The 71,339-nt window shown below is 35.1% G+C and overlaps 8 protein-coding genes across 12 annotated transcripts in view; 3 read left to right on the top strand and 5 right to left on the bottom strand.

The window, feature by feature from the left end:
• The window catches only part of LOC110641432 (pentatricopeptide repeat-containing protein At5g27270), a 6,969-nt gene extending 4,297 nt beyond the window's left edge, over positions 1-2,672 (top strand). For 3 of the 4 annotated variants that reach the window (XM_021793137.2, XM_021793136.2, XM_021793139.2), the window contains exons 7-8: positions 919-983; positions 1,330-2,672. In XM_021793137.2, coding sequence (XP_021648829.2) covers positions 919-983; positions 1,330-1,902 — 638 coding nt within the window. In that variant the 3' untranslated portion in view covers positions 1,903-2,672. The remainder of the gene's footprint in view (positions 1-918; positions 984-1,329) is intronic. The other variant, XM_021793138.2, reaches the window with a different exon arrangement.
• Positions 2,673-6,580: 3,908 nt separating this feature from the next.
• LOC110641417 (NADH dehydrogenase [ubiquinone] iron-sulfur protein 6, mitochondrial) lies at positions 6,581-9,505 on the top strand. The gene is made up of 3 exons (XM_021793117.2): positions 6,581-6,756; positions 8,907-8,991; positions 9,136-9,505. Exons 1-3 carry the CDS (start codon positions 6,643-6,645, stop codon positions 9,243-9,245), a joined length of 309 nt encoding a protein of 102 aa, XP_021648809.2. The 5' UTR covers positions 6,581-6,642; the 3' UTR covers positions 9,246-9,505.
• Positions 9,506-23,307: 13,802 nt separating this feature from the next.
• Positions 23,308-27,375, bottom strand: LOC110658711 (4-coumarate--CoA ligase 2). Its single transcript, XM_021816436.2, has 6 exons — positions 25,974-27,375; positions 24,665-24,863; positions 24,433-24,578; positions 23,988-24,055; positions 23,761-23,863; positions 23,308-23,680 (listed from the first exon to the last, which is right to left on the bottom strand). The coding sequence occupies exons 1-6, from the start codon at positions 27,024-27,026 to the stop codon at positions 23,558-23,560; spliced, it is 1,692 nt and encodes a 563-aa protein (XP_021672128.2). The 5' UTR covers positions 27,027-27,375; the 3' UTR covers positions 23,308-23,557.
• An 11,067-nt stretch (positions 27,376-38,442) lies between these two features.
• LOC110658714 (FAS1 domain-containing protein SELMODRAFT_448915) lies at positions 38,443-39,419 on the bottom strand. Its single transcript, XM_021816438.2, has one exon. The coding sequence runs from the start codon at positions 39,320-39,322 to the stop codon at positions 38,600-38,602; it is 723 nt and encodes a 240-aa protein (XP_021672130.2). The 5' UTR covers positions 39,323-39,419; the 3' UTR covers positions 38,443-38,599.
• Positions 39,420-40,789: 1,370 nt separating this feature from the next.
• LOC110641425 (cellulose synthase-like protein D2) lies at positions 40,790-46,742 on the bottom strand. The gene is made up of 4 exons (XM_058144307.1): positions 46,061-46,742; positions 44,357-45,255; positions 43,044-43,851; positions 40,790-42,846 (listed from the first exon to the last, which is right to left on the bottom strand). The coding sequence occupies exons 2-4, from the start codon at positions 45,220-45,222 to the stop codon at positions 41,089-41,091; spliced, it is 3,432 nt and encodes a 1,143-aa protein (XP_058000290.1). The 5' UTR covers positions 45,223-45,255; positions 46,061-46,742; the 3' UTR covers positions 40,790-41,088.
• Positions 46,743-50,598: 3,856 nt separating this feature from the next.
• On the top strand, positions 50,599-51,781 carry LOC110641434 (agamous-like MADS-box protein AGL62). The gene has a single exon (XM_021793141.2). It carries the CDS (start codon positions 50,788-50,790, stop codon positions 51,424-51,426), a length of 639 nt encoding a protein of 212 aa, XP_021648833.2. The 5' UTR covers positions 50,599-50,787; the 3' UTR covers positions 51,427-51,781.
• Positions 51,782-54,157: 2,376 nt separating this feature from the next.
• LOC110641418 (probable arabinosyltransferase ARAD1) lies at positions 54,158-58,307 on the bottom strand. The gene is made up of 9 exons (XM_021793118.2): positions 57,610-58,307; positions 57,345-57,518; positions 56,827-56,984; positions 56,591-56,738; positions 55,836-55,951; positions 55,607-55,745; positions 55,169-55,279; positions 54,971-55,039; positions 54,158-54,452 (listed from the first exon to the last, which is right to left on the bottom strand). Exons 1-9 carry the CDS (start codon positions 58,072-58,074, stop codon positions 54,327-54,329), a joined length of 1,506 nt encoding a protein of 501 aa, XP_021648810.2. The 5' UTR covers positions 58,075-58,307; the 3' UTR covers positions 54,158-54,326.
• Positions 58,308-58,754: 447 nt separating this feature from the next.
• On the bottom strand, positions 58,755-63,388 carry LOC110658708 (TOM1-like protein 1). Of its 2 annotated transcripts, none has more exons than XM_021816434.2 (4): positions 63,235-63,388; positions 62,007-62,558; positions 61,126-61,371; positions 58,755-59,414 (listed from the first exon to the last, which is right to left on the bottom strand). In XM_021816434.2, exons 2-4 carry the CDS (start codon positions 62,523-62,525, stop codon positions 58,995-58,997), a joined length of 1,185 nt encoding a protein of 394 aa, XP_021672126.2. In that variant the 5' UTR covers positions 62,526-62,558; positions 63,235-63,388; the 3' UTR covers positions 58,755-58,994. The 2 variants fall into 2 exon arrangements, with proteins under 2 accessions (XP_021672126.2, XP_021672125.2); XM_021816433.2 differs by having other exon boundaries at positions 62,007-62,588; positions 63,235-63,383.
• Positions 63,389-71,339: the final 7,951 nt, after the last annotated feature.

The following is a 71,339-nucleotide window of genomic DNA, read 5'->3' as shown; positions in this document are numbered from 1 at the left end:
TCTGCCTCCATTAATGAGTAGTAATATTTTATGTTTTGCAAATACATTAAAATTTTTTGAGGTCCTTTTTTTTTTGGTGAAGTGAACTATTTTATTTTTAACATACTTTAAAGAATGATGTCTCTCCCTTTCATTATTGCTTTTAACTTTTGAAAGAAATGTCACTGCACTTCAAGTTCTTTATATTTTGGCTTAGTTTATGGTTAGCACGCAAGGCATTAATGAGATGTCACCATCTATAGCATGTCTGTTTGCACTTAGGCTATGTTTGGTAAAATGTAATCAAAACTGTAATGTAATTGTGATTAAATTACATTATTTGCTACTTTCTTTAGTTGCATGAAGAAAATCTATTGTAATGTAGCATGAATCACGTTAAAAATCATCATTGATTTACTTAATTTATTGCCCTTTACATACAAAAAATTATGTTATCATATGTTCATTTCATTTACTTTATTACTTATTTTTACTTCCACTGCCGTCCCGCAATTGTTACTGCCACCGCCACCACCTCCATCACCACCCTAAGACTACTGCTTCCACCCCATCACCACTGCTGGATAAACTAAATATGGGGATAAAAATGGTTTATATTACATTATTTTTCATTTTGCAGCCAAATACAGGATTAGACTGGCCATTACATTACATTTCTCATTCAATTATATATATATATATTTTTTATTACATTACTTTCCATATCATTTATGTATATTATAGTATTTATACCTGAAAAAAAAGACATCAACTCAATATATGCATTATATCCTTGCCCAATATAGCTAAATGGTCTTATGAGGTGGCAGATTCAACTCTTTTTAATTATATTCTATATTGGTACTTTAATGAACAAGGTATCACATTCATTCTTGCTCAAGATAGTCCATAACGTTGAAATTTTTGTTCTCTCTGAAGGTAAGACACATGAAGCATCACTTCTGTTCACCAAAATGCAGGAAGAAGGGATAAAACCAGGGAAGGTATATTCATATATTTACTGCTGAAACTATAGAGGCTAGGTTTGAAGGAATTTGCATACCATATGATGGCTACATGAAAACGACATCTCTATATATGTGCATTTGTGTGTGTGAAATGGGCCTATCTTTCTGTCATTGGGTTGATTTTTTTATCATAAAACTGATATCCTTTGATGTAATGTCAATATATGATGACAAGTTCATTAATTTTAATTATTCATTTTAATTCTGCCCTCAAACGCTAGAGTAACTATTCTAGCATTCACTCGTGTCAAATAGCTGAATTCACTATGAGCTATTTTCGAAAGCATAACTGCTTAATCCCTTGTTCACTGGGAAAATGCAGGTTAGCTACAACATTATGATCAATGTGTATGCCATGGCGGGACTTTATCATGAAGTTGAGGGACTTTTTCGTGGCATGCAGAGAGATGGCTGGCCACCAGACTCCTTTACATACCTCTCTCTTGTTCGAGCTTATACAGAGAATTTGAAATACTCCGAGGCTGAGGAGACGATTGATGCTATGCAGAAGAAAGGCATCCCACCTTCCTGTGCTCATTTTCACCTCTTACTCTCTGCTTATGCAAAAGCTGGTCTAATGATAGAAGCAGAAAGGGTTTATAAAAAACTATTGACAACTGGTTTAAGTCCTGATCTTGCTTGTCATCAGACTATGCTTAGAGGTTACATGGATTATCGACATGTGGAAGAAGGTATACACTTTTTTGAGCAGATGAGGGAGTCTGTAGAACCTGATCGGTTCATTATGAGTGCGGCTGTACATTTGTACAATTTTGCCGGAAAGAAACACATGGCTGAAGTTCTTTTGGGATCCATGAACAATTTGAGGATCCCATTCCTCAGTAACCTTGAAGTTGGATCAAAGATAGAAGCTACTGATGTGTGTCAGAGGTAACTTTACGATGCACTACATAACCTGGAGAGCAAAATGACGCAGAGGAATTCTTATGTTTATATGGAGCAATGATGAGTAGAAACAATCATTTGTTGGTGAATTTCTATTGCTATTCCTCTTTTGTTCAAGTGGTGGAGAACACCATCTCTATGAAAGCTTAGGCCTCATGTTTGAGGGAGATGCCCCAAACTTGAACGATCTATGAGTAACTATGAACAAATGCTGCATGATTGCATACCAGAGGTGACACAGTAGTGGATTAAGAGTCCATACCGCTGTTCTTTCACCATTCAGCGAAGAGCTCCTCCAGTATATGAAGATAAATTGTATAGCAAAGATGTTTAAGAAGATTGTTCATGGACTAAGGCAACTTAACTAGAAAATGCATGATAGAGATGGCGGTGCCACGCACAGCAGCAGTTATGTGATACGTACCGGATGATCTGAAAGTTTTGACATTTGCTTCCCTTTTGAAACTGCCATCCAGTTTGGTACAGCAGTTGTGCTTAATATTCTTGAACGTAAATACATAATTCTTTGAAGCTGCAGTAATGTGCATTCTTTGAAGATGTGCCAGAAGAAGTGAGTCGCAGCCTCTTGTTCTAGTAGCATTTATAAACTAGAATGCAACCACCTGGGACTTGTGACCTCTCTATTTTGTCAATAGTGTTTCCTTTCTTACTTAGGATTTATTCAAGAACTGCATGAATGAGTTTGCAAACCTAAAGCCTGCACAAGTTCAATTCAACTAAATTCTATTTGGACCCTTTTTTTTTTTTTTGCATTTATATCAAATTAAGGTTAAACAATTATAAAGGTCTTTCAACTTTGGATGACTAGTTGATTCGGTCTGTAATATTTAATTCGAGCTAATTATACCCTTAAATTTTTACTTTTAGAATAAATTAATAGAAAAAAAAATAAAATTAACAATTTAATTTGGAAAAGGTCAAATGAGACATAGATTTATAAAACAAAACCAGTAATTTTATTTTGAAATAAATAAAAAAAATTCGATAAAAATAAATAAAATGAACACTTTAATTTTAAAATTAATAAAAAGCTTTAATGTAGATAAAAGATTAATATAAAAGTTAATAAAATTAGTAATATAATTTTAAAACTCAATTCAACTAAACCTTTATCCAAAAAATTTGGGGTCGGCTATATGGATTCGCTTTTTCCACTCTAAACGATTTTGGGTTAAATCCTCAGAAATATGTAATGCTTCTAAGTCATGTTGTACTACTCTCCTCCAAGTCAATTTAGGTCTACCCCTTTTTTTCTTTCTATCCTCTAACCTAATGTGCTCTACTTGTCTAACTGGAGCCTCCGTATGTCTACGCTTCACATGACCAAACCACCTCAATCTCCCTTCTCTCAACTTATCTTCAATTGGCACCACTCCTACCTTTTCTCTAATACTCTCATTACGGACTTTATCTAGTCTAGTATGGCCACTTATTCACCTTAACATTCTCATCTCTGCAACTCTTATCTTAGATGCATGCGACTCTTTCAGTGCCCAACACTCACTACCATATAACATAGCCGGTCGTATGGCTGTACGGTAAAATTTTCCTTTCAATTTATTGGGAATCTTACGATCACATAAAACTCCTGTGGCACGTCTCCACTTCAACCATCCGGCTTTAATCCTATGACTAACATCCTCCTCACATCCCCCATCTACTTGAAGGACTGAGCCTAGATATTTAAAGTGATTACTTTGTAACAGTACCACTCCATTCAAACTAACTCCCTCCCTATCACCAGTTTGGCCTTCACTGAACTTGCAATGCATGTATTCTGTTTTCGTTCTACTTAACTTAAAACCCTTTGACTCTAGAGTACTTCTCCAAAGTTCTAGCTTTCTATTGACTCCTTCTCGTGTCTCATCTATCAGAACAATATCATCCACAAACATCATGCACCAAGGAATACTCTCTTGTATATGTTTCGTCAGTTCATCTAAAACTAATGTAAAAAGGTAAGGGCTTATGGCTGATCCTTGGTGTAATCCAATTGAGATCGGAAAATCTCTTGTGTCCCCTCCCACTGTGCGCACAATAGTAGTTGCTCCTTCATACATATCTTTTAATACTTGTATGTACCTAATAGATACCCTCTTTTGTTCTAACACATTCCATAAGACCTCTCTTGGAACACTATCATAAGCCTTCTCCAAATCAATAAAAACCATGTGTAGATCTTTCTTCACATCTCTATATTTCTCCATCAAGCTTCTAATGAGAAAGATCGCTTCCATAGTTGAACGACCGGGCATGAAACCAAATTGATTGAGAGAGATAGAAGTATCATGACGTAGTCGATGCTCCACCACTCTCTCCCACAACTTCATAGTATGGCTCATGAGTTTAATTCCCCTATAGTTTGAGTAACTCTGTATGTCTCCCTTATTTTTAAAAATAGGTACTAAAATACTCTTTCTCCATTCATCAGGCATTTTCTTTGAGTTTAGAATCTTATTAAATAATTTAGTTAATCATGCCACTCCCATATCTCCCAAATACTTCCACACTTCAATTGGTATTTCATCGGGTCCACAGGCTTTACCCACTTTCATTCTCTTAAGTGCTTCCTTCACTTCTAAAGATCAAATCCTTCTAGTATAATTTACATTCTTTTCTATTGTTCTATAATCTATATTCACGCTATTACCATTTTGACTATTATTAAAGAGATCATTAAAATAATTTCTCCATCTTTCTTTAATGTCCTCATCTTTCACCAACACTTTTCCTTCTTTATCCTTAATGCACCTAACTTGATTGAGATCTTGACATTTCTTTTCTCTACTCCTTGCTAATCTATAAATATCTTTCTCTCCTTCTTTAGTTCCAAGTTTCTCATATAACTTTTCAAAGGCCTGTGCTCTTGCTTGACTAACTGCCTTTTTTGCCTCTTTCTTTGCTATCTTGTATTGTTCATATGCCTCATTATTATCACATTTAGGTAATTTCTTATACCATTCCCTTTTTCTCTTCACTGCCTTTTGTACTTCCTCATTCCACCACCATCTCTCTTTTGAGGGTGGTCCATGTCTTTTAGACTCTCCAAGTACTTTTCTAGCTACTTCTCTAATCTTTGATGCCATTTGTATCCACATATCATTGGCCTCCATATCTACCTTCCATACTTTGGACTCGAGAAGCTCATTTTTGAACTTCACTTGCTTTACTCCTTTGAACTCCCACCACTTTATTCGAGCTACACTATTTCTTCTGACCTTACTTGAATTGTTCCTAAACTTAACATCCAAGACCACCAACCTATGTTGACTTGTTAAAGCCTCTCATGGAATGACCTTGCAATCCTTGCATAGAGCTCTATTTGTCTTCCTGGTTAAGAGAAAGTCGATTTGGCTTCTATGTTGCCCACTTTTGAAAGTCACTAAATGTGACTCTCTTTTATAAAGTAGGTATTTGCTAGTATTAGGTCGTATGCCATAGCAAAATCCAGGATGCTTTTTCCCTCCTCATTTCGACTGCCAAAACCAAAACCTCCATGAACATTCTCATAACCTTGTCTATCACTTCCTACATGTCCATTCAAATCTCCACCAATGAAAACATTCTCTTCATTCGGTATGCTTTGCATTATATCATCCATATCTTCCCAAAACCTTTGTTTACTCTCACTGTCTAGTCCTATTTGTGGGGCATATGCACTAACTATATTTATTGTTTCTCCTTCTAGTACTAGCTTTACTAGTATAACTCTATCTCCTACTCTTTTCACAGCTACTACTGCGTCTTTCAATGTTCTGTCTATGATTATACCCACTCCGTTCTTGTTTCTCTCCTTTTCGGTAAACCACAGTTTGTACCATGAATTACCCACTTCCTTACTTTTCTCTCCTACCCATTTAGTCTCCTGAATGCAAGCAATATTCATCCTTCTCCTTTCCAAGGTATCCACAAGTTCCATTAATTTTCCTGTAAGTGATCCAACATTCCAAGTACCAACCCTGATCCTCCTCCTATCCTGCTCCTTTCTAATTGGTCTCCTTCTATGATATCTTCTATTGTTTTCTATGTCTATCTTGTGTTCTGTTCCACTATTTGCTTTACTATCTGTCCTATGGACTAACTTCTTTACCCACACCCGTCCATGATGTAGGAACCCTTGCTCACTTAACACCATACCCGGGCGTCGGCATGGCGCGTCACTTTCGGTGAACGCCCTACACCCTTGCATATTTATCACTACACCCGGGCTCCGATGTAGCGCGTCGTTAGTATCATTTGAATCCATATCATAGGGTGTGACGAAATTTTTACGCTGGTTGTCACCTACCGCAACCCTCCTCCTTTATCCGGACTTGGGACCGGCTAAGCGCAAACTACTTAGGTGGAGTTAATATAAATTTAAAACTATTTCAAAAAAAAAATATAATTTTAAAATTAATTTGGGAAATTTGGGACATAGCTATCGGAAGGTTTTCTAATACTTTAGGACTACCAGCTCAGCTATCCATTCTTTCTCCATATAGTCTTTTATATATATATATATATATATATATATATATGTGCGTGTGTGTGTATCTGCAGGAAAAAAAACCTAGGAATTTGGCCCATTTCATGAAAGGGCTAGCTGGGCCTGAAGATTTCTCAATGGGCCAAGCACCCGCCCAAATTTATAAGAGTAGCCTTACCTTTTCTCTTCTAATTTCTAAATTTAATCTCTCTCTTCGAAAATTGCAGGTGGCAGCCAACAATGGCTTCGACTTTGTTGAGAACCCTAACGAGATCCTCCAATTTGGGTTGGAACGCCAGAAGTTTTAGCCTTGTCACCAGTCAAATTACCAACCATACTGCCAAATGGATGCAGGTGTCTAACTTTTTTTTTTAATCATTTTTTGAATTTTTTTTTTCGGATGCGGAGGAACCTTATTGATTCTTTTTAAGAAGAAAATAATCATGCTTCTCTATTGTATGATAATTGCTGAATCATACCTATCATTTGGTATATTTGTGGTTTTATTCGCATTTCGTACTGAAACTGGTGAAATTTTGGTTTTATGAGGCTGAGATTTGAGATTGTGGTTTACTTGACCTAATTTTATTATTATTATTATTATTATTATTCAAAATTACTTGGATTCACATAAAAATTTTAAATTATTAGACAAGCAAGGGATTTGATCCCTCAAGCTTACTGGCTTCGATGATAACTAGTAAATTTTCGGTACCAAGTGCTAAAGATGTTCACTGTCATTTACAAAGCTGCAGAAGATTCAGTTCAACATGATTTGAAAAAACTTAGTTATCTTTTAGTTTCTTCATTTGCATTTAGATCAAGCATACAATTCTACCGTGAATTTGAAACAATCATTGAAATTCTTTGTCAATAATCACAGCTTTTCATTTCTATCTATTCAACCGCACACAATTTTGTTTTGTTTTCTCAAGTTCCATACAGGTCAAACTGATTACATACTAATTGATCATATATAAGTCTTGTATGTCATGGCAAACCGTTCAGCGCTTCAACAAAATATGAGTATTATAGATGTATTTTGCCAAGGGAAAAGATTGCTATTTCTTGGACATAGGAAACAACTCCTAGAAACTGGGATTTAGCAAACATCTGCATACTGGAGTCTTAAATGCATTCTTCTTTTCCAATTTTATCATTATGAATATTTACTATGCACGTGGTTTTAGCTTGACGGTTATAGGAATTGTGTGGAGTTGGTTATGTGCCTTTAAGTTTGTATCTTGCCATTTTGTGGAGCCATTTACATACCAACTTTAGTTCCATCACACATGGTCTAAGGATATAGATGAAGCAATGTAAGATGGTAGGTCTTATTGGATATGGACATGTTTCTCATTTCAATGTTGATTCATGGTGTTTGACTTAGCAACTTCCAAACATATACATGCTTGGACATGGTTATATTTGCCCGTGTTTCTGAATTTCCAATATTGAACATGTGCATTCAATTGCCATTGTTCTTTGCATAAAACCGTTAGAAATCTCTGTGTCTTTTAATTAAGAGGAGATAAGTTGTCATATAACTGTTCCTATGAGTGTTGGAGATTGGTGAATGCCAGTGTGTGAATTTTAGCTTAGCATCCTTGTTTTTCTTATATCAGCGGATGAAATTGCTATCTTGATTGAGTCTTTACTTTCATAGTCAATAATGGACTTTGTGAAATAGTTGAAATACTTAAATTTAGTCAACTCAATATGCATTATAAACTCAAGCAAGCTTGTTACTAAATTTGAATTTAAGCTTGAATAAACTTGCAAGAGCTTGAATCGGTGTTTTCTTTTAATCTGATTTGGGTAAAATCATAAATATAATGAATTCAAATACTCAAGTTCTGGCTTAACTTGATTGAAAAATCAACTTTTAATAGCAACTCAAATCTGAATAGCTTACAAGTAGATTGAGTCATTTACACCCTTAATTAATAATGTCAAATCAGCATGAAATTATGAGCTTTGGTTACAGGATTTTAAGATAAATATAATGCTTTGAAAAAGTGACTTTATAATGGCATGCATTTATGTTAGTAAAATTATTATCTAGTTTTAGGTGATTTTGTCTATGGAAGAACAAACCTTACAGTTGCAGTTTTAGATTGTGATTTGATTTATTCTAAACTAATGAACTTCATTCCATACTGTTTTTTCAGATGATGATCATTACCGACTTCTTTATAGAATCATTAATACCTTATGGATTCTATTTTCCCTTTTCTCCCCTTGTGTTTGAAGTTACTAGTACTTAATTGAGAGATTGCTTGATGTTGTGGTTCATTCCTATGACATCATGGACTTTCATTGCTCTAGCAGTTATTTCTTTAACTCTTCACGCCATCTCTAGGTCAGTAGTATGGTTGCTATGCTGATTGAATAGTTTTACCTGTAAGTTTATTTTTGCTGTGTTTTTCTTCTACTTCTTAAATTGGAGGTCTGCATTAACAAAGTGAAAACTCAAATAACCAAGAGTTTCTTTTTATTTGTAGGATGCTAGCAAGAAATCTCCAATGGAGTTGATCAATGAAATTCCCCCCATCAAGGTTGAAGGCAGGATTGTTGCATGCGAAGGAGGTAGGTTTATTGTTCATTGTTTGGAATTACACTTGTGAACATGGTAGTTTTAAATATTTCAGCATATGTTCTATCCCATCCAATCCCCCAAAAAGATGCGAAGGAGGTAGGTTTATTGGTGTTCTTTGTCGTGCCTTGTTGCAGACACTAATCCTGCACTCGGGCATCCTATTGAGTTCATATGCCTTGACTTGAAGGAACCAGCCGTCTGCAAGTATTGTGGTCTACGCTATGTGCAGGATCATCATCATTAGAGTAATGGTGCTCTTATTTTCAATATTAATCATCTGCATGGGGATTGGCGTTCTTGGACAAATCTGTGTCAATCTTTTGTCAACTTGTTTCAATTACTTTGCACTTTCAGTTGACAAATCCTTGTATTAAAGGCATTTCGATTTGTTCAATGTCAATAGAATAAGGATTTGGCATGACCATTATCTTGCTTGTTTGGTCATTTTCTGAACCAAATTTCCATTATCTATTTATTTACATCGATGTGGTCTGGTTTAGACTATATTTGTTTTCTTTTAATAAAAGAAGTGGTGAGGGTCCCTTATTTACTGCATCATGAAAATTCTCCACCCTTGCAGTTGCTGGAGAAGTACAATTGCGTCCTGGTGCTTTTTCAATTGACTAATTAGGGATATGTAAGTCCGTAGGTATCAGGTATAGAACATTTTGTAACCCGTTCTTTAGCATTTGCCCTCTCTCTTTTTCATTTACTTAACTCTTTCCTTATTACCTCCCTAACTTAATTCTTCGAAGTATTAAGAAGTGAAGCACTAATTAGCTCTACCAATACAAGCTCTAGAGAGTGCTGGATAAGTGCTCGTATAAAGGTCGTACATCACTGTACAACCATCCCCATTGCACGTGGCACTCATCCAGCAACCTTTTAGATCTCACCATTATCAGTTAGGGTATCAAAGGATATATTTGATAAAAAGTTAAAAAATAAGGGTAATTATTAATTTAGACACTCAAAGTGCATAAATATTAATGAAATTAAAAATTAATTTAATTTTTTAAGGTATCTAAATAACATTAATAAAAAAATTAAAAGTTAGTGTCACGACCCAACCTATGGGTCGGATCGGCACTAGGACTTGAGTCAGAGCCCTCGAAGCTCGTAGTAATTCTAACTATTCATCAACCCAGCTCTAAGGCCTATTTGGGCTCAATTACAAGAATTCAATCGGACGGAGTCCGGTCATAAAATGGACCATTTCACGAGAGTTTTTGACTCACCCGACTTGTAAATACAATATATAATAAATTGGAGAGCTCAGCTCACCCTCCACATAATCAAAATGTCATAACTCAAATGGGAGCTCAGCTCCCTCATCCAATCCCATTATGCATACAGTTAATAATTTTACAGGTTCAACATAACTTTTATAATACAGGCCCAAAATAAAAATAAGTGCTTCTAACATATACGGAGTCTAAAATTTAACTCAATTGTACAAAATACATTAAATACTATTAATGGACCTACGAAGAAGAAGAGTAGGTTAGCCACAACAAATAATCCTCTTGTAGCTTAGAAAAATAGATGAACAGGAGTGAGCGTTCGACTCAGAGAGTAAAATTCCAATTTTAATCATAATCTCTATAGCTATCTAAAGCTAATGCACCTTGTGGAGTAACATGCAACATTCTCATAACTTTCATACAATTCATATTATAATAGCAAAAAAAAGCAATTTGGAGCACTCACACACCCAACACTGTCAAGCAATACATATATGGGAGTTGATCCCCTATACAGCCCTCTTAATCCAACCTCTGCCAGTGAGTGTCTCTCAAGCCAGACTTTTGCTTAATAAACCAAATGCGGGGTCCCAGCGAGTGTCTCTCAAGCCGTGTCTACCCCGAAGGATTGGGTCCCAGCGAGTGTCTTTTAAGCCGTGTCTACCCATTTTGTCCATATCCAATACCATACCACACGCACGTCACGCACACACACTGCTCCAAATTACCACAAACAACATCCATGACACTTCAACAATTATGAATGCAATATAAAACGTGCCTAGTGTTTAACTACATAGATACATATTTATAAGTAATGCATGAGCATGCTTGAATATATAATAATATCGAAATTACAATTAAAATTAATATTTTACTTACAGACTTAAATTAAGGTCACTGTGGCAGTTGGGCGGAGGAGGAAGGCTGTCCAGGCTCACCTGACAATTTTATTACAATTATTTAATACATTTGACTCAATACAAACTAAGAATAGACTAAAGATGTCCTAAATCGTGCCGAAAATCCAGCAGAGTCTCCCCTATACCTAGGACCTACCTAACCTGCAAAAGGGCTCAAAATGTACTTTTATATCCATAAATCACACATCCACAACTCAATCACATCACATAGCCCCTCCTAGGCCCATCCAAACAGTCAACAATCACAATGTGAAAAATTACAGTTTAGTCCTTATAATTAACCATTTTTGCAAAAACTACTCAAATGAACTCTAAAAATTCTAAAACTTTGCCCCGCGGTCCTTAGCATTATTACTAAGCTAATGCAAAAGGAATTATAATTTTCTAAGCTACCACGAATATTTTATAGATTTTTAATCGAATTCAAGCACTAGATAATTAAGAAAAAGTAAGGTTTGGGTTTACCTATGCCGATTCCGACCACGGGAATGCGCTTGGGACGTCTGACAATGGTGGGGTAACCAAAATCTCGACCTAATTCTGAGAATTTTTTGGTAGCCTATCTGCCTGCCCCGAAATTTACAAACTTGGGCAACCGTTGAATTTCCGCGAATTGAATGTACCTACATGAAGCCTACAATACAGGGGTTAATACATAATTTTTACGAAATTTTTTAAGCTCATTTAGTGTTCGAAAAAATATTACGAAATTTCTCTGGACCCACCGAAAAACGGTTTTGAAATTGGTATTGCCGCAAAGCTCTCGACGAGTGGAGCGCTCCGATACTCTCGGTTTTCTCATGGAGTTCACGATTTACGAGAAATTTAGCTCAAAAGTCGAAATGGGCTAAAACTTCTCGGACAAAAATTGGGCAAACCGCTTGATGGATTTTGGTGTTCTTGGTGTCTATGGAAAGCTTTCGATGTGTAGATGGGTTTTGACACAAGACTCGATCTGATCGGTGGCCGGATCGACCGAATTTCGATTGGGAAGGCAAAACGGCGCGTGCACGTTGGGTGGGTTTTGCGCGACTTTTTCGGCGGCCTGGAGGCTTGCCGGTGGCAGGGGAGGTGCGCCAGAGTGTGGGGGAGGGCTGGGTGGCGGCTGGCCGGCGAGGGGCGGAGAGAGGAGAGAGAAAACGAAGAGAGAAGGGGAGAGGGTTGCGGGACGCGGGAGGAGAAAAGAAAAAGGAAAGGGCCGGTCCAATTCGACCGGTCCGACCCGATCCAATTCAATTCAAAATACCCGAAATTAAATTTTTACTCTGCCTTGGGATCGAAAACGAGACCCAAAAATTTCGAAAAAATTCTAGAAAACTCAGAAAAATTCGTAGAGTCTAAATATATTTTTAGTTTTGCCACGTGGTCTTTAAATTAATTTTTAAAAATCATCAAAGTTTTATATTTTCGGAAAATCGAACCCGATTTCTAAAATTCGAAAAATTTCAAATAATTTCTCAAAATTTAAATAAAACAAAATATAAATAATTACTCATAAAATAATAAATAACAAATTTAGGGGTGTTACATTCTTCCCCCCTTACAGAAAATTCATCTTCGAATTTTACACAAGGCAGAATAAAAGATCAGGATTACACATTAAATAAATAAGGGTACTTGCTACGCATGTCCCGCTCTGACTCCTAGGTGCACTCTTCCACTGACTGGCTCCTCCACAAAACCTTAACCATAAGGATCTGTTTTGATCTTAGCTGCCTTACTTGGTAGTCCACTATGGCTACAGGTTGTTCCTCAAACGTCAAGTCTTCCTTTTGCTCTAATATATTCGGTTGTAGCACATGAGAAGGATCAAGTATGTATTTCCTGAGCATAGAGATGTGAAATACAGGATGGACATGAGAAAGGTTGGTGGGTAACTCCAACCGATAGGCAACTGCTCCAACTCTATCAATAACCTCAAAAGGTCCAATATACCGAGGTGTCAACTTGCCATTCTTTCCAAATCTCATGACTCACTTCATCGTAGAAACCTTCAGGAATACGTAATGGCCTACTGCAAACTCCACATCCCTCCGTCTGAGATCTGCATAACTCTTCTGCCTACTGAAAGCTGTTTTCAATCGTTATCTGATTAAAGAAACCATCTATGAAGTATACTGCACTAGGTATACATCATGCACATTCGTTTCTTCCATTTCCAGTCCAACACAGAGGAGACCTACACTTTCTGCCATATAGCGCCTCATAGGGTACCATCCCTATGCTGGAATGATAACTGTTGTTGTAGGCAAGCTCCACCAATGGTAGCTGATCATCCCATTGACCTCCAAAATCCAAAACACACATGCGAAGCATATCTTCCAGTATTTGGATTGTCCTTTTAGACTGCCTGTCTGTCTGAGGGTGGAAGGCAGTACTGAAGTTTAACTATGCCAAGTGCCTCCTGCAACTTCCTCCAAAACTGAGAAGTGAACTGGGGCCCTCTATCATATATTATGGAAGCAGGAACTCCATGCAATCTGACTATTTCTCGAACATAGAGCCAAGCGTACTGTGCAACAGAATATGTGATTTTCATAGGCAAGAAATGAGCTGATTTGGTCAGACGATCTACAGTTATCCATATCGAATCATATCCCTACGTGGTACGAGGCAACTCAGTTACAAAATCCATAGTGATCATTTCCCACTTCCATTCTAGGATAAGGAGCTCTTATAGCTTCCCTGACGACCTCTGATGTTCAAACTTCATCTTCTGACAAGTCAAGCACTTGGACACAAAGTCTGCTATGTCCCTCTTCATGCCATTCCACCAGTAGCTATCTTTCACATCATGGTACATCTTGGTGGAGCCTGGGTGGACATTGTACAGTGTATAGTATGCCTCTCGCATGATTTCATTTCTGAGATTGTCCACGTTGGGCACACATATCCTGGAACCTTGCATAAGGGCGCCATCATTAGCAAATCCAAACTCAACACCTTCATCCTGCTGTGCTCTTTCTATGATCTTCATCAATTGCTGATCTCTGTGTTGGAAAACTCTGACTCTGTCTCGCAGGTCTAGTCTCACTGAAAAATGGGCCAACAATACCCCCTCATCTGAAAGATCTAAGATCAGACCTTGATTCATCAACTCATGTACTTCCTGAATCAACGGTCTCTTCTTCGCTGATATGTGCGCCAAGCTGTCAAAAGATTTTCTGCTCAAAGCATCTGCTACTATATTGGCCTTCCTAGGGTAGTACTAGATAGTACAATCATAGTTTTAAAAGCTTCATCCATCTCCTCTGCCTCAAATTTAAATCCCTCTATTGGAAGATGTACTTCAAACTCTTATGGTTAGTGTATATCTCACACACTTCACCATACAGGTAGTGTCTCTAGATCTTTAGTGCAAAGACTACAGCTGCCATTTCCAAATCATGGGTGGGGTAGTTCTGCTCATGCCTCTTTAGCCGCCTTGAAGCATAAGCCACTACATTTCCATTCTGTAGCAGAACACACCTTAAGCCAACTCTAGAGGCATCACAGTACACGGTATATCCTTCACCACTCATCGGTAATGTCAACACAAGGGCAGTAGTTAGATATTCCTTAAGCTTCTGGAAGCTCTCCTCACAATCATCTGTCCAAATGAACGGAACATTCTTCCGAGTTAACTTAGTTAGGGGAGCTGCTATCCTGGAGAAATCCTGTACAAAGCGTCTATAGTAGCCAGCTAGGCCAAGAAAACTTCGCACCTCAGTGACTATTGTAGGCCTAAGCCAATCAGTTACAGCCTCAATTTTCTTGGAATCCACTTGAATGCCTTCATTAGAAACCACATGTCCCAAGAATAAGATTCTTTCTAGCCAAAATTTACAATTTAAAAATTTGGCATATAGCTGGTGCTCCCTCAAAGTTTGCAACACCATCCTCAAATGCCACACATGTTCTTCCTCGGTCCGAGAGTATACCAAAATGTCATCTATGAATATGATGACAAAACGGTCCAGGAATGGCCTAAACACCCTGTTCATCAAGTCCATGAAGGCTGCTGGTGCATTAGTGAGTACAAAAGACATTACCAAGAACTCATAATGACCATATATTGTCCTGAATGCTGTCTTGGACACATCCTCATTCCTGATTCTCAACTGATGGTAGCCTGATCGTATGTCTATTTTGGAAAAAAATCTAGCCCCTTGGAGCTGATCAAACAGATCATCGATCCGAGGAAGTGGATATTTGTTCTTCACAGTCACCTTGTTCAGCTATCTATAGTCAATACACAACCTCAAGGACTCATCTTTCTTTCTCACAAATAGAACAGGAGTGCCCCAAGGTGAAGTGCTCGGACGTATGAAACCCTTGTCCAAAAGCTCATGTAGCTACTCCTTTAGCTCTTTTAATTCTGCTAGTGCCATCTTGTAAGGCGACATTGATATGGGGTTTATACTAGGCATAACATCAATGCAAAACTTTATTTCCCTTTCTCGTGGCAACCCTGGAAGCTCCTCAGGGAAGACATCCATAAATTCTTTGACAACAGGAACATTTTCCATGTTAACACCTTCTACAGATGTATCTCTCACCAATGCCAAATACCCTTGACATTCACGCCTTAACATTTTTCTAGCACTAATTGCTGACACCAAATTATATGGAGCCATGCTCCTATCACCATCAAAGCTAAACTCTTCCACACTAGGTATGTGGAAATACACCTTTTTGTTCCTGCAGTCTAAAGTGGCATAATGAGTTGCCAACCAATCCATTCCCAAAATTACATCGAAATCCATTACTGGTAGAGGAACCAAGTCTGCTGGGAGGATCCTTCCATCCATTACTACTGGGCTACCCGGAAAAACCATATCCACATCTATGTTGTCACTAAGCCGGGTAGCTACAGACAAGGGGCATTCTAAAGTTATAGGGTTCCTACCCAATCTCATGGCAAAAACAGGGGAGACAAATGAGTGCGTAGCACCCGGATCTATCAAAACACGAGCCTTATAGGAACAGACTAGAAGAATACCTGCCACAACTGCATTGGAAGCCTAAGCATCCTGGTGGGTCAAGGTGAAAACCCGAGCTTGACCCCTACCCTGCATTGCAGAACCCTGAAATTGACTTCTACCTCCTGACCTGCCTCCAAATCCACGTCCTCCTTGTCCTCGGCCCTGTTGGCCACTGAACTGACTGCCTGCCATGCTGGAAGCATCAGGAGACAACTGACGAGGAACATTTGCAACAGAACCCTGTGACTCCATCTGTGGCTTGCTGAACATCGGACATTCTCTAGCAAAGTGACCCTGCTGGCCACACTGGAAACATACTCCTGAACCCATCATACAAGGTCCTGAATGTCCTCTTCCACACTGTGTGCAAGGTGTCAATGAGGATTCTGAACCAGACCCAGAACTGCTGTAACTCGAACTGTGACCACTGCTGGATCTATACCCTGGTCTGAATCCTCGAGATTTGTGTTTAAAACCACCCTTCTTGTTGCTTCTACCTCTTCCTCTGTAATGACTTTGGCCGCCACTATCCGTGGTACCCTTGTAGGGAACACATAAAGAACCCTCTGCTTTATTCTTCTTTGCCCTTCCACTGTCATCTCCTGTATAGCTAATCTTAATCTGTCGGGCTTGATCAACTACTATATCAAAAGATTGATCAGACATCATGGCTAGGTTTGCATACCTCCTGTCCAGCCCCTTTAGGAACCTCTTTACCTTTATACTTTCTGTAGCCACTGCTGTGGGGGCATACCTGCTTAGTTCTAGAAATTCTGTAGCATATTCATCTACATATCTGCCACTTTATCTTAAGGCCTCAAAGGCCCAGTGTTTTTGGTCTCTGAAGCTTTCTGGCACAAACCTATTGATAAACAGTTCCACAAACTAAGTCCAAGACAAACCTTCAATCTGAGGTAATATGTAGTCATTCATCCATTACCTAGGCACAGGCCCCATGACATGCTGCGCACACTCTATAAGCCTCCTATCAGTCAACTGCAACTTTATCCCTGCCTGTTTGCAGGAATCCAAAAATCGATGGGCATCATCTGACATGTCATAAGTACCAAGCACCAACTTCTTGAAATTAATTATTTGTTTGTAAGGTTCCCCTCTTAGTGCGGTGGATTGCTGCTGTTGGGGAGGGTGGACCATATACTGTGTCATTATATCGATGGTTCTCTACAATCTGGCTAAGGTAGCTGCCATTGGGTCTATGGGACCCTGGGCCATAAAAGACTGTTCCTGAACTGGTGGCGGTTGCTCTTCTACTTGAGCAGCTCTAGGCCTCCTACTCAGCCTTCTCGGTAGGGGAGAGCAGAATTCGGTTTAAATCTAAAAATAAAAAAACCGAATTGAGTCAATTCAATTCAGTCGATTCGGTTTTAAAATTCAATCGGTTCGGTTCGGTTTATAATTTTTTATAATTTCAGTTAATCGGTTCGGTTCTGTTATTTTCAAAAAAAATCAAAAAAATCGAATCGAATCGAAATTATTAATACATATATATCAAGGAAAATCAAAGAAAACCGAATGAACCTTAAGATTTTTGTGTTTTGATTTCTAATTTTTTTTGTTTTTATGTTTTTGTTATTTAGATTTAATGTTGAAAATATGAAATTTTATAAAATTCGGTTTGATTAATTTAAAATCGAATTGAACCTATATTTATCGATTTGGTTCGGTTCGATTTTCTCATATTAATCGGTTTGGTTCGGTTTTTAAAATTTTTTATTTTCAGTTTTCAGTTTTTTCGGTTCGGTTCGGAATCGAACCGATCGTTTGCACACCCCTACTCCTCGGGATAGGCGCCTCATCCTATGCCAACACCTCGTCAGGCACATTCGGTTCTGGTGCAGTGACAGCTCTTCTGCTTCTACGCATTTTCCTGAAATTCAATAGCATTAGCCCATAAAAATTCAAAACGGCATATTACACAGCTCTATTGACTCATATTTACACACAATTATACAAAGCAGAAATTAGAAGCAAATATGACAATGCAAGGATGAATATGGACCATATTCTCCGCATGTGACTCCTATTAGACTCTTCCCAATACTTTAGACATATACTTCCTATGAATCTGGAGCCTAAGCTCTGATACCACATTTGTCAAGACCCAACCTATGGGCCGGATCGACACTAGGACCTGGGCTAGCCTAAAGCTCCCGAGGCCTGTAGTAAGCCTAACTATTCCTCAACCTAACTCTAAGGCCCATTTGGGCCCAATTTCAAAAATTCAACCGGACAGAGTCCGGCCATAAAATGGACCATTCAATGGGGAGTTTTTGACTCGCCTGACCTGTAAACACAATATATAATAAATTGAGGAGTGCAGCTCACCCTCCACATAATCAAAATGTCATAACTCAAATGGGAACTCAGTTCCCTCATCCAATCTCATCATGCATACAGTTAATAATTTTACAGGTCCAACATAACTTTTATAATACAGGCCCAAAATAAAAATAAGTGCTTCTAACACATGCGGAGTCTAAAATTTAACTCAATTGCACAAAATACATTAAATACTATTAATGGACCTGCGAAGAAGAAGAGCAGGTTAGCCACAACAAATAATCCTCCTGTAGCTTGGAAAAATAGATGAACAGGAATGGACATTCGACTGAGAGAGTAAAATACCAATTTTAATCATAATCTCTATAGCTATCTAAAGCAAATACACCCTGTGGAGTGATATGCAACATCCTCATAATTTTCATACAATTAATATCATAACAGCAAAAAAAAAGCAATTTGGAGCACTCACACACTCAACACTGTCAAGCAATACATATATGGGAGCTGATCCCCTATACAGCCCTCTTAATCCGACCTCTGCCAGCGAGTGTCTCTCAAGCCGGACTTTCGTTTAATAAACCAAATGCGGGTTCCCAGCGAGTGTCTCTCAAGCTGTGTCTACCCTGAAGGACAGGGTCCCAGCGAGTGTCTCTCAAGCCGTGTCTCTCAAGCCGTGTCTACCCGTCCTGTCCATATCCAATACCATACCACATGCTCGCCATGCACACACACTGCTCCAAATTACCACAAACAACATCCATGGCACTTCAACAATTATGAATGCAATATAAAACGTGCCTAGTGTTTAACTACATTGATACATATTTATAAGTGATGCATGAGCATGCTTGAACATATAATAATATCGAAATTATAATTAAAATTAATATTTTACTCACATACTTAAATTGAGGTCACTGTGGCAGCTGGGCGGAGGAGGAAGGCTGTCCCAGCTCACCTAACAATTTTATTACAATTATTTAATACATTTGACTCAATACAAACTAAGAAAGGACCAAAGATGTCCTAAGTCGTGCTGAAAATCCGGCAGAGTCTTCCCTATACCGAGGACCTACCCAACCTGTAAAAGGGCTCAAAATGCACTTCTATATCCACAAATCACACATCCACAACTCAATCACATCACATAGCCTCTCCTGGGCTCATCCAAACAGTTAACAATCACAATGTGAAAAATTATAGTTTAGTCCTTATAATTAACCATTTTTGCAAAAACTACTCCAATGAACTCTAAAAATTCTAAAACTTTGCCCCGCGGTCCTTAGCATTATTATTAAGCTAATACAAAAGGAATTATAATTTTCTAAACTACCACGAATATTTTATAGATTTTTAATCGAATTCAAGCACTAGATAATTAAGAAAAAGCAAGGTTCGGCTTTACCTATGTTGATTCCGACCCTGGGAACGCGCTTGGAACGTCTGACAACGATGGGCTAGCCAAAATCTCGACCCAATTTTGAGACTTTTTCGGTAGCCTATTTGCCTGGCTCGAAATTTACAGAACCGGGCAACCGTTGAATTTATTCTAATTGAAGGTACTTACACGAAGCCCACAACACGGGGATTAGTATATAATTTTTACGAAATTTTTTAAGCTCATTTAGTGCTCGGAAAAACACTACAAAGTTTTACCGGACCCACCGAAAAATAGTGTCGAAAAATTTTGAAATTGATATTGCCGCGAAGCTCTCGACGAGTGGAGCACTCCGGTACTCTAGGTTTTCTCGTGGGGTTCACGGTTTGCGAGAAATTTAGCCCAAAAGTCGAAATGGATTAAAACTTCCCGAATAAAAATTAGGCAAACCGCTCGATGGATTATGGTGTTCTTGGTGTCTATGGAAAGCTCTCGAGGTATAGATGGATTTTGACACAAGACCTAGTCCGATCGATAGCCGGATCGGCTGGATTTTGGCCGGGAAGGAGAAGCGGCAAGCGCGTTTTGGGTGGATTTCGCGCGACTTTTCCGGCGGCCTGGAGGCTTGCCGGCAGCAGGGGAGGTGCGCCGTAGTGTGGGGGAGGACTGGATGGCGACTGGTCGGCGAGAGGCGAAGGGAGGAGAGAGAAAATGAAGAGAGAAGGGGAGAGGGTCGCGCGACGCGGGAAGAGAATTCGATCGGTCCGACCCGATCCGGTTCGATTCGACTGGTTCGATTCAAAATATCTGAAATTGAATTTTTACTCTGCCTTGGAATAGAAAACGAGGCCCAAAAATTCTGAAAAAATTCTAGAAAATTCAGAAAAATTCATAGAGTCTAAATATATTTTTAGTTTTGTCACGTGGTCTTTAAATTAATTTTTAAAAATCATCAAAGTTTTATATTTTCTTAAAATCGAACCTGATTTCTAAAATTCGAAAAATTTCAAATAATTTTTCAAAATTTAAATAAAACAAAATATAAATAATTATCCATAATATAATAAATTTAAAATTTAGGGGTGTTACAGTTAGATAACGATTACTCCGTATTAATGTCTTACAAAATACCTCCTATGCCTTAAAATATTGTCAGCCTAGCAATCATTAAAGGGTATATATGTTGGCTTAGTGACATCTTTCTTGCTTATCAACTTTTGATGAACAATAAATGTCAATTATCGGTGGTATTGATGGTTAGGTGGTTCATTGTGGTTTAGAAGCAGATAGACCCAGGAAAATAGAAATAAAAATATTAAATTGGTAGGAAAAAGGGTGTTAATGTTGATTGGTCCATTTATAAACAATTCTCCATAAAATGATTAAATTTCATTTGTTGTCTCTCAATTTAAAAGATTGTTTTAGTAATGTCTTTGAATTTCAATTTGTATCACAAAAATACTGTAACTTCAATTTAATACTACTCAAATTCCTTCATGTCATTTTCCAATGAGAGCTCTAGCCAGATGCTAATGTGGAAATGTCTAAGTGGAATAAAAAGAATAAAAAAGTTGCTCTCTTCACCACGTGGCATTTTAATAATAAAAATATATATTTTTTCTCTCCTCACCTCTCTCGTCTCTCCCTCTTGCTATTCCTGTAAGCAACACCCAAAACCCAAATTCATTCCATATGATGTACCAATATCAACAACAAAACAAAACCACATATAAATCAAACCCAGATGCACACAGAAATGAAAATCAAAATTCAAAAGAAAAAAAATTAAACCTAGATGCAATATAAGTCATCTCTTCATTACAATATGCAACAACATCAATTAATATCAAATATAACAAAATTAATCAATTCACACCAACAAAATTAATCCATCTCACAGAACAAACCTAAATTAACAAAATTAATTCAATCACATGAAAACTAGTTAACAGCCTTTCAACCATATAACAACCCAAGGGAAAAAGATGGGATGAAATTTCAACCGATGAAAAATCGAAGGTGCTTCATGTGTTCTGAGTTAGATGAAGAATTAGAGAATGATATGAGAAAGCGGAGGGAGGCTAAATTTCAACCCAATTAACAAAATTAATTGAAATATAAACCAAATAACAATTGACAAAATTTCAACACAGATGCACACAAAATTTCAACCACTGAAGAGTTAAAAGGGAGGCTACTAATGAGTGAGACTAAGAGGAAGAGAATGAGAGGAAGGTTCCACGTGTTCTGAGGAGTGAGAGGAAGGCAAAGGGAGGATGATTGTTGACTAGCGTCCAATGAGAAGAAGAACAAGTGTGAGGCTTTGAGAAATAAAGGCAGATTTTGTGAATGTGAGGATCGAGAACCAAAGGAAAGCATGATTTGTGAGATTGTGAGGCTTCAACCTTAAAAAACCAGAGGTGTGAGGATTTGAAATGCTTCAAGATATTAACCAAAATGAAAGCAGTGAAAAAGCGTGAAAGAATGCAAAACAAAGATGAAGAATGATTGAGGGTAGGAGGAAGGAGTGAAAAGGCAAATTATAGGCAGAGTAGAAATGACACGGGGGAAGCTAGAAAGGGAAGAAATGAATTTGTGAGGCCAGAGAAGAGTGTGGCTAGAGGCAAAGGGGTTGTCGTCTGTCGGGGATGAGATTGTAGGAGGTTTGAGGTGGCATGGAGTCATGGATGAGATGAGATTGGAAAGAAAAGAAAAGGGATTAGGCAATTATGAAAGAAAAATGAAGGATAGCCTTAGAGAGAGAAGACAAGGGGCAGGAGAGAGAAAAAAATATTTTTTTACTGTTAAAATGTCACATGACAAAGAAAGATTTTTTTTTTTTTATTCTACTTAGGCATGTCAACGTCAGCATCTGACCAGAACTCTCATCAGAAAATGACATGAGAGACTTTGGGTAGTGTTAAATTGAAGTTAGAATATTTTTGTGATACAAATTGAATTTCAAGGACATTATTGAGACAATCCTCAAAGTTGTGGGAGCCTCTATAAGATAATTATATCGCATATTGAAATTTAAGATTTTACAAAAGTTTAATTCAATTAATTTTTTTAATTCTTATTATCGGAATAAAAAATTTAGTTTTTTTTAATTTAAAAAAATCATTTTCAAAAGAATAAAAATAAACATGATTTTATAAAATTTTAATTAAATTATTCCAAACGAATGCTAAATAAATGTATAAACGGAAACTCTTATCATTTCCATGACAAGAAGCAATTCTTCCATGCAATTTTTTTATCCTTTTACTCTTATTAAGAACTTCATAGTAACGACCCATCAAATCACATCGAGTGCAGATAGGAAAGAATTACATCACATGTAAAAAGAAAATTAAAAATCACAATAGAAAAAAATTGAAAAATTACCACAAAATGCTCAACTTCTTAGAAAGTATATTTCCCATTAAGTATACTTGCGGGGAATTTATTTTATGGGAAGTATGATATAAATGTATTTAGTATACAAATTAACTTTCCAAAATATAATAATGCCCATAAAATAATTTAAAGTGTAATAAATTAAAGGATAAATTGATAAATTTATTACACTTAATTAGGAAAGTGCAACTTACCAAAATTCACTTAGGTAAGTTACTTCCCTTGCACAAAGGAAGTAGAATGCTATACTTCCTGAAAAGTTGGTTTGATAATGCAAAAGACTCTTCTCTGCAGTTCTCAAGAAGTTTTACTTCCTTAGTTTACTTACCCCAACTAAACAAATCCTAACAGGAAGAGGAGGTTGTAGCTAGCTTAGCTTTTAGGTCTTTTCTTAATATCTTTCCAGAGGGAGACTTGGGAATTGCATGAACAAAGTACACTCTGTGCAGTTTCTTATAGAACACCACCTGTTTGACATTAGCAGTTTACTTTTAGAAGCATAACATTTATACAAAGAAAAAGAAAATGGTAAGATAAGTATTCTTACCTGTTTTGCTATGTATTCTTTTACGGCCTCCTCAGTAAGCTCGAAACCATTTGATGGAACCACAAATGCAACGGGAACTTCTCCAGCAACTTCATCTTTTTGCCTGATAACAATAATGATATGCACACATCAATTAGTCAATTTGTCACTGCCTTTGGGCTTTGGCATATCATTTGCTGCCTTGAATATAATATTATGATTTATTGGTATTTTCTACTGAAACTTACGGGACAACAGCAGCATCTGCAATTGATGGGTGGTTTATAAGGAGGGCCTCAAGCTCTGCTGGTGGCACCTGAACACAGGGTAAAAACAAAAAATTTGCTGACACTGTTCTAGTTGTCTTTCGTTGACCTATTTATTGCCCAAATAGTGTGCGGAAGCTAATCCAATGCAATTATAATGCTAATTTAACTTTGCCTACGCGTGCTTAGCAAAACATAACCAACCTCAAACTTAGATAAAGGAGAAATGTTGAAATAGGTTGACAGCTAAAATTCAGTTATCTCTCATGATATAGAAGTCAAGCCCAACTAGTTTGGAATTAAAGCTTAGGTGTTGTTGTTTAATGGTCGATTGTCTATCTAGTAGTGCAAGAGAAATAATGTTCAAATCCTAGTGTCACAATGTAATTCTTGCATTAGTAAAGGTAAGGGGGAACATATGACGTACCTGGAAGCCTTTGAATTTGATGATTTCCTTGACTCTATCGACAATGAAAACCTCCTCATCATCATCTACATAACCAATGTCCCCAGTGTGAAGCCAACCTTCAACATCTATAGTGTTTGCTGTGGCCTCCGGATCATTCAAATATCCTGTAAATTATTTTTACAACTTGAAATAATAATTAGCCAATATTACAAGTAAATGATGCGAAATGCCAAAATTTTAGGGCAGGCACCTTTCATAATTTGCTGTCCACGGATGCAAATTTCACCAGGCTGGTTGTAGCCAAGGGAACAACCGGTTTCAGGGTCGATGACCTTGAGCTCTGCATTTCTAACCACAGTGCCACATGAACCCGACTTGGTTGGGAATGGCTGCTTTGCAAATCCTAAGCACATTGACAGCACTGGCCCTGCCTCTGTCATTCCATACCCCTGCAGCTTATAAAGTAATAATTAAATTTCTCTGCTATTTATGGAGTTAATATAGTATCATATGACATGGAATTGAATTTTTATTGCTATATTTTTTTTCCACACTTTAATTCTGAAGTTAAGATTATTATTAGCCGCAAAATTGGTTAAGTAATCTTTCATAGCAATTGGTGAGGTTGTCATGGCCACGTTACCCTTTTCCGTTGAGGCAATGAGGGCAGCTCTCTGTTCATTAATATTAGCCATACTCATCTTTCTACTTCCTACCACTACCACACATGTTCTTTTCTTCTCTTCACTGCTCTTTTCATGCATTTATTTCTTCTCTTCCCTTTTAATTTATTATAGATTGCATTGATGTTTCTATTTGTTTCACCTTATTTATGTTCTCATTTTATATTTATTATTATTTTTAATTTAAAATTAATCGTGTGTGTATTCCTTAAAACTTTTAAATATAAATATATAATATAAACAATTTTAATTATTTTAAATATTTAAAGAGCCACACATAAACATAATTTTATCAATTTAATTTACAAATTAATAAATATATAATGAATTCTATGCAAAATAATTATTATAGGCTAGCTATAATCAGTAGCAGTATGAACTAGTCCTTCGGATAAAAATGTATGTGTATAAATTATTTAAAATTAAAGACTTTATTAAAATTTTAATTTTATCGGCTTTTAACAAAAAATAATTATTATAATTTTTATCTATTATCAATTATTTTTGTAATCAATGAAATGACGTTACCTCTTCATGCGTACGCCTTCAATCAAAGGCCAAAATGGTAAAACCCAAAGTGCAAAAACGACGCGTTCAGAAAAAAGACAAATTTTTCAGTTTTTATTTACTAAGGACTATTTAGCATTCTTATTGAAATTATTATTAAGGAAATTATTTTTTTAAATAAATTAATTAAAATATATTAAAAATAATTTAAAATTAAATTTAATAAATTTTAATTATAAAAATATTAAAATAATAAAATAATTTTTTTAATTACTTTTTTAATAACACCTAAATTAATACTTTTATTAGAAACATAATTTCGCCTCCAAACGCAATTTCAAGCGGCAGCAAATATTCCGTGTTACTTACCTGTCCCAGTATCGCCTGTGGCACCCTACTACGTAAAGCATCCTCTAGGTCCTTCCCCAGAGGCGCGGCCCCAGACAGCACCACTCTGATGGAGCTCAGGTCAAACCCCGCAACCATCGGATTCTTTGCCAACGCCAGCACTAGCGGTGGCACCACCGCTGCTACTGACACCTTGTGCCTCTGAATTAGCTCTAGCAATGCTCCTATCTCAAATTTTTGCATTAACAAAACCGCTGCTCCTGCTCTCAGCGAGCAGAGCAATACACTGTTCAGTGAATATATGTGAAACAGAGGCAATACGCACAAGACAACGTCTTCTTCTTTCAAGTATAAGTTTGGGTTCTCTCCATCTACTTGCTGGGCCACACTCGTTATCAAGCTCTTGTGAGTTAATATCACTCCTTTAGGGAGCCCTGTAGTCCCTGAAGAGAAGGGCAATGCAACAGGATCGTCAGGGTGGATGGTAACATCTGGGATTTCGCTCTCGCTGGCCGACGAAAGCACCGAGAAATGAAGACAATTTTCCGGTGGGTCATCGATGGTGATTACAGTAAAATCTTGGCCGAGTTTTGGGTGGTTCTCTTGGGAATCTCTTAGCTTGTCAACGTATTGAGATTGTGTAATGATCAGCTTGGCACGAGAAGAAGTAAACTGTTTGAATATTTCATTTGGAGTATAAAAGGGGTTGGCAGTAGTGGTGACTGCTCCAAGCATGGAAGCACCCATGAAAGAGAAGACGAATTCAGGGCAATTTTGGAGGAGAATCATGATGACATCCCCTTTCTTGATTCCCAAATTGGATAACCCAGCAGCAGTCTTCTGAGCTATGAGGTGGGTTTCAGCAAAAGAATAGATTTTGCCAGTGGAGCCTGAAATAAGACATGGTCTATCAGCGAAACTGAGGAGGTTCTCAAAGCAGTATGCATGGAGAGAGAGATGGCTAGAGATGGGAATGTCAGGTAATTTTGATCTGAAAATATGAGTATCAGAATTCTGAGGAGGAGAGATTTCTGGCTTGGCAGGTTCAAGCTCAAGCGAGGCTATAGATATCATGATTCTTGAAGGGAAAGATTTTGGGTCTTGTTAATTTCTCGGTTTGAAGCAGTTTGTAATAGAGAGTAATATCAACAAAACAGAATGAAGGACCAAGGAGAGCTAGTAAGAGCTACTAAAGGCCAATATGTTGCAAGATGATTATGTCTTAAATTATAGGGGAGAGACAGAGGAGGAGGAAGGGACAGAGCAGTAATAAATACAAGGGAGGGGAAGAGAGAGGGTTGGTTGAAATAGTTGGTGAGATAGAAGTAGGTGTAAATTTGATAGATGTTAGAAGGGAAGGGAGAAGGGAAGGGGAATGGTGGGGGAGGAAGGTATGGAGGTGAGGCATATGCCTATCTCACGTTCAATAAACCAAACCCACTTGCTTACTCTCCCATCTAAGCTTTTCCCTCTACCTACCTCCCTCCTCATTTTTTGGATTCTCCCCTTTCGAGCCTACAAAAATCTTTTTATGGTATTTTATTTTTTTCTTTCGTTTCTTTTAATTGATTACCCATATATATATATATATATATATATATATATATATATATATATATATACATAAACTTAGTTTAAAAATTTCTGAGAATTTTTCTTTGAAATAAATTATTTATGGAAAAAAATTTAAATGAATTTTTACACGATCATTATATATGATTTTTATTTTTTTTAAATAACTTTTTAAATTAAAAAAATTAAATTTTTTATTTTAAATATAAATATTATTAAAAATATTAATTAAATTAAATTCTTATAAAATTAAAATTAGATGCCGGATAGATCATTCGGCATACATCCTCCTCCACTGTAAAAAGGAGATTAACTCTCCTTATTTTATGAAGGATTCGCTATCATGTGAGCGTGAGAGAGCACTAGATGCCGCAGAATTTTACATACAGAGAGGCCTTTAGTATGGACCCTCTGCAGTCTGCAAATGCTGCAACAACTACAATCAACCTTGCATGAAATTTCACTAGTTAAGAATGGTTTTCCAAGAATTTATTCATTAAATCATTGGTTTAGCCATGGCTACTACTAGTTAATAGCCCTTATTAGTAGCTGATATTTCTTGACTGATGACAGATAATTATTTAATACAACTTTGTTAGCAATTGATATGGACATATTAAATAACTATTAATAATATATATTTTTTTTAAAAATGATTATCATATTTTATATTATTTTCACTCTTATACATTTTATGTAGTTTAAATTATAATAAAAAATATATTGATTTATTATATCATCAATAAATATATTTTTCATTTGTAAATACAAATATCATAATTATTATAAATAATATTTATATTTTTTTATAATTATTTGGTATTTGAAGTAGTCTATAAATAATTAGTGACTAAAAAATAATTTGGGATGAAGATGATTTTATTATTAATAAATTTTAACAGATTAATTTAGTCAAAATAGAAGCATAAGGTCTCCGTTTGAAGCAACACGACTAGATTTGTAAATGAATTTTTATATTTGAAATGATATAATTTAACTCAACTCAACTAAGTTTTTATCCCAAAAATTTAGGGTCAGCTATATGGATTCACTTTTTTCACTCTAAACGATTTTGGGTTAAATCCTCAGAAATGTGTAATGCTTCTAGGTCATGTTATACTACTTTCCTCCAAGTCAATTTAGGTCTACCCCTTTTTTTCTTTCTATCCTCTAACCTAATGTGCTCTACTTGTCTAACTGGAGCCTCCATATGTCTACGCTTCACATGACCAAACCACCTCAATCTCCCTTCTCTCAACTTATCCTCAATTGGCACCACTCCTACCTTTTCTCTAATACTCTCATTACGGACTTTATCTAGTCTAGTATGACCACTCATCTACCTTAAAATTTTCATATCTGCAACTCTTATCTTAGACGCATATGACCTCTTCAGTGCCCAACACTTACTACCATATTATATAGTCGGTCGTATGGCTGTACTGTAAAATTTTCCTTTTAACTTATTGGGAATCCTGCGATCACATAAAACTCCTGTGGCACGTCTCCACTTCAACCATCCGACTTCAATCCTATGACTAACATCCTCCTCACATCCCCCATCCACTTTGTAACATCCCTATTTGCATAGCCTGGTATATTTCACTGCTCCGGTGACCGGTGTCAGTTCGGACAATGAAGAGAATTAGAACCACATCTAAAACACCTAGATAAGCCCTGAACGCAAATAATTAGTAATTGCCAAATAGTTAAGTATTAATAAGAAAAACAGAACACAAGAAGTTAAATGAGCCGAGAGTCACAGCGATGAGTGACCTTCCCGGGAAGTGACTGCGAGGTCAGTCTAAACTCAAATTTAGAACTGGAAAATGTGATGCCGCGGTCCTTAGAACTATTGCGAATACAGTGGAAAAGAGAAAATTATGAAAAAGAGTTGTTAAGCAGGTCAAATAATTAGGTCAAGGATTTGGAAGAAATATCGAATAACTTGCAAACCGGATTAAACCAGCGTGGGCCAATTTGGTCAATTCACCCCTAGAGCTGACTCCTGTCCTAATTGTCCAATAAAATCGGAGAAAAGAAAATTTCGGAATCAAGAATTAAATTAAAGAACTAGTGAAAAAATAAATGCAAAAGAAAAAGAAAAAAAGAAAAAGTTTAGTTACATCATGCTTACATCATTGGATGACATCATGAATGATGTCAAATATAATTTTAATTTTTCTACCTAAATTGACCAAGTCAAAAGCAATTTTAAAGACTTAAAAATACACTAAAAAGAAAAAAAAAATCAGATCTCCTTCTCCAAGTGTTTCGGCCACCCTCCTCTCTCTCACTAGCCCCCATGAAAACTCCATGAAAGCTTGAAAACAAGCTTTCTTCCAACCACTTAACTCTACTTTGACCCCAAACTAAACTATAAAAACTTGTTAGTTCAACTTGAGAAAGCTTTAGAGGAAGGAAAGAAAAGAAAAAAAAGGAAGAAATTGAAGAGTTGAACTTCAAAGTTAAGGTTAGTGGTTTAAATTGAAAATTTATTGTTTAATACTTATATTTTTAGTGTAAGTAATTTAGAAATAACTTAAAATTAAAAGAAAATAATTGTTGAGGGACCAAACAAGAATTTCAGCCAGCCTTAGTTAGGATTTGAAATGAATGAATTTGAGGTGTTTGAATGGTTGTTTAGGTTGAGTTGTGTATGTGAAGTATGGGTTTATGTTTTGAATGCATTGGATTTGAACTCTATGTAATTAGGGTTTTGAGCATTTTGAAAATTTGGAGAAAAAGTTGAGAATTGATCAATTGATGTAGTTGACCTTATTTGAGTTGAGAAATGGTCAATTGTGACCATTTGTGGTGTGTGTGAATTGTTAGAACTAAGTTTCAATTCGGATTGGTTAGAGTCATTATGCAGACAGCTTGACCTAGGTCCCTTTCAGGAACCAAAACTGAAAATTTACTAACCCAATTGGTGTGAGACTAATTGGGAATGAAATTAGACACAAAATGGATCATTTTTCATTTAGGAATCATGCGCAGAAAGTGACCATAACTTAGTGAACAATTAGGCCAAATCTGAATTTGGGTACACTGCCCTGTACAAAAATGACCAAATAAATAGTAGTTACGTAAATGACCATAACTTGGTCTAGGAAGGCCCAAATGACCTTAATTTATACCGATAGAAAGCTGAGACATAGCCCTACAACTTTCATGAAGAAAACAAACCCAAATTTTGATCATAACTGTCCAAAAACTCACTTGCAGTCAACACACAAAAAATTGCCAATACCTAGAAAATGGTCAGAATTCTGGGTAACACCAAATCCGGCCAGCTATGTTCAAATGGTCATAACTTAGGCTACAAAACTCTAAATGGAGTGATTCAAAGAGGAAAATAAAGTTAAGACAATAAGGAACAACTTCTATGAAGAAAACTTAGCCAAATTTCAACAACTTGACCAATGGAATAGTGCAAAACAGGGCACCAAATCTGAAATTTGGAAATTTCACCTAAGAGACTTAAAATTTGAGGAAACAACCGAAACCAACAAATTAGGTAATTAAAATGTGGTGTGTGGGTGAAATTGAAATCTCTATACCTATTAAGCATGAGAAAGTCAACAATTTAACTTGAATAGTATCGTGAATAGTAACCCCGAAGTGCAAATTTTAAAGAATGTCAAGTTAAGCATATCAAAGCTAGATATAAATATATTTGAATTTATTTTTGGACTTATGATAAATTATGATACTGAAATACTGTAAAATTGTGTGTTTCAGTCGAAAAAAATACCGGGAAAGAACACGAGACATCAAGTCAAGGCCAAGAGGCGACTCGCATAAGGTTTGTGCACAACATAAAATGCTCTTTAAATTTCTTTTTGCAAAGTACATGAAATGAATTGTGATTATTTATATTGCAAAATGGTGATTGAAATGCACACTATGCTTTTGATCTAAATTATTGGAAATTTAATGATATGTGTTTTAATTGTCAGTAAATATTTGGTAAATTGGTAAGATAGTTTTGAACCCACAGTGTTATGACCATATATTTGAATGCCTCACTAGCATGATTAGTGGGAGGAATTAGTTTGAATTTTGATTCCCTCTTTGGCATAAGTGTTGAGGTGTGTGCCAGTAGAGGAAGAAATTAAATGGATACCCATAATTTGAGCTAACTAGCCTTGTGATTTCTCATAAGCCTCCGGCTATTGAGATGAATATTTTCTGAATGGCATGATATAACTGTGTATTTTTATAAAATTCGTTTTGAGATTTCCTAAATGAGATTGTTTGGACTAAAAATTTATAAATCATATTTTATATTTGTTTTTCATGTTCAGTACCATATTTGAATAAATGTGATTTGAATTATGTATAAAATATTATTTTTAGTATGTTGTGCACCACTGAGTCATAGTACTCAGCGATGGCTGTTATTGCTGTCACAGATAGAGAGACTAGAGAAGCAACAGAGTGAGCTGCTGAGGATCTTAGAGCTACATCCCTGAGATTTTGTCGGATATAATTTTATACCCTGATTGTAATGTTTATATTTGTGTATGTAATTGTATGTACATGTATAAACGGGTCATGAGCAGTTGTATAGAGTTTGTAATAATATTATTTTGGATTTTCTAATGTAAATTTTAGTTGATGAATGTAAATTGATTTTTCTTTAATGAAATATGAATGAAGTTATTTAGTATTATTTTGAAGACAATTGAATTGAGAATTGTTTTGGATTATGGAGATGGGAGAAATAATGTTGATTTGAGTTGTAGTAGTGGGTGATTTAATGAAATGAATTATTAGAAGTGTTTTTTTACAGGTGTTTGAAGAATTATTTTTCCCAAATATAGATGGCACTCTACCGAAATTTTTTCAAAATTTGCGTAAAAATAAAAATAAACAAAAATTTTAACTAGTCTTTAAATTTCAAGAAAATGTTTTTAACACCTGCTATAAAAGCTCACTACTTTCAAAAATTAAGAAAATTGTTTTAAAATCTTTTGTAGTGTATTTAATGGGTTATCGGTAGACGGAATCGGTAATTCATTTGGTATACTACGGGATCATATTATGCTTTATAGAGGGGTAAGGTGTGACACACTTGAAGGACTGAGCTGAGATATTTAAAGTGATTACTTTGGGACAGTACCACTCTATCCAAACTAACTCCTTCCCTATTACCAGTTTGGCCTTCACTGAACTTGCAATGCATGTGTTCTGTCTTCGTTCTACTTAACTTAAAGCCCTTTGACTCTAGAGTACTTCTCCAAAGCTCTAACTTTCTATTGACTCCTTCTCGTGTCTCATCTATCAGAACAATATTATCCGCAGACATCATGCACCAAGAAATACTCTCTTGTATATGTTTCATCAATTCATCTAAAACTAATATAAAAAGGTAAGGGCTTATAGCTGATCCTTGGTGTAATCCAATTGAGATCGGAAAATCTCTTGTGTCCCCTCCCACTGTGTGCACAATAGTAGTTGCTCCTTCATACATATCTTTCAACACTTGTGTGTACCTAATAAATTCCCTCTTTTGTTCTAACACACTCCATAAGACATCTCTTGGAACACTATCATAAGCCTTCTCCAAATCAATAAAAACCATGTGTAGATCTTTCTTCACATCTCTATATTTCTACATCAAGCTTCTAATGAGAAAGATCGCTTCTATAGTTGAATGATCGGGCATGAAGCCAAATTGATTGAGAGAGATAGAAGTATCATGACGTAGTCGATGCTCCACAACTCTCTCCCACAACTTCATAGTATGGTTATTGAGTTTAATTCTTCTATAGTTCGAGCAAATCTGTATGTCTCTCTTATTTTTAAAAATAGGTACTAAAATACTCCTCCTCCATTCTTCAGGCATTTTCTTTGAGTTTAGAATCTTATTAAATAATTTAGTTAACCATGCCACTCCCATATCTCCCAAACACTTCCACACCTTAATTGGTATTCCATCAGGTCCATAGGCTTTACCCACTTTCATTTTCTTAAGTGCTTCCTTTACTTCTAAAGATCTAATCCTTCTAGTATAATTCACATTCTTTTCTATTGTTCTATAATCTATATTCACGCTATTACCATTTTGACTATTATTAAAGAGATCATTAAAATAATTTCTCCATCTTTCTTTAATGTCCTCATCTTTCACCAACACTTTTCTTTCTTTATCCTTAATGCACCTAACCTGATTAAGATCTTGACATTTCCTTTCTCTCCTTCTTGCTAATCTATAAATATCTTTCTCTCCTTCTTTGGTTCCAAGTTTCTCATATAACTTTTCAAAGGCCTGTACTCTTGCTTGACTTACTGCTTTGTTTGCCTATTTCTTTGCTCTCTTGTACAGTTCATATGCCTCATTATTCTCATATTTAGGTAATTTCTTATACCATTCTCTTTTTCTCTTCACTGCCTTTTGTACATCCTCATTCCACCACCATCTCTCTTTTGAGAGTAGTCCATGTCCTTTAGCCTCTCTAAGTACTTTTCTAGCTACTTCTCTAATCTTTGACGCCATCTGTATCCACATATTATTGGCCTCCATATTTAGCTTCCATGCTTCGGACTCGAGAAGCTTATTTTTGAACTTCATTTGCTTTATTCCTTTGAACTCCCACCACTTTGTTCAAGCTACACTATTTCTTCTGACCTTAATTGAATTGTTCCTAAACTTGACATCCAAGACCACTAACTGATGTTGACTTGTTAAAGTCTCTCTTGGAATGACCTTGCAATCATTGCATAGAGCTCTATTTGTCTTCCTGGTTAAGAGGAAGTCTATTTGGCTTCTATGTTGCCCACTTTTGAAAGTCACTAAATGTGACTCTCTTTTTATAAAGTATGTATTTGCTAGTATTAGGTCGTATGTCATAGCAAAATCCAGGATATTTTTTCCCTCCTCATTGCTCCTGCCAAAACCAAAACCTCCATGAATATTCTCATAACCTTGCCTATCACTACCAACATATCCATTCAAATCTCCACCAATGAAAACATTCTCTTCATTCGGTATGCTTTGCATTAAATCATCCATATCTTCCCAAAACCTTTGTTTACTCTCACTATCTAGTCCTATTTGTGGGGCATAAGCACTAACTACATTTATTATTTCTCCTTCTAGTACTAGCTTTATTAGTATAATTCTATCTCCTACTCTTTTCACAGCTATTACAGCGTCTTTTAATGTTCTGTCTATGATTATGCCCACTCCGTTCTTATATCTCTCCTTTTCGGTAAACCACAGTTTGTACCCTGAATGACCCACTTCTTTGCTTTTCTCTCCTACCTATTTAGTCTCCTGAATGCAAGTAATATTCACCATTCTCCTTTCCAAGGTATCCACAAGCTCCATTAATTTTCCTGTAAGTGATACGACATTCCAAGCACCAACCCTGATCCTCCTCCTATCTTGTTCCTTCCTAATTGGTCTCCTTCTATGATATCATCTACTGTTTTCTATGTCTATCTTATGTTCTGTTTCACTATCTGTTTTACTATCTATCCTATGGACTAACTTCTTTATACATACCCATCCATGATGTGGGAACCCTTGCTCACTTAACACCACACCCAGGCATCGGTATGGCGCGTCGCTTTCGGTGAACGCCCTACACCCTTGCATATTTCTCATTACACCCGAGCTCCGATGTAGCGTGTCATAAGTAGAGGACGCCCTAACGTTTATATCATTTGAATGCATATCATAAGGTGTGACGAAATTTTTACGCTATTTGTCACCTACCGCAACCCTCCTCCTTTATCCGGGTTTGGGACCGGCTAAGCGCAAATTACTTAGGCAGAGTTAAATGATATAATTTAAAATGTAAAATTTAATTAAATATTATATAATTTATATTTAAAATATATCTAACATCTAATTAAGTTATTAAAATACCCTTTCACAAAATTGATTTTTCTAGAAAGAATATATTTCCTTAAAAAAATTGAGAAGAGATAAATATTTAAAAAAAAAAATGAAAAACGGAGATCAAGTAATGCATATTAATTAAGAAAAAAGTAAAGAGAAGAATATTAAAAAGAAATATATTTCTAAAAAATGAAAATAGAAAAGAAAGATAAAAAGTTTTTTTTACATATTTCAAAAAAGAAAAAAGAACAAAAAGGGAAAATCATGAGAGTTGTACAATGAGGAGGGACAGTGAGACAGAGAGAGGCAATTAGTAATGCAATAATAATAATAATAATAATAATAATAGAAAAGCACATTTTAATATAACGTACTTTGATGCTTTTAACATTGAGAATATATACTTTATTTTATTATAATTAAGGATAAAAGTTTTATTACCGTTGGTATTGACGTTTATATGTTATGTCATACATAATACTATATATATTAACATACCATGTCAGATATTGCTTGACTTCCCCATGTCTCGTTAATACCATTTAACGTCTCTAATAAATTATCTTTAAAATGCTAACGACACTAAAATTGTTATCCTGAAATAAAGAAAAATAAAATATATATCCCCGATGTTAAAAAGTATAAAAATATAAATTTATTATAATGTACTTTCTCTAATAATAATAATAATTTCATATCACATGTGGCCTTTAATGATAGGTGATCAATAGAGCAATACATTTGAATAGAGAGAGTAAATTTGAGCTATGAAAATACATTTTTAAGACATTTTCATGCTCATAACTTCACATTAACTCTATATCTATCACTTAAAGCCAGTAAATTGCATCATAATTAACTTTCTTATCTCTTATACTATGAAATATTTAATCCTTAAAAAAATTAAATAAATTACAAACTTGGAACAGCTAGCCTTTTATCTGTTTTGGAGATCACTAACTAATCCTCTTCCATTCATTAATTACAATTGTAGAATAATCAGGACCTCCTTTTTGTTGATTAATCATGATTTAGATAGGTTGATTAAGAGGATATTTAAATGTCAAAGCCATTTTAAGTGCTTTGAATTTTCAACTTGTCTATTTATAATTAGAGCTGCTTCCCAATAAAAAAAACTTGTTCTAAACCTTTCAAGCCCAATGTCAAATCACTTTTAGTTGTTTAATAATATACTAAAAAAAAATATATTTTGGAGGTGTTTTACTTAATTACTTATTTTTAACTTAAAAAGTATTTTTTTTTAATTTATAAGTTAATTTAAAAAAAAAGTAGTTAATTGTTTAATTAAACTACTTAAAATTAATTTTTAAATAACTTTAATTTTTTTATTAAAAGGTGTTTAAAAGGAATTTATTTTTGCCAAAATGACAAAAAATAATATATAATTGAGTGACAGAAGATTATTAAAATGATGATAGTCTTAATATTTTTAAAAATTATTAGAATACTATAATCTTTTACTTGATCACAGAATAATTTTAAAATAAGTAAATAATTCATAAAAGATACCTTACTTATAATTTCTGATTTATTTTTAATAATTTTTATACTAATTAACTTTTTACTTATAAGTAGTTTTAATTGAGTTATAAACCAAATCATACACCATCTTATTGATATAGTTATTATTAGGGCTTATTTTAATTGTGAGCTACATTTTTAACATCACCTTAATTTTCATTACAACATTAATGCTACATCTACATCTAACACTTCAAGCAAGTTAATTGCATCATAATTAATTTTCTTATCTCTTACTATGAACTATTTAATCCTTTAAAAAATAAAAATAAATGACAAACTTGGAGCAGCTAGCTAGCCTTTTATCTGTTTTGGTGGCAATCACAAAACTAATCAATCCTCTTCCATTCACTAATGACTTGTAGAACTAGTTGACTCTATCCCTTTTAACCTCTCAATTAATTAATTAATTAATTTAATTAATATTGACTTCCTTTTATTGATTAATCATGACTCAATAGGTAGGTTGAATGAGAGGATATGAAAATGTCAAAGCCATTTAAGTGATCTAATTTTGAAATTTGGTTATTTATAATTGGAGCTTTCTTCTTCTCAACAGATTAAAAACCTATTATAAAGCTTTCAAGCCTACTGTCAATCACTCTTATTTATTTGATAATATACTAAAAAAATATATATTTGATATATTTATTATTAGGCCGTTTTTCATCTGAACTTGATTGAATTTTTTTTTTATTTTGTTGGTTTTATTATTATAAAAGTCTTTAATAATCTTTAATAATAAATTAACTTTATAATTTTAAAATAATAAATTCAAATTTGGTTATTTTAATGGCATCTGATGACTAATTCAATATTTCATTATTTTGAAATTTTTATAATCATATGTCAAATTGATTATCAAAATATTTTTTCAATGGCTTTGAAATTGTATTTTAAGTAAAATTTTATTTATTTTTTTTTTTTTTATATCGGAGGGGGAATTTTTAACATTCCAACAATGGGGCGTAAAGAAGTTATGGACAAACTACGACTTTCAGAAGAACCAATGGAATTTTGCTAATCAGATTGATTTAATTGGGGTTGGGTGGCCTCACTGTGCACGAACCTCTTCTGATTATGGCCTAGTTTAACAGGTCTTAACTTGATTGGGGTTTAGCCACTTGGGCTTCAATAATTTGTTTTTATTATTATCCAATATTGCTATCGAAAGATTAGGAAATATACTGAGTATATATATACTATCTCTCACAATTATTAGGATTTATTTTTCGTATTATAAGAGATACATTTTTCTGTAAGAGAGAGAACACTACTTTTATATACACCGAGAGTATTTTATAATCTTACTATTGCCATCTAAAACTTTATTTTATCCAATTAAATCATTTAACTTTTATTTATTTCTTTCTTTATTTAATTTAATCCTTTGCTTAATTACAGAACCATTAACTTGATGTGGTACAATTGTTAACTTTGTTAAAGGACTTGACTAAATGAGATACACAAATTGAAGAACTTGATTGCATATTTCCACAAATTTGAGAATCATACTATAAATATTGCAAATTTAGGAGTATATATATGTATTGGTAACTCAAAACTCAAATAATTTAATCTACTTGATCAAGAAAATAATATCCCCCATTTCAGCCATTGTACAATTTTGCAAAACCTGTAACTCAATCTAGCAGTGATGAGGTTCCCAAGTACAAAACTACATATTGAATGCCATTATTGAAATAACAAAAGTCACAATGAATTTCAGTGACCTTTCATGAGACATGCAAGACCCTGACTTTTTTGGACCAACAAGCTTTGGGGCAGCCACAGGAATCTGATTAGGGTCGCCCACTGGAGGGGCTCTTGGTGCTGGTGATGATGGGGCTCGTGGTGTGGTCACAACCGCTGGAGTCCTAGTGGCGTTAGAACAGCCTGTAGGTACTGTATTCTTGGTGATAGGAGACAACACCCCATCAATGCCATGGCATCGGATGGAAGAGCCTGCAGTGCATATATTTGGGCTAATGATTTTGACATTGTTGAGAAAGAAACTCCTCCTGCCCCTGTTGTCAATGTTAAGGATGTATTCAGGTTCAGAACTTGGAATGGTAGAACCTGATGGGATATGTTGAAGGTGATCAAAAAGCAATGGTGAGGGAATTGAATGTCGAAGCAGAAAATCAGAAACAGAATCCTGAGGAATGCTGGTTTTCGACAGGATTCTGTCATTGGGCATCAAGAAAGTAACATTCCCGAGAATTGCATGATCAAGAGGGGACATGTTGATGAGGGTGATAAATGTGAAATAATTTGCTGTTGCCATTTCCTCAATGGCTATATCAAGATCATGGGTTTCTGAAGGCATATCTGTAGCTGCTACTGCTGCTGAGATAAGAACCAGGAGAAGCAGCAGTGACAAGGTCGTACAAGGTGCCATGAGGTTTGCTTTCAGGAGAAAGAAACTGAAGCCTGATTAAGAAAACTCCTTTTGAGGTGGTTTAGTGTTTGTTTCATGAAGGGATTGCATTTATTTTCTAATATGAGAGGTTAGCATGGACATGCATCTAAGCTGCTTCAACAACTAATTAAGTTGTTCACACTTCCTGCACGTTTTCAGGTTTTTTGGGGAAATATTTACAAGTGAGAATTCCAGATTTTCTCTGTCAACAACTTCTCTGCCACTCCTCAGTTTCAAGCTTTTTCTATTTTTTCACAAAGGAATGTTGGTTCTAATTATCTCAATGGGAGTTAATATAAAATCTTCAGACTCGCAGTTCCAATCCGAAAATCATTAAATTTTAATATTTATATAACAAAACAAAACACCTTATTACTTCATAATAAAAAATAATAAAAAAATCATCGCAAAAGAAGAAAATATTAAATTCTCACAAAAGAAAAGATATATATTAAAATTTATTTAAAATTAGAGTTAAAAAGACTACAAGAGAGTTTGAAAGAGAGGGAAAATTAGTTTTTGTCTTATAACCCTCAATCATCACCCATAATCAACATCTTAAAATTCATTAGGAATTTAGGCCAAATCATGCTTATCTTTTTGACTTTTGTAGTTTTACTTTTGCTCCATTGCTTAGATCTTCCGTCAATTAGGAGATCGAATTTCTTTTTGAAATCATAATCCTTTAATAGCTTTTGGGCTTTTTTTTTTTTAAAAAATAATAATTGAGTAAATAAATATATGTTTAATTTAGCTTATAAATTAAAAAAATTACTTAAAATAAGTTAAAAATTATAAGTAATTTTATGACTTATTCACATTTTTTAAAACTACACCACTTTTACTAAATAAAAAATTATATTATCCTAATAACTTTTAAAAATATCAATATTATCTTTATTTAAATAACTATAATACTTAATTATATATATTTTTTTAATAATTTAATAAATTAAATTAATTTTAAATATTTTTTAATTAAACACTTAAATTATTTAAAAATTAATTTTAAGTCAATTTATTAAATAATTAATTATTTATTTTTAATCTGACTCATAAATTTAAAAATATATTTTAAGTTAAAAGTTAAAATTAAGTAGCTAAATTAAAGATGTAAAAAATTTACATGAAATGCTATGATTATCCTGGACAAATTTGGCAACAAATAAAATGAAATATGTGGAATTGATATTAGTAGAGAGTTCTTTTTTTTATTTTTTTTAATAATTAAACTAATAAAAAATTTATATTTCAAGAATTGATGTGAAATTTTAAGAGCTAACCTAATTAATAAGAGAATTAATTAATTTAATAATATCAAATTTGTTCGAATTCGAGTCCCAAATAAGCGAATTGTTAAAAAAAAAAAAAAAAGATTTGGATTAGGCCTTCGTTTCAGTTTCTTCAGAGAATAATGAAGTATGCAATGATTCAAGAAGAAGAACATTGAAGTAATGAAACTTTTTAAATTGATGTTCATCTCTCTACATTACAAAAGAATACAATAAGCACATTCCTAATCATCCATGTAAAAATGGAAAACTCATACTAGAATTTCCGCTTCTTGATTCTCTCCATCTTTCTCTAGAACTCATACGAGAAACTGAACATGCCTAGTATGTTCTCCAACATTAAAATTTTCAAGGGAAAAAAAAAAAAATATATATATATATATATATATAAGTTAAAAATCTAATGAAGGAATGTCATTGAACAAATGCAACTCAACAGAAATGAATGGCCTATCAAGGGAACTGGAATGAGCCTCCAATTTGGTCAGTATTAGAGGGTGGATTAATAGCCACCCAAAGGAGTGATATGGTGATTGCGATAAGTCCTGACCACACAAAAACAATGGTCGGTGTTCTTCCTCGTCTTCCCATCAGCCCTTTCGCGAAGGGGTAGAGATGAGCCAAGACCCAGAAACTGAAGAAAACCCCACCTAACAGACGGCTCCACTGCGGTATGACGCTGTATATTGTGCGGCTAACTCCAACAGCTATTGCAATTAAGTTGACCATCATGATCACAATTGGTGGTATCATCAAAGATGTCCATTTGACAAGGTAAAGGTCAGAAAACTCATCATCCACATCATCACCAGCTGATTTTGACGTCAAGGTAAAAGAAATTTCAATTCCTGCAATAACTTTCAGCAACCCCTGAAGCACAGCAGCCAAGTGGGCGCTAGTCCCTCCAATTAACCAAAACTGTTCATTTCTCCACCACTCCTCTAGTGCAATGCCAGACCATTTGATCTCAAGCAAAGCAAGTAAACATAGAGTCAGAGAGATCACAAGCAGGTACACAAGGAAAGTAACATTAAGGGTCTGGACAATGAACTGGCCGGAGAAGAGGGAGAGAGCAGGTAGGAAGCAGTAGACAATCAGAAAGATGGAAGTAAATGGGTAGATACCAACATTGAGATAAGCTATCCTCTGCAGAAATTTCATTCTCGGGCTGGCCAGAAGGGCATTGTTGCGAGAGAAGAAAATCTCAACCGAACCAGTAGCCCACCTGAGGACTTGATGAAGCCTGTCTGTGAGATTGATTGGTGCAGTGCCACGGAAGGCATCACGCTTGGTGACACAATAAACTGATTTCCATCCCCTGTTGTGCATCCTATAACCAGTGACAACATCTTCAGTAACAGACCCATAAATCCACCCAACTCGCTGTCCCCACTCTGTCTTATCTTCGTACCAGCAAGAGATGACACTGACTGCCTCTGCAACAGTTGAAGCATCAAGAAGTTCACGAGGAATGGTAAGGGCACCAGGTGGGCGTCCATTCTTAACAGCTGGGTGATCAGCAAGAGGGCGACCTTGAAACTCTGCCACTGGGATTGAATCAATGAGGAATGTCGAGTTGCCAAACATCTTTGGGAACTGGGAGAGGTTCATCTCTTCATCATCAGAATCACCCATTCTTAATGCCCTGTTCTCTTCTGGGTTGTTTCCAACAGAAGAATGCTTCTTGCGACGGGCAAAGCAGCAGCTGAAGCAACCTGAGTGATGTTCTTTTGCTCGAGGAGGATCAAAGCCATACAGGGCAGTCCTTCTAAAGAGACATCCCGTTCCAACATAAACTGGCCCCATAAGACCATCAAGGGCACGCATATTGACATCAAAGAAAACAGTGTTGTGATTAGCATATCGATCAGAAGGGTCAATACCCTCAAACCTCTGAGGGAACTGAACATAACAGATGCGGTCACCTCCTCGATCCATCATGAAGCACATGCCTTCTCTCATTGCTTGGGAGTTGTAAATGTAATGGTCACAATCAAGGTTGAGAATGAACGGGCCATTAGACATAATGGCTGAGGCTCTAACAAGCGCATTCATGGCCCCTGCCTTCTTGTTGTGATCATAGCCAGGACGTTTCTCGCGAGAAACATAAACGAGTAGTGGCAGACGAATATCAACATCCGTAAAATCCATGATCCTTGTATCATCAGCATTTCCATGCAGTGGTTCATCACTAGGAGGTTTCAACATCACCTGCATCACACAAAGTTGATTATTTGAACTCATGCCATCTGTTTTCATTTAGGAAAAGCCCTACGATGAAACATAATATACTGCAACAAAATGATCTTTTAGTTTATTGCTCTAACGAATTTTTATTTGATTCATTTCATTATGTTCAATTATATTTTGGTTTGAACAACTGGCATAAAACTCAACAAAATTGATACCTGTATTATACCAGCATGGTCACCCCTAGAATGCTCAGAAGCAGGATGCATCCAAGTCCCAGGCCAATGGGTACCATCAGCCATCCATGTAGCTTTTGGAATCTTTACGCTCTCCACAGGTTCATCATCTCTATTCTGTCTTTGAAGTTTCATTGCCTTGATTTCCTCACGAGCATGATAGGCATCAGATCGGCGGCGAATAGAATCAGGTAAGCCATTGATTCGGACCTTGAACTCATCATATTCACGCTTTGCTCTCCTGCGATCCTTGACAAAATCAGGGCGCACTTTGTTCTTATAAGGATCCCTCTTCAAAGTGAAGTAAGACTCTGGATTTCTGGGCTCAATGTCATGTTTACGGCAGAAGGGAACCCAAATGTTAGCAAAACTTGCTGCTTCTGCCATGGCCTCAAATGTTAGAAGCGCACCTCCATCGTCAGAAACATAACAAGAAAGTTTTTCAACAGGGTAATCAGCAGCAAGGATTGACAAAATAGTGTTTGCAGTGACAAGAGGTGGTTCTTTCTCTGGATCTGCAGTAGAGACGAAGACATCTACACCTGGGAGGTCAGATTTACCTGTGGGGTTACTTGGGTTTGGTATTTCAAATTTCTCCTTCAAGACATTAAGATCTGTGGCCCGATTGATTGGGCATAGCTTGGGAAGTTGGTCAAGAAGCCAGGAAAAAGCAAACCATATCTCACAAACAACCGACATTCCCCACAGCCAGATTGCATCATTGTTTTGATGTCTAACTCTCCATGTCAGAAACAAACCAAGGACCACAATCCGAATAAAAATGAGCAGCCTGTAAGAACAGATTAAAAAAAAAACACAAGGCAGTCATCAGCGTAAGATGGAGTGAAGAAATGGCATTCTCTAAACCATAGCTATCATTGCATAACAAAACATAAATAATCTATCAACTTTCTTCACAACAAGCATATAAAATTGCATATAACAGCTATATTTAGGATTTAAGCAATGACATTTTCTTATGCCCTTGTGGTATTCAAGAGGGATATCATATAAATTGATTTCATAACATAAAACAAAATAATACTAATATCAATGATGATGATCATTTGGAAGTAAATTTTTCACAAATCAAATAATCATTGCAAAATATAATAATCACCGGTGCAAAAACATGTTGATGTGTCAGTGTGTGACTATGTAGAACATCTCACATACCACCCAATGTTAATAAACCAATAGGCAGAAAGAATATAAGTTAAATTAGGGGTTCAAATTTCTAAATAAGAGTGAATGCTTTCATAATATTATAAGTATGATGTAGAAGGAGATTGTACCGATATGGGCTGATAACAGCAGCTGGTATCTTTAATTTCCGGGTAAGTGGCCTCCATGGTTTACTCAGCAACTCTTTGGATTCAGCAACATCTTCATCTTTCCCACTGCCAAAACCCCCATCACTTGGCCATATAGCATTCCCATATCCATAAGTCCCCCTTGTTTCAAACAACCACCTATTATGATCAAAATCCCCAGTCTGGCTCCTCATGAGGACTGACTTTGTTGACTTCATCAATGACAACCTCCTTTCCATTTTGGACACTGTTCCAGGTGGAGGGAGTGGAAGGGGCCTCCCATTATCGGCAGCTACTTCATCCAATTCAGTGTTCTTATAAGGTTCCTTACAACCAGGGCAAATTCCACCCCCTGTTTTCACTGCATCTATATAGCAATCTCGGCATATTTTAAAATCACACTCGCAAGGGAGAATATCCACACCACGTTCATCACTCATGACCTTGGCATCACAGCCTGGAATTGAACAAGAGGAACCCTTGGCACCAGCCATCTGGGGATGGCTGGTTTCAGAATCAATCACCTTGTCCATTAGATGAGCCCGTGTGACACTATTAAACCCACCTGTAAAGAGTGAATTAGACACATATTGCTCTTCAACCTTCTGTGAGATAGATGGATCCATGGGTTGGTTATCAGGGGTTGGTGGTATATGCACTGTATAGTTCATGAAATCACTACTCCCAAGTTCGCTATCAAGATCATCCCTGGAGTAGCTGATATAGCGACCTGAAGAAGTTCTTCTTCCAAATGTCACAGTTGGAGGCAGAGGAGGCTTCTGAGAGTCAGCAGCATCCGAGCTGACCGATAAATTTGATCGGCTAAGTTTAAATGATTTTGAAGCCATATTTTATTACTAACACAGAGGTATCTTCAGATCCTGAAATTTCATCATACACAAAAATATAAAAATTAAAACCAGATAGCCCAAATTCTATTAAGATTAAATAGAGAACAATTAAATCAAATGCTTCACGCGTTAACTATAGACCAGAAAATCTATAACCATAATTTCAATGTCTACATCTTACAACACGCAAAAAACAGAGCACAAAATTAATGTTGCCAAAAAGTCATTTCAAAAGGCTTCAAATTCAGTCCAAATCTCTACGCGGTAATAGACCAACTTGCAGAGTAGCGACAGACCATCTACAAACGCTGTTTGGCTTAGGAACAACCAAATTTTGGTCCAAACGACCACTAGAGTAACAACAGACTTAGCTGATTAAATCCTTCTACTTGTCGTTTACTAGAATCTACAAACAATAGTAACATTCAAGACCAAAATATTTTCTTACATTTTCTCCGCAATTAAACAAAATCATCATTGCAAAAACCCCATAATTAGCTGAAATCAGCAGAAAATGAACACATTTCAAAGAACATGAACACATTTCAAAGAACATGAAAGAAACCAAACGCACAACTGACAGATCGTCATGAACGGAACAAACTTAAGAGCAAAATGAAATCAAACTCAAATCCCAAATCCCCACAACAGCATCGTAGTAGTCACTCTGAAAACCCAAGATCCCAAATCGCATTTTATTAGCGCTAAAACTAAAAAGAAAGCCCCTTCAACGGCAGAACATGTGCACCTTTAAGCAAGAAAAGATGGATCCATATTTTCAAACCAATAAACTGCAGATCGTGAACACAGAACTACAGATACGAAAAAGACTTACCTTCTGTTTATAAAACAGGAAAGGATCTTTAAGGAAGAACGGATCCCTTTGTTTGATTCTATCAAAGCTTTAAAAAAGACTAAACGGCAAAACTTGAACCAATCTTTAAAATGAGAAAAAAAAAAAAAACGAATGCTTCAACGTCACCAACTGTCCACAGTTTCTCACATATAGATAAAGAAAAGAAGAAGATTTCTTAGTAGAAAGACCAAGTCGTGAGAGCACAACTACAAGCCACTAACAGGGCATAATGGTGACTAAATAACTTATTTAATACAAAAGCTTTGCTGGGTAAGCGTTGTTATTTTAAATTAAATATAAAAAAGAGAAGGTTCTTGGGTTTGAGGCCAAAGAAGAACATGCAAAAGAATAAAAAGGAAGTGGGTTTATATGGGTCGCCGGCCAGTAACGCAGGACCTGACCGGCTGTATTTTTTTGATGTTTGCTGGGGGTTAGAGAGGAATGGGGGTGGACAAGATGGGGAGAGAGAGAGAGAGAGAGAGAGAGAAGAAAGTTGGAGGACCAAAAAAGAAGGATTTAGGGAAGAAGGGAAGGGTAGTCTTGGGATTTGGCAGAGATGAGGATAATTGATGAGGTGGGTAGTAATGGTAATTAAAGAGTACCCTTTTGCCAGAAATGGTAAGTGTGTGAGTGAGGTGAACGGCAGCAGAGGAACAGAGGAGGAAGAAGAAGCAGACGGTGGAGAGTGTTATTATTATTTTATTTTATAAAAGGTTGAGGATTTTCTTGTCTTTTTGGTGCTCGAGTATTACTATTATTATTTTTTTATTAAGATTTATTTAAGAATAAACAAAGTGTAATTATCACATAACGTGTTAAGGAAACAGCCAAGCACGGCTTTCAGAAAATAAGTAATTGTTTAATACTAATACTAATATTAATACTAATAAGGGTTAATAAGAGTTATTTAGTATAATTGTTAGTGTTGTTGAGAAAATTATTTTTATTTTAAATATATTAATTAAAAATATTAAAATAATTTAAAATTAAATTTAATAAATATTAATTATAAAAATAATAAAATAATTTTTTAATAGTATTTAAAATAATAATTTTTAAAAAATAATTTTAATTCTCTTAATATAATATCAAATAACACTAATACTCTATTTGGATATAAGGAAAAGTAGAAAGAAAGAAAATAAATGATGAAATATGAATTAGAATTAGTATGTTTTTTCATTTAGAAATAAAGAAAAAATAAGAGAATGACGAAAAATAATTTTTATTTTTTTCATGTTATTTTTTTTAATTTAAAGAGAAAATAATAAAAATATAGAATTGTATATTAAAATTATAATATTATTATTTTCTACTATTTATTTTCCTTTCCTTATAAAAAATTTTCCAAACAAAGTATAAGTAATTGGTAATTGATTATTTGTATAGTAATGAAAACATTAATAATTTAAATTTTAATAATTTTATTTTTAAAAATTTCTAAAATATCAAATTGGTAATTTTGAACTAGCAAATGTGAACACAAGAAGGAACCTCACCTGCACGAAGCGTGTTCAGCTTTTGAATGCCAATGGAAAACGACCAGTGGCTAGGGTTTCCGTGTTGACATGGCGATTGCAAAGTTGTTAATTCGCTGTACTCGCTTTGACGTGGCCATCAGAAATGGTAAACCTGGAGAAAATAATTTTAATTTTTAAATTTGCCAAAAGCGAAGATTTCTATACTGCCCTTGTGAATATCGCTTAATTGCAGAATTACCACTTCATTCCAACCGCGGAAAGAGCGGAATGATTATCGAGCGCCTGTCTGTCTCCTTACGTGGCTTTGCTTTTCGTCTCTGAATATTCCTTGGATTGTTTTTTTGGGAAAGCTAAACGCACATTGGACAAAGTGCGTGGACTTCACGAACCAATCGTTTTTGACATTCATTGCTTACAACTTTCAACTACAAGAGGAGAGACGCGCAACTTCCAAGTTAGAGCGTGGTTTTCTCTTAAAAAAGATGGGCGGTCCAGATCATATCATACCATACCCCAAATTAAATTATTTTGACATCCTTAAGATTTAATATTATTAATTACTTTATTCTTAAATATTAATAATTACTATAAATATAATAACAATTATTGATAAAATTATGATAATTTTAATTGAATCTTATAAAGTTTAGTGTTTTATAAGGAAATTGTGTATTAGTTGAATAATTGAATTATTTGGATTTCTTGAAACAAACGCATGGAAGGTGAGAGAGGAAAAGCAAGGAGACGTTAATAAAAAGGTGAGTTTAGTTTAGACTTTAGAGAGCATCACGAGGAGGCGAGGCCCACAAAGACAAAAGCGTATTCAATGGTGAGATTATTGAAGCCCAAACAAATTTCGCTTTCGACGATGTCGTTTGATGCTTGATAATAATTAGCCTCTTGACCTCTTCTTTCAATGACACAAAAAATACCTACCACTTGCCTCTTAGAATTTCACTACGTCCGATTATGACATATTCCACTCCATGTCATGTCGACTTTCCAATTCTCAATGTCAATTGCAATCTCTACCATTTTATTCATTCAACAATGAAAATATGGCAATAATTATTATACATACTAAAAAGGAAAATTATTAATATTGTTATTTGTAATTTAGTTTTAAATTAATATTTTTTAAATAATCGCATGGATATTATAATTTTAATAATAATATATTTTTATTATTAATTTAAAATATATATATCATATTTAATTCATGAAACATTAACAAGTGATGATGTGTCAAGAACATTGGGCAGGGCAATTAGGCGAAGAGGGAGGATTTTGGCACTGCAAGCTTTTCAAATTCAACGCCATCAATCAGGAAGGTACACACAACGCGCCAGTTGCAAAAATGGAGGATTACATTTTTCATTAAATGCATTTAAATTTTCTATAATTGTATTAGTAACTTTAAAAACAAAAATCCCATATTAATGTAATATGTGGGCAGCACGTCCAAGGTTGGTTTGATTTTGTTGGCGCTACGGAGTGTGGAGCCCACTCTTTCCTCTGGATGATGACCGCGTTAGCTCCAAAAAGGAGAAGGTGTTGGCGTGGATGTCTTGATGACCGGAGCACGTGCTCTCTACCGGCTTCCTTCCACACAATTCATGTCTTAAACAACTCATTAATTTTTTTATAAGAACACGCGTTAAACTCTAACCACCCTAACCTTTCCTCCCTAATTTGTTTTTTAATTAAAGAATTATCCGAATTAGTATTTTAATTTATATATATTTTTTAAATTTTAATATATAAAAATAATATAATATTTTAATTTTTTATTAATTATTTTAAATTTTATTTTTATTACTTTTTCTTTTTCAAACCCTTTAATAAAAATTTCATAATAAAAATAATTAAAATCTATTTATATATATTATAGATATAAATATATATAATTAATATATTATAAATTATCTTATAATAATTATTTATTACAATATTAATAAGATAATTAGTAAATAATTTATAACTTACATATAATAAATGATGATACACAGTAATGATATAAAAGAGAATATCACGCATTAGCTACATAACAATACTATAAAAGATAATTTTATGTGTCATACGGGAATAGTCCGCACTAATGCACGTAATTATTAATAATTTTAATTTATATATATTTTTTAATTTTAATATATAAAAAATATAATATTTTAAATTATTTATTAATTATTTCAAATTTTATTTTTACTACATTTATCTCTCAAACTTTTCAATAAAAATTTTGTAATAGAAATAATTAAAATTATATATATATATATATATATATATATATATATATATATATAATCTTATAATAATGACTATTTATTATAATATTAATAAGATAATTATTAAATAATTCATATCATATATATAATAGAGAATACCGCTTAATAATATAGAATATCATGTGCTAGCCAATGATAATACTATAAAAGAAAATGTCACGTGATATTTTATTAGGAATACCTATATAGATTTTGTTGAATAAGTATAAATAAAAGGGTCGATTATAATTTAGTATATAAAATTTAATTAAACTTACCTGTTAGTCTTAGTTTAGTCCCTTAAATTTAATTATGTAAATAAATTAGTTAATTTTTGTTTAATTTACCTTTAATGATAGTAAAAATAATAAAAATACCATTGATTCTTTTTTCAATTTAAAATAATTTAGCGTCTAAAATCCAATGAAACCTATAAAATAACCCCGTAATTTTAAGCTGATATTTAAACAATAAATATAGTTCATAAGATAATATATTTATATATTTTTAAATATATTCTATATGATAAATATAAGTTCAATGTAATAAATATTATAAGTACAATAATAAAGTTATTTCAAAAATAATAAAGTGGTATGGTCTACCACTTGCAAGTTACAAAGCCATATGAGAATTGGGCTTGAGGCAAAGAACTGAACTTGTTTCAAAGCGTAGCAGTGGGCTGGCCATTCACTCATGCAATCTGCGGACTTGGCATTCACAGTGCAAAGGCATAGGTTATATACCGCTTTTATGATGCCAACTTGTGTATTTACTTCCATACTATAACAACTATAAAGAATAAAAGCAAAAGATTATATAACCTCCATATCTGGGTTCATCAAAATGACAATTATTTGGCAAAAAATAGTTAATTTGGAGGGAATTAATCTTATAAATACCTCAGGTTATTCCCTCCATACCAAAAACAATACATAAAGAATCTCTGATATTTTCAACAATGGTGAAAAGGTGTAGTTTGGGTCGCCAAAAGATTGCAATGGAGAAAATTTCAAAGAAAAGTCATCTACAAGTTACCTTCTCTAAACGTCGTGCCGGACTTTTCAAGAAGGCAAGCGAGCTTTGCACCCTCTGTGGGGTTGAAATTGCAATAATAGTTTTCTCCCCAGCTAACAAGGCATTTTCATTTGGCCACCCTGAGGTTGAGTCTATCCTGGAGAGATTTCTTGCAAGAAATCCTCCTCCAACATCAGGTGCACACCAAATTATTGAAGCCCATCGAAATGCTAATGTTCGTGAGCTCAATGCACAATTGACTCACATCCTTAACCAATTGGAGCAGGAAAGAAAGCAAGCAGAAGAATTTAAGCAGATAACAAAATCTAGCCAAAGCCATTGTTGGTGGGAAGCTCCTGTTCATGATCTTGGGTTGCATGAACTAGAAACACTGAGGGATGCATTGGAAGAGCTTAAGAAGAGTGTTACAAAACAAGCCAACAAGATTTTGGTTGAGCCTAAGAATTCTTCACCATTTCTTGCAGCAAATGGTATTGGACATGTTTCAGATTATGAGAGCAAAGTAAATGAGGTTAATTTTGCATCCTCTGCTACTTCTTATGTCAAAAATTTTGGTTATTGAAATGGGGATTGTGAAGAGGGGTTACAGACTAGTACCTCACTAGTAAATTTAATTAATGCCCACTAGTTAATTGTCTTTTTCAATTTTGGATTTAATTACACAAATCCTTGTTCATCATTATTGATTGATATTCTCATCAAGTAATTTTGATTAAATTCCAATATTAGAAAATCTTGTTCTGTTATGTTTGAGATTATGTGTTGATTTAATTATAACCTCATCTTTTTCAAGAAACTGATAAACAGTAATGAATCATTAAAAGAAATGAGTATTGACTTTCCTCTAGCTTTGAGAATCCAACTGTTAAAAGATACTCACTTATGTTGGTATCCACATTATAATTATTGCATTGGCATGCCCTGCATCACTTCTGTGGAAGGTAATATAAAGGTCTTCAACACAGTTTTGCCAGATTCTGAAGGTTGTCTATTAATTCCTATTCGTAAGTGCTCCAAGCAGCTACACAAAACTTCTTCTTTAGCTTATCACCTCTACATTTCTGACTCTAATTTGCATTGCATGCCTAGCAGACTAATGCTTGGAAATTTTGGATAAGAAGCTAATTGTGACTCATAATCTAAAAAGTTTATGTATTTTTATTTTTATTTTTATTAATTTAATAACCCTTCATTATAGATTTATAATTCATCCCTTTCTTCCTTTCGTTTTTTCTTTTTACATTTTTCTCAATGAAAGCATAACCATCAACCCTACCAAGAATAATATCTTTAGTAGTTGGGTTGCATCAGATTGGTAATGGAGCAGTGCAAAGCATTCTCTTACTCCAAGAATAATGTCTTTAGCAGTTCGGTTGCATCACATTGGCAAATATTGACTGTTACTTGATGACCCTCCTCGTCAAATTCATTCTCTTACTCCAAACTAGATTTCTTTAGCATATTTCAAAGGAAATGAGAAACGAAGACCCAATCTACACTTGCCCCACGCTGCATATTAATAGTATAACCATCGCTTCTGAAATTATTCTGTTTAGCAGAAGGGCTATTTCGTTGCAGTTCATTGACTAGTAAAATCTTAAGCTGGCTTTACAAGCTATAAAAGGCACTCGAGTTCTGATAGAAATGCAAGAAATAGAGGTCATAACTATACAAAGCTTAAGTGATCAATCCCTTGAAAAAAATAGTAGAGAAATTCTCAGTAATCTCATGTCCTTTTTCAGCAGATTACTGCATTAATCTTAGAATGGATTACAAGCTTGTAATGGGAGGTATTATAGCTTCTCTATGATATTGGCTTTGTTTTATAGCTTAAAAACAAAGAAGAACAACAGAGCTTTAGTGCAGAACTTCAAAGATGAAAATTTGAAGAGCTGTAGAAAAGAGATATGCCAGCCTCAAACATTTGCAAAGATATTGTTGGGCCTGGTGTGTCTGGTTCTGCTCTTGCATATGCTCTTGGTAAGGTAAACTTTTTTGATATTTGTGGTAAAAAGAGTTTGGCATGAAAGATTACAATAAATTAGCTTAATTCATGCTATTTCTTGAATTTGACTACATGGTTTTGGGTACTTATTGGAGGATGGAAGCCAAGTGCATGTAATAGAGCTCTTTTGATTGAATTCGACTACATTGTTTTGGGCACTTGAATGAGCCAGTTGGTGAACTCCTATAGCCTGGTGGCTATCTGGAGCTGATTGAACTGGGTCTTGAAGGTATGTGAAAATTGTTGAGCGCATAGAATCAATTTTTAAGGTCAACAACTCGCGTATTGTTGAGTATTTTATAATATAATATAATAGATAAAAACAGAAATATCAATATTAAAATAAAATATTAAAGTATACTTTTCAATGAATTTAAAAATATTTATTAAAATTTTGCCCTTTTTTTTTTAACTTCGGTAAAGGGCAGTAGATAAATTTATAGTTTTATCACTTTCCCAAACAAAGCATCAGTGCATAACCCGGCCGTTTTTTATCCGTTGCGGTGGGTTGGACTTTCTGCAAAGCACGCCAAGGCCCCAGTCCCATGTTGCTGGTGGCTACCACCCATATTTGCTAATTTAATACCAAAAATTTGAAATGTAGAATGTTATTTTAATATAAATTATTAATAAATTATAAATTTTTAATAACGCTATTTTTTTTTAATAATAACTCAGTTATAATAGATTTTAAATAATATTATGTTATAAAGCATTTCAAATCCACATAATAAAATACTCTCAACATTTATAAGTTTAATATAAATTTGACACTAATCAATTAAAATAAATCTATAATTTTATCAAATTCCAATCTCAAAAATATGTTAATTGCTCCCTCTCTTGCCATGCCTAGGTCCAGCGTCTAATGCATAACACTTGACCTAGCAAAATCAGATTAGAATCCTCGATCCCTCGATTCCCCCAACCTAGTTAAAAAAACCAAAAAAAAAAAAGAAATCAATCCTCAAATGCTTGATTGACTCTATATATATCATGCAGGAAAATTCTTCCCCAGATTAGGTTCAACATAGACCAAGAGAGAAGATGCCTATTTTGCATGTGGATCGCATAGGTCTCACATGCTTCTCTCTAAGCCTGATAGCTGGTCTAGGAAAGAGCCATCTGCATCGGATAGGTCTCACATGCATTTCCCTTTAAGCCTAATAGCTGGTCTAGGAGAAAAAAAATGCATATCAATATAAGTTGACAAATGGCCTACCATGGACCAAAGTAAGCTACCAGTGAATGTAGTACGTACATGAAAAAACTGTGGCACAACAGTGAATGCAGGAAAGAGATAGAACACGAATACCATTTAACTTCTCAGCACAGTTCAAGAAACAAGTAGCTGATACGTGAATCTGGTTTTTTTTTTTTTTTGGGCACTTCGAAAAATAACTAAAAGGTTTATATCCACACGTGAAAGAATGATTTCAAATAACAGAGATCTTAACCTACACTATATTGGGACCTGTAAAGTTCGCACGTTTACAATCACAAGTACATATGCTCCTAGACTCTTTCACCACACGCTGTGATCTTCGAGTGTGAAGTTTGATATTCACCAATTTACCAGCCATCTGTTTATTGCACAAGAAACATACAATCAAATACCACGTTAACCAGGATTAAAGACAAACATGACTTTTTAAAACAAATTTCAACTGAATTAAATTATAAGTGTTTCATCCTCAATATATATATATAAGTGTTTCAAGATGCCACATCAAGGGATCTTCTCTCAGTATTAACAAATTGAATGGGTGATGAGTGATGACCCACTCACAGTTCCACAGAAATGGAGTTTTGGAAAAACAACGTTCTGCATGCAAAAAAATAGTTCCCCTGGAAAGGTAATATTGTCTGCACCACACAGATTTTTTCAAACACAAATGATATAATGATAAGAAAAGCTTTTGCCACTAAGCAATGAAATTCATTAAACATAAAAAAACAAAAGAAATATTTGATTATCAAACCAAGAGATAATCACCTGCTCAGCTTAATTTCTAGAGAATACTTATTCACACAAATATAGACATACACATACAATGATAATTTAAGTAAAATTTTTGGCAACAGAAAGAGAGTTACAGACCATTCTCCAGACTAAGTCTTCCGGACCCAAGGACTGAGCTGGACTAGAATACAGAAAATGCCTCGAGTACTGAAAGAAATGAGACCAACAAAATCAGTTGTTTTAACCAACAAAATAAAGCAATCAATCAATTGATCTAGTAAAAAATAACTTTTAAAAAAATCTGGCATTCATATAAAACAAAATAGAGTCACATACCTGACCAAGGTTTCTTCGCATTTCCCTTATTTGAGCAGGGCTAATAGCTTTCAAAAATTTCAACAACCACCCTGGTTGCATGGCATTAGAAGAAGAAACAAATAAAGCTATCTGTATTCAAGGATCAAGTGATTGAAGCATCAGTAATCACAAAGTATAGAGTTTTAAGGGAAACCATGTTTGAAGCATCAGTAATCACACATTTTGAATCTATGGCTCAGTAAAATACTTGCACTAACTTAAATGTCAAATTAGATATATTCCAATCTCAGATATGCCAACGAACTCCATACCTCTACTACTAGGTTATGCCTACATTTATTAGAGAAAATTTAGCCTAAACAAAAATAATAAATGTAATCAATGGCCAGAGGTTAAAACTGTCAAAGATGCACACAACAAAATGATGACAATTAAGCTACAGAAATGCATGTGCACCTTTCTATAATCAAGAATCCCTTCAAAAGGTAGCTCCAATTCATCACTAATTATTACAGGGATGCACCCACTGACAATAGCATCAAATAATCTGGCGGATGATGGAGTGTCACCAGCTGGATTTAAGCAAAAGATGGACCTGATGACACAGGAAGCAACTCCACTATTTTAATTAAATTCAGCAATAAAACTACATTGAGAAAAACAGGTCAAAATCCAATGTATTTACTTGCGCATGCCAATCTGGGCTGCTGCTTTCCCTCCCTCCCCAGCTGTCCCTTCCTCTATAACAACACCATCAGCACCACTTAGTTCTGCTACAAGTTTAGCACGTATCTTTCCACCCTAAAGCAGAATGCAGCTAACTAAGCAACAAAACCTTGAAATAAAAAGATGGAGCACTTGCACAAAACGAGAAATGCTACAGCAATCAGATCAACAAATGCAAAGATTAAATGATCAAAGAGGCCCTAAGTCAAGAAACCAAAGGAAAATATTACCAGTATCACTGAATTATTATTACATCACATTCTCAGACAAGTTGGCAAGCCGCACTTCCAGCCTTCATTTATTACCAAAGTAGCTAACCGATTATAATTAACAGAAATATCAGCCTATTAGGGCTAGAAAAGATCATAAATTCCAAAATAAATCCTCGAGAAAATCTATAATTCCAAAATTTTTTTTATCTTTAATCGTTGTTTTCCTTGATTCTTCATTGACTGCAAGGCAAAGGAAAGTTTTTCACTATTTCTGTACCGTGAACATGAAATATTGAAGATAAGAGCCATATTGCCGCTTACGTATCTTGTTCATTAGTCACTAAAAGCATTATATAGCACTCATCATCACCATCAATCCCAATTCCCAACCAACAGAAAGTGAAATATATCTTATTCCACTAACTGCAGCTAGTTTATTCAAGCTACCCCCATCGTGTATGTAAATGCAAACTGATTGATTAATGATTAGCTAAACTCTTACTGCATTTCTTTTAAGCCGCCCACGGAAGAAAAGCAGGGTGTTTCTTTTTGATTCACTTTCTGATAAACACTTGGCATCACACAAATCAACATTGGGGACATACGGAAGAATTAGATCTTTCTCCAAAAACACTTGTCCTGGCTTGTACCTGACATTAAAAATGATGATTAGCAGCTATAATGTCTAACCAACCAGTCAAATGTAGACTCAATTTCCAACTTTAGTAATAAAGTCACCAGTTCCCCGTGGAGTCCATGTCAGGTAGCAACCAAATTGCATTTTTCATATATCTCCGAACAGACTTGAAAGACCAGGGATGATGAACAGGAAGAATGTGATCCCTCCCTCCAGATCGTTTCCATGCAGGCTGATCTGTCACCCACTTCAATGCTTCCTACACCCACAGAAACCAGCGCTTTACATCTTCGGAACGCAGGAGAAAATTCTGAAACATCATATCAGTTTTAAGGATATAAACGGAATCTGAACTTTACAAGCACAAATTACTGGTTTTCAGAACTTCAAGCTGTAAAAAAACATTCAAATATTCAATTTAGTGTGTCCAGATAATCTTAAGCTCCTAATTTAAACTCAATCTCCAACTTAACATCATTGAGGAGCTATTAGCGTCTCAATTAAAGCATGAAACTATTTCATATTTATGTATGAAAAAGGAAAATGAAGCAGGGTAAGTTCATAAGGGGGAAAAAAAACGAGATTACTAATCAAGTAATCCTTGGAGGTGCACTCACACCCTATAAAGAGCCTTGCATTGTTGCTTCTCAAGCAAGAAAAAGCTGATTGTAGTGAAGAAAGGGATATAGAACAAATCTGCTTCCTCCTGCCTACGAACTCTCACTACACTTTTCAAAAGCCTCTCTGATTCTGGAGCTATCAGATCTGCCCAAAGCCAATAATCAATGGAATGCTGCACCCAAATCAAAATTATATATAAATTATCCGATCTTAAAGTATAAAATTAATTACAAAGAAAACAAAACGAATAACAATATTTACACCTGTTCGATTAAACGATGCACGGGGCTGCCATTGGAGGTGAGATTATCAGTCTCTCTATAAGAATTCCTAAACAGCCAAAGCAAATCGTAGGTGAATTTCCTCGGCATCTCATACACGTAAACCCTAATCGGAAACTCAAGAGGATAGTATGGATCCCCGTACGCTCTCTCACTCTCCCTCATAAAAATTTTCTCATCTAATTCTGTCAACTCCTCTTCGGTCACTTGGAGAACCGTAGAGGATCTAGGAGCTTTCTCAGCGAGGAAGTCCTCGAGAGAAGCGAGAAAGGAGGTTTCGGGTTTGAGGGCAAGACTGGGGTTCGGGTATGGGGAGAGGATCCGGGTTTGGGAGGAAGAAAGGGAAAAGAGGAGGAAAAGGAGAGAGATAGCGAGGAAGGAGAGAATAAGGAGGAGAATCGGGGATCTGGATCTTGATGATGGCGAAATGTGAAGTTTACTTGGCATTTTTATGGTTTTTTCTGGCTATGGAGATCAAAGAAATAGTGCTACAGATTTGTTTCCGTGTTTATGGAGAAGCAGCTTATGGCTGTGGAGATTGAAGAAAGAGTTGAGAGAGGAGTGAAGAACTGCAGTTGTATTATACTAATGGGTAAATGGGTAGAGTTACGTATTCATTTTGTTGGGTCTAGAGTTTCGAGTGGATTTAACATGGGCTTGTCCCTTGTCCCTATCTTCCTTTTTTCTGTTTTTTTTTTTTAAGCATCGACGAGCCCAGAAAAAGTAATCAACATGGGTAAATGCCAGACTCGGAAGAAGTAATTCTATCAGGAAGGGAAAAACTTACGCTTATAGTGGATTCAAGGCAAGCATGCAAGTCCCTTCATCCTGAACCAGGTTCGAGCAAAAATTTCCCAAAAAAATATAATCCACAATTCAATCCAAGCGGTATTAGTTGTCAAATATAATGGTCCAAAAATCTAATGAATTAATCGGAAGATGAGGCATAACGAGCATTCACAATTGGACTTAGACAATGACGAGAATAAATTGGATGGCCCCTTCATTTGATCACAGATGCCGGCAAAGAATTTTTTTTTTTTTTTTTTTTTGAAAATGGCAAAGAATTCCATCACTAGTACTACTGATCATGTCATTACGCTATTGCAATGTTTATAAGGACCAAATAACTGAATGTTCGATAAAATAGATGTATACCATGTCAAGCAATTGTATCAATCCAAGATATAAACTACTTACAGAAATTGACAGAAAAATGTAAATGTTATGCAAAAGAAAAATCCACCAGCCCTGTTTATGACGGTTTCAACCATCTTAAAATCAAACTTAATTCATATGGAACACCTAAATGGCCAGATGTCAATGGCCTCTTTCCTAAAAATATGGAATTTTCTGAACTCATCAGCTCAGAAGCTGATGAGATCATCCTTTGAAGATTGCTGTTTCTTTGGGTCCTGTGCACCTTCAGATGTGCCTCCACTTTTCTTACCAAAGATCATTTCATCAAGATCATCCATCATGTCATCATTGCTTCCCCCATGAGTACCCCGTGAACCTGCTGGCTTCCTAATTAAGGCATCTTCTCTTGCATGGACGGGTGATTCATCAGGCTCAACAGCAACAGGAATCATAGCAGGCTCAGGCTCAGAAGAAACAACTGATGGCTTCTTCAACTCTTCATACTTGGAGAGAACTTTCTGAATCTCATCATTCACATTCAAGGCTTCAAAAAGCAGAGCTTCATTATCTCCTGCTGTCTCAATGATTCTCTGCACGGTCGATTGAGATCGACGACACTGCTGAATGAGTGTAGTTGTCAAATCGTCCTGCCAATGGAAAGATCCGTCACTCAGATTTCACAACACTAGATACTTGTTGCTCAGCTATTGCAAAAATTCCCAAACATGAAATACTTCAGTTGATGTTTATTTGAGTCATTCCTGATATTTACATAATTAATAAGCTCTACATTATGAATATTGCTTACCAAGAATAGCAAATTAAATTCATTTCACCACTAAAGATTGTTGCATATCAGAATGCATTTTCCTCCTCTTCTACATATACTCTCAAGGGAACAGGTCCCTCACTTTACCAACAGTAACTATTTGACTAGGCATGATTCTGGTTCAAAAATGATACAGCCCACACTTGCAATCTTGTAGCGAGGCTTTTTGAATTGCATCTATGAGCAAGCCTCAAGTGGTAAGCGCACCCAATATTTTATCCTCAATGACAAATTTGGAGAAATAATAAATCTTTGTGTTAATTCCAAGCTAATATAGACATAATTAGAAAGTTGTAAAAGGCACCAAAGGGAAATAATCTGAATACACAGGTGTAGGAGAAAAACAATGTTATGCCAAACACTAAAGATGCAGAAAATCCACCAAATTAGGGAGGCAAGAAAAGAAAAAGACAAGTATGCCATCTGTGCATACCAACTACATAGCACAAGAAGCATCCTCCAAAATTGCTTCCTTACAGACCCCCAGCCAAATTTCCATCCCAGCTGGTTGGAGCTTCATAAACAAATATGCATAATATTCAAAATATACAGCATAAACAAACATAAGAGCTCAAAGCCATGTGGCAATAAAGCAAAAGATAGTTTACAGAATCCTTTCCTGCGAAATGAACCACCAATTCACAAAGATCTTCCTTTTACTCAAAACACAAGTTGAAATTTTATCTATGGTAGCAGTCAGACAAAAGACAACTACTCTGGAAGAAAACTATTGTTTGAATTCCCAAGACCATACCAGTTGATCTCAAGCAACAATTACTACTTCCTGATGAAGTCCTGATCACTTTGTCTCTTCTCTCTGATGCTCCAATCACCATTACAACCAACAATGCCTAATATTAAATGCTAAACCCTCCTAACTATGAAACACACACATAGCCAGCCAAAGAAGATCACTCTTTTGACATAGCATCCATGCTACTTTTTAAAAAAAAAAAAAAACAAAAAATTCATAGTGTGCAAATAAAATTATAAATCAAACTGCAGGTGGCCTGAGTAATTGGAAAAATAGTTCATGACATGGCATGAGTAATAACTCATTGTTAAAGGTCATAAAACTTCAAAAGATCAACCCAAGAACTAAAAGAAAGTTCTAGCACCTTATTTAATCATTTTAACTTTCTTTAAAAAGCCCTAGATAATCATAACAGCAAAGCATTTATGATAAACAAAATTGAGAGGCACAATGTATGACTTGGCTCTGAACTAATTGAGAAGACCAATTGCACCACTATCCTTCTAATTCCTAAATAAGAACTGAGGCCTAAATACATTACAAGCAAACAATGGAATTTGTTAAGTCAATATAAGATCTTCAGTATCCTGGTCAATTTCAACAAGTGAAAGTGTGGAAAAATGAAAAACAGAAAACATGCAGCTTCATAAAAAAGTTTTAAGCATCTCATATCACAAGCATAACCTAGAGGACCAAATATTATTTTAGAACTAATCCAAACCAGGATATCTACAGTAAAACAAGTAGGAAGTGACAATTTGCAAGATAAAAGTACCTTCAAAACATCATGTTCAGGGGAGGAGGACAACACTGTTGTGAGAAGTTCAATGCTATTTCTTGCCACATCAAATGCTTCCTTTGTTTGTTCAGCCGTAAAGGTTATCACAGGAATATCATGCTGAATCTGCTGTGCAAGACTAGCATCCACTTCAGGTGCTGAAACTGAACGAGGAGGGGTAAAGATGGGTGCCAAACTCTCATTGTCACGACCAGGGAATCGGATTCCCCTCGATCTTAGACTCTTTAATAGAAAAGGCACAAACCCAGAGAAGGGAGAAAAAGAGGAGAGTTCAAGAAGTCATAACTCCGTGTTAGCCAAGAGTATCCAAATTTAACATCTAGTTCTAAAGCAATACCGCACTACACACACACACAGCTCCTCTGCAATTCATTCAGAAATGAGTAATATCATTGCACCTAATGTAATGTCAACAGAGTCAAAGTCAAAAATTCCACAACCAAAAATAGCCATAGTACTTACATTCAACTTTTTTGAGGTAAATTTATAAAACTTGTTGAACAAACTTGAATGAATTTTTTACAGCATGACTCCCTTTTGTTCAATATCCTAGCATTAATATTCAGTGTATTGGACAAAATGCCAAGACTCTCACCTAGAAGAAGGGCTGAAATAACAAATATTGAATACCATCTCATTGTTTTTATGAAACAAAGTAGGAGAGAGAATGCTAAGGCCGGTGGTCTCCACTAAGTTGAAATTTAGACAACTATTTCAAGTATAATCAACACTAATTTTCATTTTAAACAAGCCTAAAGGCAACAAAAAACTGAAACAAAATTTTCCTTTCTTTTCCTCCGATTTTCAGGGAGCCAAACAAGAGAGTGAAAATATTAAAAAGCAAACAGAATGAATACCTTGTATGTCTCTTCATAAACAGGTAAATAGCGCAGCTCACCAGTTGATTCCCCCCATGCTTCAATCAGCATCAAAGCCTTATTACGATTATTAACAACTGTCTGAGGATCATCAATCAGCTTCACCATTTCATCAAGGACCCTCTCAGCTGCAACCTCCGAGAAAGCTTTCTCGCAATTCTTAACACATGTTTCTAGTAACACCAAGGCCAAGTACTGAACCCTAGCATTCTTCATCATGATCCGCTTCTTTATACCACGGATTAATTCAACACTGCTAACCTTTTCATGATTAATCATGTCACAGAGTTCAAGATTCAAGGCCCAATCAGGCTCTTCAAGGGTCTCTGCTGTGGCTTCCTCAACAAGTTTATCAGCCTGGTTTGGACCCTGGAACAGCTCCTTCATTTTGAAGCTCATTGAGCTCATCCCAGCACTCATCTTTCGGCCCACCTCAGCACCTCCAATCTTGAGGCGCTCACCAAATGCGCTTACTTTATCCATCAAATTGTCACTCATCTTCACAGCCTTTCCAAAACCCTAATGGAAAACCTGCTTATCGCTGTCCAAAAAACGCAAGGCCTAACATATGTCAGAACAGAATAATCAAGATGCTACATCTAGTTGTTGAGAAACACATTGGAAAAGTTAGAAATCCAACAAACTACACCAAAATGACAATCCGCTTTGCTTCTCCAAAAGGAATTAGCGTTGAGACAACTCAGCTAACAAATGAAAATCCGTAATCTAAAAACCAAGCTACCAAATTTTTACTTAAAAAAGAAAAATATTTATTTTCAGTAACTCCCATCTTTCCTTCAAACCAAACACCATAACTGAGGAACCAACAATCAAACAATCGCTAAAAAATCAGAATACACAAAGAAAAAGAAACTGATTTCCAATCTCCAAAATTAAATATATATAAAAAAAAAATTAACGGTCTTCTCGACGACCAATATCTGACTAAATCTTCCGTCAGTCCATCTTAGTCTTTGATATTATATAGCAAAAAAATTAAACAAAAAAGAAAAAAAAGTATTATGCATTAGAATTTATTACCTAATTAAAAAAAAAAAAAAACTGTTTTTTCTTTTTTGTCCAGAACAGTATATCATCAGATCGAGCAAACAGAACAACCCCCTAACTAATAACAAAGCATCTGTTCAATTTTTTTTCTCCTAATAAAAACAGAAAATTGAACAAAATTAAGAAGAAAATAAATTACCTTTGAATGAAAGCGTGAGAGAGAGAGAGAGAGAGAGAGAGAGAGAGAGAGAGAGAGAGAGGGGGGCCTATTGTTGCTGAGTCGAGTGGGTAAAGTCTTGATCTTCGTTGGAGTTTCAGGCTCTTCTCTCAAATATATTTGCTAAAGAATTATTTATATATAAAAATTAAAATATTTTGCTTATATATTTCTAATTTCCGCGTAGACTTTTTTCAGTTATTGTGTAGCGGCACCACATCGTAATTCATGAAACTTCACTCTTTACATTTTTACACGCAACCTCGGCAAGTGGGCCCCTGAGTTTATATTTTTTAAGCGCGGAGAAAAGCACCTTATCATAGGAGAGAGCATTTAACCGGTTCGATTCTGAATCAAATCGAATATCAAAAATTAAAAGATTAAATTATTTAAAAATATAAATCAAATCGAATCGATTACTTAAAAAAAATTAAATTGAATTAAATCGAATTGAATTAAATCAAAAAATATTGATTCAGTTCGATTTCGTTGTATTAAACTGAAAATATTAAAATTTTTATTCTTTTAGGCTGGGTTATGCATCTTGAGTAGGATTATACATCTTGAACCTTGAGACTTATTCATCTTGGGTTGAAAATTTATTTGGGTCATTTTACTATTCGGTTTAATCGGTTTTATCGGTTTTAACCCATAAAAAACCGAACCCAACTGATTACCGAATATATTAAAATTTTTAAACTAAATTGAACCGATAAAATTAAAAAATCAAATCGATTAAACCAAAATAACTCTATTTGATTTAATTTTTCGATTTATACTAAAAATTGCACTGCCCTACCTGATTGCACGGTCGGTTTGATCAAATATATGAAAATTTGAATAAATAAAGAATTTTAACATATTAAATAAATTGAATTAAAAAAATAAATTAAATTGAATAAATTAATCTTTTATTTTGAAAAAAATAAATTAAATTTTTTTTAGATTGAATAAAACTAAATTAAATTGAAAAGAAAATCAAATCAAAATAATTTGATTAAAGTTGACTTAGTTTGAATTATCAATTTGAATTTTATATTAAATTTTTTTACTTATTTTTATTATTTTAGTTTCTCTTTTAATTTTTAATTTTAATATGAAATTTAACAATTAATTAAAAGAATAATTATTCGATTTGAGCAAAAAATAAATTAAACAGATTAAAATTTTAAATTAAATATTTAATTAAATTTAATTATTAAAAAATTATATTAAGCTTGTAAATGATATGGATTCGATTAACTTTTTAATTTAATTTGTATTTTACTTACCCTACTTAGATCGGGTCACTGTTTTTCTTTTCCTTTCAATGGAAAAAAAAAAAAAAAAAGAAAAACTTTATCACAACTCAACGCATAATCACAATGGGATAAATATTTTATATTTTAGGTCAGTAAATTTAAACATAATTATTTATGTTTAATGCTACAGAAATTTTGAGAATTTTAACTTGATTTTTGCTTTTTAAATTTGTTAATTTAAGATTTTTTTAATAATTATTTTAATTTTAATTTACTTTATTTGTGCTTTATACATTTTACTATCATATGAAACTCATAAACCTTGTATTTGAATGAAGAAATTTAAAATATGAAATTTAAATATGATAAAAATATATTTTTTATTAAATTGATTTGAGTCACTAGTATATATTATGATCATAAGTGTGGAGGGCGCAACAAATGAGTGTGTAGGTTTAAAATAATTTGTAAAATGATGTTATTTTAAATTAATTTTTAAAAAAATTAATAAGTAAAATGACACTATTTAAAAGTTATCAATAACATATATTCAAAGGCGAACATAGGATTAAATATGGGAGGCTAAAATTTTCACCCATTGGAGTGGGGCGCGACTTTTTAGTAGAGAAATATGACGGACAAATTTTCTTGCAATTTTTTTTATTTTAATTTATTATTATATAATATAAATTTATTTATTAAAAATATATTATAAACTAAAAAAATAAATTTTAAATAAAATTTTAGTAATATATATATGTTATTTTATTAAAATTAAAAGCACTCTAAGAAATGATTATCTTCATTAATAAATATCAAACACTCGATCATATTTAAGAAATTTAAAGTGATTTACTAATTATATAAATCCTCGTTAGTGGCATTAAAAACTTTTTAGTATTTTACTTGTCTATAATGTATAATATATTTATAAAAAAAGAATGCATCACTATTTGAAATCACGAAAATTATTTATAAGTGAGTTTATAATAAATTTTTTAACAATTTTGTTTTTCGATAGGTGATACACTCAAATTGTATAGATATTTTTAAGCACATTTGTATTCTAAATTATAGCATTTAGACAAGTATTTTTATGCATAGTAGTTGATTTCATTAATTTTCATAAATTCTGTTGTCAAGCCCTTAATTCCATGTTTTCTACATTATTTCAGGTGTTTGGGTGAAGCCCCAAATGATGGAAGTGCAAAGGAAAGCTTAGAGAAGTAAAAAGACAAAAAATTGCTGCTGATACAAAGTACACGAGTCATGTAAACCAAGCTCCAAACCCGTGTAACTCTCTATCAGAAGAAAGCCAAGAGAATTGATGAGAAACACAAGTACACGGGTCGTGTAAGTAGACCCGTGTAATCTGCAGGGACCCGTGTAAGTCACTGCCGGGCGCAAACTTGAAGAACCTTATGGGAACAATAGTACACGGCTCGTGTAATCAGGCTCGTGTAGTTGGCACAGACCCTTGTAACTTTCTGTGCCAAAACAAGACCACGCGATTCTCCTCCAGCAATTTACACGGCCCTACTTTGCGGGACCCGTGTAATGACACACGGGCCGTGTACTATGCTATAGCATGTTTTCTGACTCGAATTCCCCTCCTGTTTTCTTATTCGAACGAGACTCCTAAAGCCTTTTGGACTCAAAATGACCTAACCCTAGAGCAATCAATATAAATAGAAAAGAAAACACCAGGATAAGAGGTCGGCCACTGTCATCGAGAATGTTGCTGAAGGTTGCTGTTGTCGGGCTCTACATCAGTACCAAAAAGAAGTCTTTCAATTGAAGCTCCACAAGATCAAAGCTGAAACTCTCTTTGGTTCCTTCGTTTCATCTCCTTAGACAGAATTTTATTACTTTATTTCTTTTGCATAACTCTCTTTTTATTGTTTTTACTTTTTATCATGACATTTGTTGAACTCACCATGAGTGAGTAGTTTTCTTATTATGGATTTGGGAGAGTAGCTCTTGTAATTATTATTATGGATGAACACTGAGTTTTATTTATTGAATTTGAGATTCGTTTCTTGATTTAATTTCTTGTGATCTTAATGCATGCTATGTGTTGGTACCCACTTAGTTTTGATTATAGATGTTAATTGAAGAACTGAAAGGTGAAGATTAACATTAGAAAATCGAGATCTTAAACCTAGGAATTCTGACCTAGACATAGGCTGATACCCTTGTGGAACCTAAAAATTTGTCAAAGGTCTTAAAGGATTTTAATTGATTTGATCACCACGAAAGTAGAGTTCGAGTTAATTAGAATACACCCTAGATACCTTGAGAGAGGATTTAGGATAGCTTAGGACTAATTTCCATCAAGGAAAACGATCCTCAATTCAGTAAATAAACGAGATAACATCCCTAGTATGATTCAAGTGTGAAATCTTAATTCAAGAATTACTTCAAATAAATGATTTTGTTTTAAGTTTATCATTTTAGTGTTTAAAGTTAACAAACTTCATTCCTTAAGTATTCGATAGCTTAGACAGTCAAGATTTCTGTGTAGATTGGTACTTGTTAAACAAAATTCCTAGTGGGAACGATACTCTACTTATCACTTTATTACTTATTAGCGATACGTGCACTTGCGGGAATTGCAAAATAGCAAAACAAGTTTTTGGCGCCGTTGCCGGGAAATTTTTTTTTTTTTTAGTAATATCAAGCGATAGGCAATTTAGCTGATTTAAACAATTATATTTATTATTTAATTTTGTTTTACTGGTTGTATTTCTTTTCTTTTCTCTCAGGTGCCCGATCTGGTGTATGACCTGAACAAAGCGAGAAGAAATTTTGGACTGTGATCCAGAAATAGACAGAACCCTGAAAGCCATCAGAAAGGAAAGGAAACATCAAGAGCACGGTCAAGGAGATCCTGAAATCCCAATCATGGCCGATAATAATGACAGACCAAGACTCTTGAGAGATTATGGAGCTCCATCTGTCCAAGGATTTAAGCTCAGTGTCACTAGACCCACAGTGGAAGCCAACAACTTTGAATTAAAACCAGAATGGCTCCAAATGATTCAACAAACCCAGTTTGCAGGTTCACCAAGAGAGGACCCACACTATTACCTTCAGTGCTTTCTTGCCCTATGTGATATATTCAAGATGAATAGAGTGTCTGATCAAGCAATAAGACTCAGGGCATTCCCATTCTCCCTTTGAGATAGAGCAAGGAAGTGGTTACTTTCTCAACCGGCTGGAACATTCACTACCTGGGAAAACCTCTCTCAAGCTTTTCTAGCAAGGTATTTCCCACCTGCAAAGACTGCAACGCTGAGGCTTGAGCTCAACACCTTCAGACAAAATGAGGGAGAATCACTCTATGACGCATGGGAAAGATATAAAGACCTGCAGAGGGAATGTCCACACCATGACATAGAAGATTGGCTATTGGTGCAAAATTTCTATAATGGATTACTACCCTCTACAAGGAGCACAGTTGATTTAGCTGCAAAGGGTGATCTAATGGAGAAAACAGTGCTACAAGCACTTGAACTCCTAGAAAGGGTTGCATACCACAACTATGAGTGGTCAAATGAAAGAGGAAATGCAAGAAAAACTGTAGAGGTCCTGGAAGTAGATGCCCTAAGCATGATAAATGCCCAGTTTGATCAGCTTTTAAAGAAACTCGAAAGAATACAAGCCAACGCAGTTGGTACAAATAGTCAACATGAGGGCAGCTACGAAGGAGGATACATGAATTCAGAATACAGCAATTTCAACGAACCTACAGAACAGATGAACTATGTGAATAATGGAGGAAACTCTAACCAGAGGCAGCCAAACAATCCGTATTCAAATACTTACAACCCTGGATGGAGAAACCACCCAAATTTCTCATGGTCCAATCAGCAGAATCAGCCAATAAACAAGCAACAAGGGTACAAACCTCCAGCACCCCCTGGACTTCAGAATAGAGGTCAGAACTTTGCACAGCCATCACTACCTCTCTAACCTCAACAACCTGAAACGAAAATGACCATGGAAACCATGATGGAAAGATTCCTAGTAGCTCAACAACAACAAACTGAATTGATTAAATAGCTGACTTCCAGAATGGACCAACTTGCTACCCATAATAAGATGCTAGAGAATCAAATTGCTCAGCAAGCAAGTTCTTCAAGTAAGGCTGCTGGCAAACTACCCAGTCAACCAGAAATGAACCCAAGGGAGCATTGTAAGGCAGTTGCACTGAGGAGTGGGAGAACTCTAGTACAACCAGAGGTAGAATCGACAGAGAAAACCATAGAAATATCTAAAGACCAAGCAGAGAAAAAGGAGGAAGAAGCTAAGAAAGATCAGGAAGAGGAAGCAAGGAAGACAAAGAAATTACCAGAACCATACCAGCCTCCCTTACCTTTTCCTCAGAGATTTCACAAAGTCAAATTGGACAAGCAGTTTGGGAAGTTTTTGGAAGTTTTACAGAAACTTTACATTAACATCCCCTTCACTGAAGCACTTTCTCAGATGCATCTTATGCCAAATTTCTTAAGGAAATTCTGCTAAAGAAAAGGAAGCTAGAGGACTATGGAACAGTAGCTCTAACAGAGGAATGCAGTGCCATTCTGCAAAACAAACTGCCTCCAAAGTTGAAGGATCCAGGAAGCTTGTCCATACCCTGTATCATTGGTAACAAGAAAATAGACAAGGCCCTCTGCGATCTTAGGGCAAGCGTCAGTCTAATGCCTCTATCAATATGCAAAAAGCTAGAGAATTGGGGAAATGAAACCCACAACAATCTCATTGCAATTGGCTGATCGATCCATTAAATATCCTGTAGGGATACTTGAGAACATCCCTATCAAAGTAGGCAAATTTTTCATTCCAGTGGACTTTGTTGTCCTTGAGATGAAAAAAGATGTCCAAATTCCCATCATCTTGGGAAGACCATTCTTGGCAACCGTCGGAGCCATCATAGATGTCAAAAATTGACGATTAACCCTCAAGGTAGGAGAAGAAGAAGTGGAGTTCAACTTGTTCGACACAATGAAACACAAATTTGAACCTGATGAATGCTTCAAGGTTGACATAATTGATGAACAAGTTAAAGAGGAATTTCATAAGACACATCCTAAAGATCCTCTTGAAGCATGTATTGTGGGCAGCCACACAGTGGATGATGAAAATACTGAAATAGCAGAATGTGCACAACAGTTGGTAGCTCCTCCACCCCTACCTTTTGCTAAGGCTTCCGAGATGCAGGATTTGAAGGAGGAACAAACCGAAGGTAAGCTCCAGGAAAACGCCAAACAGGTAGAGCTTAAACCTCTCCCGTATTCGCTAAGGTATGCATTTCTGGACTCAAATTCTAAATATCCTATTATAATCAATGCTAGCCTGTCTAAGTTAGAAGAGGAAAAATTGCTAAGAGAACTTAGGATCCATAGCAAAGCCATAGGATATAAGATAGAAGACCTGAAGGGAATCAACCCTTCGATTTGCATGCTTGGATACCCATGGAAGAAAACAGTAAACCCACAATCGAACATCAAAGAAGACTTAACCCAAACATGAAAGAAGTAGGCAAGAAAAAAATTTTAAAACTTCTAGATGCAGGTATCATATACCCAATTTCTGATAGTAAATGGGTTAGTCCAGTACATGTAGTTACTGAGAAAGGTGGGACAATTGTTATCCGAAATGCAAGCAATGAATTAATCCCTACTAGAGTAGTCACTAGTTGGCGAATGTCCATAGATTATAGAAAATTGAATGGTGCCACCAGAAAAGACCATTTTCCCCTCCCCTTCATTGACCAAATGCTAGAAAGATTAGCGAAACACTCTTATTTCTGTTGCCTGGATGGGTATTCAGAATTCTTTCAAATTCCTATTCACCCAGAAGACTAAGAAAAGACAATATTCACTTGTCCCTATGGAACATTTGCATATAGGAGAATGCCTTTTGGTCTTTGTAATGCCCCTGCTTCCTTTTAAAGATGCATGATGGCTATCTTTTCTAATTACATTGAAGATATTATGGAAGTTTTTATGGATGATTTTTCTGTCTATGGAACTACTTTTGATGATTGCCTAGCTAATTTATCTAAGGTGTTGCAAAGATATGAAGAATCAAACTTGGTCCTAAATTGGAAAAAATGCCACTTTATGGTAAGGGAAGGTATAGTTCTGAGACATTTGATATCAGAAAGAGGAATTGAAGTAGATAAGGCGAAAATTGAGATCATTGAAAACATGCCACCACCAACATCAGTCAAGGGAGTGTGAAGCTTTTTGGGACATGCAGGATTCTACAGAAGATTTATCAAGGACTTTTCCAAAATAGCTAAGCCACTTACTAACTTGTTAAACCAAGATGTTCCCTTTGATTTTGATGAAAATTGCCTTGTCTCCTTTAACGGAATCAAAGAGGCCCTGATATCAGCACCAACAATGCAGCCATCGAATTAGGAGCTACCATTCGAGGTTATGTGCGACACAAGCGATTTTGCAGTTGGAGCAGTGCTCGGGCAAAGAAAAGATAAAAAGCTCCATGCTATTTATTATGCTAGCAAGACACTCGATGATGCACAGATCAATTATGCTACCACAGAGAAGGAATTCCTAGCAGTGGTATTTGCAATGGACAAATTCAGATATTACCTCATCGGGTCAAAAGTCATTGTATTCACAGATCATGCTGCAATCTGGTACCTTATGAACAAAAAGGAAGCAAAACCAAAACTAATTCGATGGATTCTACTCCTGCAAGAATTTGACCTTGAAATAAAGGACAAAAAGGGATCTGAAAATGTAGTAGCTGACCATCTTTCTAGACTAAAACTGGAGTACATGGAAGATTTCGAAGACATGCCAATTGACGATT

Source organism: Hevea brasiliensis, chromosome 3 (assembly GCF_030052815.1).
Source record: "Hevea brasiliensis isolate MT/VB/25A 57/8 chromosome 3, ASM3005281v1, whole genome shotgun sequence".
NCBI lineage: Eukaryota > Viridiplantae > Streptophyta > Magnoliopsida > Malpighiales > Euphorbiaceae > Hevea > Hevea brasiliensis.
The sequence above is the reverse complement of the archived record's forward strand: the minus strand, read 5'-3'. Positions and strand labels throughout refer to the sequence as shown.

Bases quoted from the DNA above. Each gene is read 5' to 3' on its own strand.
- LOC110658711 (XM_021816436.2), bottom strand. From the start codon at position 27,026: ATGATATCTATAGCCTCGCTTGAGCTTGAACCTGCCAAGCCAGAAATC. The intron at 24,864-25,973 runs GTAAGTAACACG...TATAAGCTGCAG, and splicing joins CACAGGCGATACTGGGACAG to GGGTATGGAATGACAGAGGC. The intron at 23,864-23,987 runs GTAAGTTTCAGT...TATTGTTATCAG, and splicing joins GCAGATGCTGCTGTTGTCCC to GCAAAAAGATGAAGTTGCTG.
- LOC110658714 (XM_021816438.2), bottom strand. From the start codon at position 39,322: ATGGCACCTTGTACGACCTTGTCACTGCTGCTTCTCCTGGTTCTTATC.
- LOC110641425 (XM_058144307.1), bottom strand. From the start codon at position 45,222: ATGGCTTCAAAATCATTTAAACTTAGCCGATCAAATTTATCGGTCAGC. The intron at 43,852-44,356 runs GTACAATCTCCT...CTGTTCTTACAG, and splicing joins GCTGTTATCAGCCCATATCG to GCTGCTCATTTTTATTCGGA. The intron at 42,847-43,043 runs GTATCAATTTTG...TGTGTGATGCAG, and splicing joins ACCATGCTGGTATAATACAG to GTGATGTTGAAACCTCCTAG.
- LOC110641434 (XM_021793141.2), top strand. From the start codon at position 50,788: ATGGTGAAAAGGTGTAGTTTGGGTCGCCAAAAGATTGCAATGGAGAAA.
- LOC110641417 (XM_021793117.2), top strand. From the start codon at position 6,643: ATGGCTTCGACTTTGTTGAGAACCCTAACGAGATCCTCCAATTTGGGT. The intron at 6,757-8,906 runs GTGTCTAACTTT...TTTTATTTGTAG, and splicing joins ATACTGCCAAATGGATGCAG to GATGCTAGCAAGAAATCTCC. The intron at 8,992-9,135 runs GTAGGTTTATTG...GCCTTGTTGCAG, and splicing joins GATTGTTGCATGCGAAGGAG to ACACTAATCCTGCACTCGGG.
- LOC110658708 (XM_021816434.2), bottom strand. From the start codon at position 62,525: ATGAGTGACAATTTGATGGATAAAGTAAGCGCATTTGGTGAGCGCCTC. The intron at 61,372-62,006 runs GTATTCATTCTG...TTTCTATTAAAG, and splicing joins TTTATGAAGAGACATACAAG to AGTCTAAGATCGAGGGGAAT. The intron at 59,415-61,125 runs GTACTTTTATCT...TTCCATTGGCAG, and splicing joins CTGAACATGATGTTTTGAAG to GACGATTTGACAACTACACT.
- LOC110641418 (XM_021793118.2), bottom strand. From the start codon at position 58,074: ATGCCAAGTAAACTTCACATTTCGCCATCATCAAGATCCAGATCCCCG. The intron at 55,952-56,590 runs GTAAGAGTTTAG...ATTCTGCTTTAG, and splicing joins GGCGGCTTAAAAGAAATGCA to GGTGGAAAGATACGTGCTAA. The intron at 54,453-54,970 runs GTCTGTAACTCT...TGCAATAAACAG, and splicing joins AAGACTTAGTCTGGAGAATG to ATGGCTGGTAAATTGGTGAA.